The following is a 72,089-nucleotide window of genomic DNA, read 5'->3' as shown; positions in this document are numbered from 1 at the left end:
TATCATCGAACCCTTGGGAATAGCATGTGTGGAAGATAACTAGTTTTAACATGTTGAAAAGCATTGCCCAAGGGTGGCAACATATGTTGATGGTATATTAGTGGATCATGCCATTGTGGATACGGGGTCCTCCATCAACATTATGAGTTCAGAATTAATGGGAATGCTAGGACTGGAAATCCAAAAGGATGTCTCCACAATCCTTGAATGGCTTATGACAATTTAAAACAACCAAAAGATTGCATTAACAAAGTCCATGTGACTATTGCTAATGTGGAGTGCATTTTGGACTTTAGGGTTATTAGGTTTGTAGGGTGGCCTAGCAAATCAAGTCTATCCTTCCCTTTTTGGAAATTTCCTAAATTCTATGGGATTTTTAGAGAGAACCCTAAAGAATTTTGATGTAATATGCTTTGCTAGTGGGTTTGATGAATTTTGATGTAATATATTTTGCTAGTGGGTTTGATAACACACATTGCTTACTTTGATTCTCTAAGATCCCTTAAGGGGTCTTAGATAATTTTGATGTAATATGCTTTGCTAGTGGGTTTGATAGCACACATCCCTTATTCTGATTCTCTAAGACCCCTTAAGGGGAATGCATTAAACTGGTATAGAACCCTACCTAGAAAAACCATAACTTCAATGAAAGAGCTTTATGAGCTACTCTTGAACAAATTTCAAAAGAATCTACCCTTTGATCAAGTGCTTGGGAAGCTTTTGGCTATTAATAAGAGACATGCTTTTGGTGACATTAAGTCTTATATAGCTACCTTTAATGATTTTCTAAGACTTTGGCTAAGAAAGTTTAGTCATTTTTATAATGATGTATTATGAGAACTCTTCATCAATGGGCTAGACACTAATTCTAGTATAACTATAACATTGGGCAATCCAAAAACCCTAGTTGAGGCCAAATAACAAGCAATCTAGTATGAGCATGATATTCAAACTACTTGGGAGAGGTTTTGGACTTATCCTCGCATGTTACATGTGCACAAAGTCTTGTGGTACCTTTTCCAACAAGGAAGTGAGAATAGTAGAGACCTTGAAGATAAAAATCTCCAGGAAATGGAACTAAGTCTTTTGTACGTTTTCAAAACTTCACTCTAACTAACCATACATCCCTCTCTCTATCCCAAGAAAGCAAGAATACAAGACTAGTTTTAAGGTGTAGTGAACCCACCTATCTTACATTCCCACATTGTAGTCCAAAATCTTCAAGGCCCGAAGATGGTTCCATGACTAAAACAACATGATCCATGCTATCACTCCTTCACATCCACCATCAAGCATACCAATGAGTCGAGAAGCTAGTAGAGAAGAAGAAGAAAAGCAAGAAGACAATGAAAGCTTCACATTCCCTCAATCCCTTGCTCAACACATCTCTCACCCTCTCTCACACACTCTCAACAATAGAGGCAAGGTGATAGAATAGAAGATAGAATAGAAAACTTCAATACTTGCATTGATAGAGCTTCCGTAGCATAGATGCACCAAAAGAGTGAATACAATTGAGATCTCCCACCCTTATATAGACACAAATTAGGATTACGGTTAGAACTCTTCTCTAGGGTGACACCCTATTTATGTTTTAGGGTTTGAACCCCACTTTGTGTTTCACGGGTTGTGCCCCTTTTGCATTTTAAGGTTTCCACCACTGTGAATTAGGGTTTACATCATCTCACATAACCATTGATAAATTTTCCAAACAAATGTAGTGAACTCACCAATTTACCTTATTGTTGTGCTCTATCTGGAAAAGGCTCATCGATGGCTCCATAATCCAAGAGATGCACCTCAAGTAAGCTCCACCTTCTTAGCTTCAATATCCCTACAAGCTCCAAAAAGATGATAATGATGATGAAGCAAGAGGAAGAAATAGCTTCTCTTGCACTAGTCCTTCACTCTATCACACACACACACACACACTCTCTCTCTCTCTCTCTCTCTCTCTCTCTCTCTCTCTCTCTCTCTCTCTCTCTCTCTCTCTCTCTCTCTCTCTCTCTCTCTCTCTCTCTCTCTCTCTCTCTCTCTCTCTCTCTCTCTCTAAAGCAAGATGCATGTAAGAAACAAGATGAGAGTTGAGAAGATTGCATGCCACAAGAATGAGCTTATCCATTCACTTTCTAGCTTTTACATGGTATTAACTTTCTTGGGCACCCTCCTATTGCATTGGCTTAGGCTGATCTTCCCTTACCTTGCATACACTCTTTTCTCTTTTATACTATTTTTTGACTTGTTAGGTTGAGATCCCTTGGCTCATGCCTCAACAATTTGCACAAGAGCAAGCTCAACTCTCTTTAATAAATTAATTTCAAAATAATTTTCTTAACCAAAAATTACATGCAATAAACAATCGCTTTGATTTTTTGCTTCTCTTGTCCTTCTAAATTTTTAACTTTTCTTCATCCTTTTGCATGTTTCTTTTGACGTACCTTCCTCGAAGGGATTAATAGCTATGCATAAACCTTCTCATTTATGATTGCAATTGAATTTCTATCTTCATCTAAATGCATACATCATCAAATAGAGCTTGCTAATAGAGAAAGACATCAAAGTAGACTTTACCATCACAAAGACTCAAATTTGAACTTATCCCATAGGAATAGCAATAGGCTTGCAATCCTTAAGATGAAATCTCTTCAATTATATCTCAACACACTTTTTCAATACCCCCATCACACTACTTAAAATTGATGCCCAAATCTACCTATTAAAACATTAATTCAACTCAACCTTACCATTAGCAATATGTGTCTCATTAGGACCAATGAGCAAGATGCCATCAATATAGGCCGCCCTTATTAGAGGTACATACTCTCATATCTAACATATAAGGTGCTCTAAGTTTGACTATTATAAAAACCACATTCCTTCAAGTATGCATATATTTTCTCATAGCAAGCCCAAGGTGATTGCTTCCAAACCAGTAAATCTTGAATACGTCCACTTGGTGGAGCGAGTCAAGTACAAGCAAGTATTTATGAAGACTTGACAAGTATAGTTTCTCAAAGAAAACAACCATATGCTATTATTCATGAGGTAGAAGGCTGCATAATGTGACATAGTTGCTTGCAACCATTATCCATGAGCATAACAAAAGGATTTATCATGCAGCACATCCACCTTTGCAAACATATCATGACACTTCCACTATCAACAATGAAACATCAAATCTGTGTGAAGTAAAAGTAGCATAACATTGTTGCTATTCTACTACCAATTGTAGAACATTGAATAGAAAGGAGCACAAATAGGATAACATTGGCACTATCATTACAAAGGATAGAAATTGAAGTATCATCAAATGTATAATTGTGCATGGTTGTTGGTAACCATAAAGGCAACAAAACTCAATCCTCCACAGCACTGTCATCAATGAAAACACATTTTGGTTCTTCTTCTTTTGACACTACCTATGTCATATGCTATTATTCTACCGATTATAGAACATTGAATAGAATGGAGCACAAATAGCATAACATTGGCACTATCATTACAAATTATAGAAATTGAAGTATCATCAAAATGTATAATTGTGCATGGTTATTGGTAACCATAAAGGCAACAAATCTCAATCCTCCATGGCACTGTCATCAATGAAAACACATTTTGGTCTTCTTCTCCTTTTGACACTCCCTATGTCATATGCCAAAGTTGCAACTAAAAAGGAATTGATGATGAGAAACTAAGAAACATGAAAAACACTTCACACCTTGAAGGAGACTCCACATTTTGTTGTGCTTGAGTAAGGCTCCGAACACTCCATTGCCCATTGGATATATATCCCCAATCTTACGCATGATGCCATTTTTTCCACAACTCCAAGGCATGAACGGATACAAATAACATGCACCCATCCCAAGTCATCCATAACTGCACTTGCCATTGTCAATGCTGACTTGATGTGCTTGCTTTTAATAGACTATTCCATGGAGGAATGTCATCAAAACCCACTACATGGGAGCCTCTGGAAAGATCAATGAAACAATACTCCGCACTCCAAGAGCTTGGCTTTGAATTTCTTAGTTTCTTTTCACCATCCACTTCTAGATAGAACTTTCTCATCACCTCAAAACCCTCCTTGAAATTTCTAGCAAGCAATTCTCCTACTAGCTAAATATAATCATATTGCCACACATATGTGTGACTTCAAGGGTGGTTATTTGCAAGTTCATGAAAATGTTCAAGGGGCACATGTTGCAACTCAATGTGACATGTCTTCTTGTGAGAAAGGATGGCAATAGTCAAATGCATAGACGCTACATAAACAACATCCCAATGGGTCTTACATACAAACCAAAAAAAGAAAAGAAAATGTATAGAATCCCCAATAATAATGAATTAGCCCAATGTGAAAGCATACTCTTTCCTAGATCTGATTGATCAATAGGATGTCTACCCTTGGTGCACTTCATTAGTCTCTCAACCTCTTCTTTCTCTTTGATTTGCCTTAATTCCTCCTCCAACTCTTTCGTTGTCGCTCATCCAAATTGCATGAAGAGCCTAATTCTGACTTGCATTCTCCCTTCAAGTGCATAAGATATGTCTCCTTCTCTTCCTCCAAGCATTCATCTTTTTTCATGTCTAACCACCAAGGGCAATGCTTGCTCCCCTAGTTAGACAATGTGAAAGAACCTTCTAGCTTGCTATCCTCCCTTAAGATTGGTGAGGTATGCATGCAATAGGTGGGAGGAGAGAGGATTTTTCAAGCCTTGGAAATGTCAAACAACAATGGAATTTTCTTCATCCCAAGAAATTTAAGAAGTAACCTAATTCCAAAAACCAAAAATATGTTAATTATCTAAAACATTCATTCAAAGAACCTAACAAGTAGGATATAAACTTGTATACTATCAGTCTAAGAGGCATTTTGCATGTCTACATGCTTGACTGTAGGAGTAGTGAGAGCAGCATTTAAAGACTCATAAAGTGCCGAAACAAAGAGGATTAATGTGAATTTTATGCACGAATTTAAAGCCGATAGAAGCAAAACATGAAGATTCGACAGTTTTTAGAGACCGAGGAAGATGGAAATGCAAAACTTTAGTCATTACGGTGGTTGCCAATTTTTAGTATTTTTTTCAACGACTGGATTGAAGAGAGATAGCTTCCCGACCATTTTGGGTGTCAAGTCAGACATGCAGGATTTTCCAGATTCGGAATCGGGCACCAAGCAGAAGAGATGCGAGTGATTGCCGAGTAATTTAAAAGTTGAAGTTGACCAACAAATTGGACAAAAGTAATGGGCATGGCCTTTAGGGGGGGCCAAAGGCCCCTTCAAAAAGAAAGTCGTGGGGGTGGGGGGGTTTGAAAAATGGCGAGCAGCAAAACGACACCCCCCCCCCATGGCATCAATTTGTGGAGAGGGGGGTTGAAGCCTACAAAGAAGTCATACAACCAATCATGGCAAGGATCTTCTACAATTTTTTGCTCTCCATCGCCGGTCTCGAATCAGAAAATGACTGCCCAATGAAGAAGCTGAAAAACCAGTATTTCTCTCTCCTCTTGATGGTTGTTCACACACGTGATTTTATGGAAAAAGAGAAAGGAGTTGGATGCAAGATGCTTATTAAATTGAGAAAAGGAGATCAAAGATCAGAGTTGGAGAGATATTCAGTGGCCAAAAATGAGTGTCGACAGCCTCCCAACCATTAAATACTCATCTCCAAAACCGAGTTTCTATGCGTAAGCAATTTCATTTGTTTTATGAAAGATGTTTGATGAAATTGTTTATAAATGGATGCCTCTTATTGATGATGCTGAAATTTATCAAAAATCTTAAAGAAAACTAGAAAATTAAGTCACTTAACAATTTATATTAAAACTCACAATTATGCAGTTTTCATGGAAATGATAAATTTTGGGGGTTTTGTTGTGATTTTGGGGTTCGCATGGAGTAGAAATGAGTATAAAATCAACGCTCAATGATTGTGATTAGTCTCGACCCATAAATCAAAAATATTAGAATTTTTATCAAAATAAATGAATAAAAATAGCAAAAAATGGAAAGTTTTAGTTTTTTACTTTAGAAAATTAAGGAAAAATATGATTTATGTTTGTGAGTGTATGGCATGGCTAGAGCATGAGGGATAAGCCTCAATTCAGCATTTTCTTCATGTTAAAGTCTATTTTTACCACTTTTTACAAGAAAAACACATGAAAAAACCACTCTTTACACCTATCAACACGATGCATAACCTAAACGGTAAGGGGGAAGAGAGATTTTGATGTTGTTTAGTTGCTGAGAACCTTTGAAATTCTGATCTATTTATTTTTGCATACCATATAGGATGTTTATAAATTAAGTTTAAAGGGGTCAAGCAACACAAGAAGGCTCAGTGTATTGACCCTTAGTAATGCAGCATGATGTGTAGGATGGAATCATTCAAAGAAATGTTTGTTGCACTTCACTATGACGATTTATGAATCATAAAATATTTGAGTACTATGACATTCACAATCACATTGTGCATATCGCATGGTATAATTCCTAGATGCATTGCAATTGTTTTCTTATACATATGACCCACGCTGAGTTGTGAGATACCTAAGCTGTAGGTTTAGGCATTCGGGTTTCTTGGGAAACTGTTAAGTGAAGAAATATCTTATCTCTTGAAACGTTTTAAAATAAGAGTGTAGTTTGTGATGTCTTTGTTATTTGTGTTAGCGGTGCATCAAGGGGCTAATCCCTGAGGTGTAGGAGAGCTGCACTAGGGCCACCGCATTCAACTGAGGGGTGCCTCCTTTTGTTTGTGTTACAAAGTGCTTGACACTGATTTATGTGTAGGGACTCCGTCTGAAGAGTATGGGGAAGGTTTAACTGTTGCACTACAATTCAAAACAAATGAGGGACTTACGATAGCAGTTAGGGCAATGTGTCCCTTATACGCTCATGGCCGCGAGACCGAGAGGGTGTGTTCTTTGAGCATAGAGAGGCCCGTCTAGTGCCTATAGCCAGTGTCAAGTCCGTTTTAGGTCCCGACAGGTGGTGCGTTTTTTGGGAGCTGCTAATAAGTGGTGGATTTTGAATCTTGGCTATAATGGACCCATTATTTTTCTTAGTTTCTAATTGGCAGCTGCCTTGAAGCGATGAATATTATCACGGCCAAGAGGGTGTGTTCTTTGAGCATAGAGAGGCTCGGCTAGTGCTTATATCCAATGTCGAGCCCGTTTTAGGTCCCGACAAGTGGTGCGTTTCTCGGGAGCTCCTAATAAGTGGTAGCTTTCGTCGAATCTTGACTATAAGGAACCCATTATTTTTCTTAGTTTCTAATTGGGAGCTGCCTTGAAGCAATGGATATTAAATGCAAGTTGATTAATACTTCAGTCATCATCATGATGCTTAATCCAAGGAATCCATGTAACTCAAAATATACTTTGTCCATCATCCTAAATGGTTTAGTGGGATCTTTGGTTAGTCTATGGGAGATATTTGAGTAGTCATCTACCCCTTGTTAAGACATTATCAGGCATTAAAGACATGTGATAGAGGGTAGTCCTTGTGACCCTGTCCTTCCTACTTGCTAGGTAGCTGTCCTAGGAGTCCCTGCCAATGTGAGGCAGTTAGAGAAGCCTGCCAAAATAACAAAGAAGAGAAAGTTTTAATATATCTAAAGATAAAAATTACAGAGGTGTGTAAAAATGGGTTCTAACCCCTCAATAAGAAAGGAAAAAGAAATTCCTACAAGCAATTCATTATCGCCTTGCGGAGGCCTGGTAGGTTCCTAGGGACGAGTCAAGACCCACGGCTAATACCTTGTCTTCATAGGGGTAGCAGCTAGACGAAAAAATAATAAGGAAGGTTGGAGTAAAAATAAAAGTGAGTGTTAAAAAAGGATTAAGTATCATTTCGCAAGAGCTTGGTAGGTTATTGGGTACCAAATCAGGACCTGAGACCGACACCCTGTTCTCCTTGGGTCACTCTACGCTCAACTCCCTCCTTTTTACACGCTCAAGTATGGAAATCGTGGGAGGAAAATGTGTTAAGAAAACTATGATGACCAGGCTATAGGAGTCCTCGCCTAGTAGGAGGTCCTGGTCTAGTTGTCCTAAGTTATGTAGGTAGTTCAGACCACCACTAGGATGACCTCTCAAATAGGCTTTTTAGCGGTGTTAGAGTAGTTGGTTAGTGACTCACATTGGATTTATGTCAAATTATGATGGGCCTATCCCTTATGGATTCTCATGCCTTGATTCTATTAGGGGGTAGGATGAGAGTTGTTCTTGTGCTTTGTTGAGTATTTTTTTGTGGTAGCTTGATACTTTCTTTGGTTGTTGTTTGTGTAGATCAGTTCGTGGGATTTGACGAGTTGAATTGCCCTATCCTATGGTTGCCAATGAGAGCATCATTTAAAGACTCATAAAGTGCCAAAATGGAGCGGATTAATGTGAATTTTATGCGGGAATTTAAAGCCGAGGAAAGCGGAACATGAAGATTCGACAATTTTGAGATACTGAGGAAGACGGAAATGCAAAACTTCAGTCATTACGATGGTTACCAATTTTTAGTACTTTTTTCTATAGCCGAATTGAAGAGAGATAGCTTCCCCGCATTCAGATGTCAAGTCAGACATGCAAGATTTTTCGGATTTGAAATCAAGCACCGGGTGGAAGAGATGCGAGTGACCGGGTAATTTAAAGGTTGAAGTTGACCAACAAATTGGACAAAAGCAATGGGCATGGCCTTTAGGGGGGACCAAAGGCCCATTTATAAAAAACATTCATGGGGGAGGGGGGGGGTGTCATTGAATGACGCAAGTAGCAAAATGACGCCTCCTTATGGCGTCGATTTGTGGAGAGGGGGAGATTGAAGCCTGCAAAGAGAAGTCATACAACCGATCATAGCAATGATCTTCTGCAATTTTTTGCTCTCCATTGCTGATCTCAAATCAAAAAATGGCTGCCCGATGAAGAAGCTGAAAAACCAATCTTTCTCTCTCCTCCCTCCTCTCTCCTCTTGATGGCTAATCACACACATGATTCTATGGAAGAAGGGGAAGGAGTTGGATGCAAGATACTAATGGAATAATGGAACAAAAAGTGAAGAAGATCGTAGATTAGAGTTGGAGAGAGAGGATCAGCAACCAAAAATGAACATCAACAGCCTCCCAACCATTAAATACGTGTCTCCAAATCCAGGTTTCTATGCGTAAGCAATCATTTCATTTGTTTTATAAAGATGTTTGATGAATTTTTTTGTAAATGGATGCCTTTGATTGATAATGCTGAAATTTATCAAAAATATTGAAAAAAACCAAAAAATTAAGTCACTTAACAATTTATATCAAAGCACGTAAAACCCGTAATTATGCAGTTTTTATAGAAATCATAAATTTTACAGGTTTTGTTGTGATTTTGGGATTCACATGGAGTAGAAATGAATATAAAATCAATGCTCAGTGATCATGATAAGTCTTGATCCATAAATCAAAAACATCAAAATTTTTATCTAAATAAATGAAGAAAAATAATGGAAATTTTAAAAATTTTAGTTTTTTGTGCTAGAAAATTAAGGAAAAATATAATTTATGCTTGTGAATGTATGGCATGGTTGGAGCATGAGAGATAAGTCCCATTTCAGTCTTGTCTTCATGTTAAAGTCTATTTTACTGGTTTTTTCAAGAAAAACACATGAAAAAACCGCTCTTGACACCTATCAACACGATGCATAACCTAAATGGTAGGGGGAAAGATGGGTTTTGATGTTGATTAGTTGTTGAGAACCTTTGAAATTCTAATCTATTTGTTTGTGCATACCATATAGGACGTTTATAAATTAAGTTTAAAGGGGTCAAGCAGCACAAGAAGGCTCGGTGCTGACCCTTAGCAATAATGCAGCATGATGTGTAGGATGGAATCATTGAAAGAAATGTTTGTTGCACTTCACTATGTTGATTTTTGAATCATAAAATTTTTTAGCACTATGGCATTCACAGTTGCGTCTGGCCACAATGTTCAACAAGTATTGATCCAACAAGTAGAAGCTCAATCCTCTCTCTAGCAACATTTGACTCAATTACTTGCTTCAACACAAACCATACGGCCAAGGATGGACTAGGTAGGAGGAGACCACACTCTTCTTATTGTGCTTGCTTCCAAGTCCCTTGCTTTTTGAAATGACCTTTTCTCCTCATTATTGAATCTATCGATAAATTCTTGTTCATCACATGAACATAAGGTACTTGTATGGAACAAGTAGTCCTTGAGGTTTGTGACCACAATCAGATCCTCATTCAACCTAGAAAGTTACAACCACACGTATGTACCAATGAGAAACTGATAAAATCTACAACCTCAATGACACGTCTTTGAAACCCATGAGTGTGAAAGTAGTTGCAAAAGTACCATACATATTGAAGTAGAAAGAGGACACAAACAACTTAAATTTTGAATCTTTGCAAAGCTACAATCAAGAGTAGCTCATCTTTGGGCTCTGATGAAATGAACTATCAGTGTATTCTCACATGACTTGCCTTATTGTTTCTATAGAGCTCATTAATACTCTGCATATATGCCATAGTCTTGTGGTTGCCCTCCCAAACATAAAACATTTTGTTGCTTAGAATACACCAATCCTCATTTCCTTCCAAGGCCTTTTTGAACTCCTCATTTACTAATTGCCTATTTTTGTCCCACTTAGAGACAATTTTGTCATCCATCTCTTGATGTGTTCCGTCTGGCAAGGCTAGTGAGAGGATGAAAGATCCTTTGGTGGGTATGTAATCCTCGTTCTCAAATGCAACCCCTTCAACATAGATAAATCCTATCTAAGCTCCCTCACCCTTTGATTGGTTATGCATCGACACAAAGCAACCAAGGGGGGGACCCTACTACCTTTGGATTGACCATCAATGCTTCGAGGATTTTAGAACCATAAGGTTTTGCCACTGCTTGAGGAATAATGCAACCATTATCTAAATCCTCTGGCTCTTTTCTCCCCCCAATATTGGATGCACTAGTACCTTGATCATTGTCACCTATTTCATTTTCTTTTAGATTGGGAGTATCATCACCTGCTTCAATTGGAGTAATATCTATCCTCTCATCTTGCTCAATATTTCTCTCCATAGGATTTTTTTTTCCCTCCCCTGAATTGAGGTTGAGCAATCCCTTCATTTCACCATGCCTGCAATAAATCATGTTGAGCCATACAAGCACATTTAAGGCATAGATTCTTAAAATGCACATGATATAAATCCTTTTGAGCCATACAAGCACATTAAAACTTTGTATCTAGACATTGTTGCTCTCTTGGCACTGTGTCATGATATTTGAGGCAAGTACAACTTTAGACTCTAGACATATAGCTATAAAATATGGGATTCATTGCTTTGCTTGGCAAGATGTATTTTCTAATGATTTGTTAACATTTGAGAGTTTAATGTATCATTAAAATGACCTCAACAAATATAAGGCCCTCTTTTGGTAATAAAAATATCTATTAGCTTGTATGACCTCAACTATAGCCATACAAGCAAATAGAAATGAGGTCATACAAGCCAATAGAAATGAGGTCTAATCTAATATCCCTTCTCAAGAAAACTATGGAACAAAGAAGGCACCTCCATTGGTTTCACTATTAAAACATACCAAAAATGTCCACTTGATTTGCATTGTGTGTAAATGGTCTCCCTCTCCCTACCTAATATCATTGGAAAAATAGTGTGGGGGTCCTTTGAAGACAAAAAAAATGATGATGGTCTCTCTCCCTATCCACTTGGTTTTGACAGTGAAACAGTGAGCATAATTGATGATGGTATATATATATATATATATATATATATATATATATATATATATATATATATATATATATATATATATATATATATATATATATATATATATATATATATATATATCTCTCTCTCTCTCTCTCTCTCTCTCTCTCTCTCTCTCTCTCTCTCTCTCTCTCTCTCTCTCTCTCTCTCTCTCTCTCTATCTATCTATCTATCTCTCTCTCTCTCTCTCTCTCTCTCTCTTCCTTAATGCAACACTCCCTATCCCAAAGGAATGATGCCACACAAGTGACCTTTAATGGGATGCATGTAGTCAAAGATAAAATCTTACCTCTTCTCAACCATAGAATGATTTTGTAGCTCTTCCTTGATTCTTGCCAAGACTCGCTCCTACTCTCTTCTTAGTGGTCTCTTCCCGTCTAGGGTGGATCCTCCTCCTTGCAATGATGGTGCTATAGCTTTGCGATCCTGTAAGATTTTTTATTGTTCACAAATCAAGGATATCCTACTAACAATAGCATAGCAAGGAGATAAATTGCACAGGGGCTGCATGCGAGGGTCTAGCACTAGAGAAGTGAAACTCAAAGGCAGCATGAGTTTTTTTATAGCATAGCAAGGAGATAAATTGCACAGGGGCTGCATGCGAGGGTCTAGCACTAGAGAAGTGAAACTCAAAGGCAGCATGAGTTTTTTTATAAATGTGTGTGTGAATATGGCCGTGAAAATGAGTAGGTGGACATGAGGGTTTTGCCCAAAAAAATAGGGGGACACAAGGAGTATGACAAAGTGTTTGGTTCATGATAAGATCTTGTTGCTAGCATTAAAAGCATGCACACAAAAGCATGATAGCATCCCATGTTAAGAGAGATTAGACACTTGATTGATGCCATGAGAGGGACATCCATGGGTTTAAGTACATATGCCACCTTATCATCACCATCATAGCTTGAGTTTAATCCAAAGGTAAGTGCCTCCAGAAAACCTTACATGTTACAAAATGTCAAGGAGAGCCATTTCTTGAGAAGAATTCAACCATCTGTAGGCTTAGCCACCCATGTCATGGGAAAGTAAAGAGCCATCATTGGAATTTGTCCAATTTCCATGGGCTTGAGCATACCTAGGACTTTCATATCCACATCCACATTTACTTGCAGAGCAAGCATCAAATAATCACCTTTGGTATTTTAATTGTGGGCAGTGCTAGAAATGATTAAATGATTCAGTTTAAGATGTATCTTGTCATGGAAGATTGCATCACAATCAAGAACATGCAGTGACTAGGTGGTAGCCAAATAGGGGTGGCAACATGAGAACCATCATCATGATTAGAATCCAATGCCTAGGCATGAAACAACTTTGTGTCCATAGGAAGGATTCCTATAGAAATAGAAAGATGTTAAGATGTGTCATGTAAAAAGGATGGAAACCACTCTTGAACTCCTCACATCTCATCTTGCAATGATTTCTCATCAAAAAATTAAGAATCTCCACAAATAGCAAGAGGATTATGGGGCATAGCCTAACAAGCAGCCCTACACTTGAGACTGATTGAAGGGTTCAAACTAAATTCCATTGCACTGCTAGTAGTAACTCTCACGTGACTGCTACATTAGTGAACAAGCAATTCCAGTTTTGTAGTCATCAAGCTTGTCAATGGGACCCAATATCTTGATTGCATTTCCTAATTTCGTCGTGATGAAACTAGAATAATTAGTTGGGGTAGGTTTTAGCTAATAGGGCAGGGTTTCATTACTTGGCATTGACGAGGGATCCACTACACAAAGAGAGAGAGAGAGAGAGAGAGAGAGAGAGAGAGAGAGAGAGAGAGAGAGAGAGAGAGAGAGAGATGAGTGTTTTCAATGACAATGCTTTTGACGATGAAACAATGATAAAGAGATTGGTAATATAGAGATGTACCACTGGTACTTTATCTCTGTGGTGACAAAGTAATATGGAGAGAGAAAGAGAGGTGATAAAAATTTCTACAAATAAATAGTGCCAATGTGCCAAAATATTTTGGGATTCTTCCGAATGTGAGCTATTTAATTCTGTCATTCTCAGAGCTATTTAAATTTCTTGTCATCCCATATCAATAATTGGACCATCAATGCAAATATTAGTCATGCAAAAACAATGTGGATTATGCTAAAAGAAAAGAAAAAAACTAGCTTGAGTTGCCTCACTTTCACTACTGGGAGATGGAGACTACACTGCTAATAGATTAACAAAACCTCAAGAGAGTGGAGTACACAGTAGATAATGGTTCCGCCATTATCTCTAGAGAGAAAGTTACTGCAATGTTTAGACTCATCAAAAACACTGTCAGTGTGCAACAATTGTATGATCCATAGTCTAGTGACCTATCCTTTGATCCACCTTGCACAATGGTGGCTAGTGATCGCATCTACCATTTGGATACTTGGTTTGGAAGAACCTTTGTTGTGCATGGTAGTGATGCAAGTATTGCTTTGCTCTCGCCTGATTTTAGCCAATCCACTAGTAGTATTTTAACATTGTTAAGGAACCTTCTAGACAAGTACTCCTTGAAACAAACGTTTCAATGGTAAAGGAGATCATACATGTGGAGAAGTTGCCAACCAGATATGATGGTAATATATTATTTGAACTTCCCTATGTGGAACCTACATCACGATGGGTGGGCTTGGAAAATAAATTTGATGGGCACGTATGGACAAATGCTATGACTAGCAATATTTCTACCTTTGCTGGAGTTTTCTGTCAAAGAAAATGTGCAGGCAATGTACAATGTGTAAATCCTCTCTGTTCGAGATTCTTTAGAATAAACTAGAGAAATGAGTTGCATTGGCAAGGTCATTTGACCAAAGTTTGTGAACCAAACTTGACCATTCAGAATGGGAGCTTGAATTGTTTCTTTTGCAATGTGCCTCCAATATGTGTTTTGACATGTTCATGCAAACTATTGCTATGTTTTACCTCTGAAGAAGAAAACAAGAGGATCATAAGAGGAGTCATTCATTTGGGGTATCATTTACACCCTATTGAAGTGTCAAGAAACATGGATCTAGAGCTAGATCAACTATGGTGGATGTAAGTCAAACACATGATACATTATCAGAATGAGAAATTGTAACTCAAGTGAAATGGGTTCCAAGTTAGATTAGCTTGGACTCATAAACACAATCTTGAGTGACTCAACCTGATAGTTCCATTACTTGAAATGAGTGTCAACAAGTACATGCCTTTATAGCTTTTGGACAGTACCACTCATGTACCTCACTATGCTTATGGGATTTAGTCAAGCATGCATCATATGTCTATCTTCTAACCTCTTCAGGGCATATATCTAGCCTCTATGGGCAAGCATCATTTGCCATTCTCAAACACCCCCCTCAAATGATGAGTCTCTACCCTTGCTAGCTTTTTCCCCCACTACGTGATGACATGGCCTGGGAGGCTAGCTCTTTGGCAGCCTAGTCAAGTCAAGGCTTGAAACTTTACATCTTTGGTAGGGTTTTTACATCCACTATGGGAAACAAGATCCACTACGGGAAATATTCTTTGTTGTTAGTAGAGGAGATTTCTTTATCTTCTTTATTTTCCTTTTGCTTCTTTAGCATTCTTTGGTGATGTCCTTGATCTTCTTGGTCTTTTCTTCATGTTTTTCATCTTTGACTTGTTCTTCATTATCTTGTGCTCTAGTCTTCTTTGTAAGGTCCTTTTGTCTTCTTTCTCAATGAGTTTGATATGGGTACAAATAGGCACATTATTGTGACTTGACAAGACTTGTTGAACCACTACATAGATCTTGAGATACATAGATTTTGGGATTTCATATGGCTTTGACTCATGGCTCATCATTACATTGGTATTGATTGTTTGAGCATGGTGCAGACAACTCATTTCAAATGCAGAAAGGTCTTATTGCAAGTATACTCGGGCAGTTTCTAATCCCTTTTACAAGTGCTTTGGTTGATATTGAGAAAGGCACACAATGCTAGACGCTTGATGGCAAAATGGTTAATCACTTGGATGTCAAGAATGAAACATAAAATGTTGTAATGTGAATGAGATTTACAACTTCAAGTGTGAAAGAGAAGGTGTGAATGGGCTAGAAGTGTAGATGTGAACAAGTAAGTGTGGGAGAGAGAGAATGAGCTGGTGTGAATGGCCTTTAATGGCTTTAACCTTCAGTAAGCCTTTGGCTTAGTTCATAGTGAAGATAGCCATGGTTCCAGCCTATGGAGATTCAAATCAAAGCTCCTTTATGTTGATTAGTGCCTATTGAGGCCTTTTGTAAGGGTTCTTTGGGACTCCCTTGAACTCCTAAAGCACTCATTAATGCTCAACCCACTTAGTTTCCAACAAAAATGCGATCTCTGTAGTTTGTGCTTTATTTCAGGCCCTACTCCAGTTCAATAGATCAATCGTGACCATTCTCCTCTACAATAGGTAGCTATTGGGCACTCATATACACTCTTGGTTACTCAAGAATCAACCTTGGCATTGATCTTTGGTTATGGAATTAGTTTGAGCCCTTTATATTTATTTTTTTTGATTGCATAAACAATCCACAAGTTGTCATAACAAGGTAGCCTCCTTGTATTGGATGTCCATTACTCATTGGTCATGCATATATGATGCTCAATTGATGTTCATACCTTTGGGAATGTTTGCCTATTACTTGGATAGAGATTGGCTAGTGTTTATAATAGGGTCGAAGCTTATTTTATTAGTGAAAGCATATGCATATTTCTCCAAGGTGCTTATTGACTATTCGAGGTGATGTACCAATGCTTATGGATGATATCACATGCTTTGTCATGGTTTCAAAATGCATTTGACCCATGATTGAAGCTCATTTTGATCGAATTGTTTGTCACTTGCTACAATAGGCATCCACTTGAGACAGATTATGCCTATTATCCTTGGATGATACTCGAACTATCTGCTTCGATGTTAGATGTTTGATATGGATGCCATATGTCTTGGCTATGTATGACAAACATTTGGGCTTTGTCTTGACTTGCTTTGAGTTATTATGGAGCTTTGGACAATGACATTGGTCTATTAGTCATTGCCTCAGATGTTACAGTGGATGCTTTGCCAATCATCTTGACTTAGCTACTATGAGTGTATGTCATTGAATCTTGGATGTTGGATGCTATGTACATGATGTATTTGAGCTTTTCTTGCTCATTCTGCATCTGATTTTATTCCAGTGGGAGTCACTTCATTGACTTTGATGCTACATAGAGCTTATTGGTTACAAAGTTGAGCTTGAATTTTGACACAATGGGATATTCACATGTACATTCTCTCGTTACATGTTATTTGTCTATAGCTTATGCCTTGAGGGCTGATCTGACTCGACTCTATCTTATACTTGCATCGATCTGTGTTAGGTCTTGTTAGTTATGCATACACCTATCTTGGCTTTTTATTGAGATTTTGCTACCCTGGTTAGTTAGTTGTGCCTTTGGCAGGCCCTCTCAGTTACCTGAGGCTTGCAACAAGGGGGCTCTTTGGTTAGGCCATTTGGTGGTAGACCTTGGCATTACTAATGTGGTTCATACACTACATTCAAATTCTATGAGTTCTATTTAGTTGGCCAAGAATCCGTTCTTCCATGTGAAGACGAAGCATATTGAGGTGCGTTACCGCTTTATTCAAGAGGTTGTTGAGGGCAAGTCCATTAACACTATATTAGGGAATTTGGAAATTTCCATGCACTTTGAGAATCCCTACCAAATCTTGTTGTCTTACTTAAATGTGGAGTCTACCCTAAATGCTATATAAGCTACCTTCCCAAATTCCACTTTCAAATATGGATCAAGATTTAGCCACGTGGTCAAATATTTATCACTCATTTGAAATTGGGACTTGGGAAGTTCCCAAATTCTCTAATATGGTGTTCATTGAGCTTGTCAAGATCTCAACAACGGACCAAAATGCTACAGATTTGCTCATAAAAGTCTCTTAGTAGAGAGTTTTTCCTTCCTTAGGAAGTTGATGGACGTTGGATGAGATGACGTCTTTTCTCATCCTATTGTACTTATATACATTTGCACTTTGTCACTTTTTTCTTGATCTCTCCTTACTAGGGACACATTCACCTTTAAGTGGGAGGTTATTGGGGGTAAAGGCGCATGTGCCTAGTTGCTTGTGTATTAGTTATACCGATAGTACCCACACCGTGTATTAGTTATCCACACACTTGTACATTGTAGGTGACACAGGCGCCTATCACTATCACTTCATTCTTTATCCTTTCAATGACAATTGAATAAAGGGAAGGACAGTCACACATTGTGATTGTTGGAGTTCTCACATTCTCTCTCGCTCTTGCTTCTTCCACCATAGCTCTTGCTTCCACTGGCATGCTTCCACTTCAGGGCTCACATTCCTTTATAACATTTCCCTTGCTATCTCTCTCTCTCTCCCCCTATAGGGGAGGGCTATTGCAAAGGTAGTGAGACGTCCCCTCCCCCTTCTCTCTCTCTCTCTCTCTCTCTCTCTCTCTCTCTCTCTCTCTCTCTCTCTCTCTCTCTCTCTCTCTCTCTCTCTCTCTCTCTCTCTCTCTCTCTCTCTCTCTCTCTCTCTCTCTCTCTCTCTATGTGTTGTTGAGAGTTCTCATCCCCCTCTCTCTCTCTCTCTCTCTCTCTCTCTCTCTCTCTCTCTCTCTCTCTCTCTCTCTCTCTCTCTCTCTCTCTCTCGGGGGTAAATCATGGCATGAGTCCTAGCAGTCACAAGTAGAAACAAAGTAGGAGGAAATGTCGATAGGGAGAGAGCGTTACAAGCGGTAAGGTGTGTTCATGGTGGGTGGTAGCAAATGGTGGCAATATCAACAATAGCAACACATGCAAAAGGGCTGTGTCATGGGCAACATTAGTGAGACAAACACATGCAACAATAGTATTAAAGTCAATAGAGGAAAGTGGGGGATTGTAGAGGCCAATGGTTAGTGGTAGTAAACACCAATGGGTAGTAGTGGTTGAGGGAGGCAAAGCTCTCTCTCTCTCTCTCCCCCACACTTGCCCCACCTACCCCCTACCCTAACAATGGGTCTCCCCTAGCAGAGGCAGGTGGTGGTGGCATAGTGAGAGCGGTGGTATGAGCAATGGCCCAATGGGAGTGGTGGCATAGATGTGAATCACAAAAATGTGTGTGTGTGTGTGTGTGTGTGTGTGTGTGTGTGTGTGTGTGTGTGTGTGTGTGTGTGTGTGTGTGTGTGTGTGTGTGTGTGTGTGTGTGTGTGTGTGTGTGTGTGTGTGTGTGTGTGTGTGTGTGTGTGTGTGTGTGTGTGTGTGTGTGTGTGTGTGTGTGTGTGTGTGTGTGTGTGTGTGTGTGTGTGTGTGTGTGTGTGTGTGTGTGTGTGTGTGTGTGTGTGTGTGTGTGTGTGTGTGTGTGTGTGTGTGTGTGTGTGTGTGTGTGTGTGTAGAGAGAGAGAGAGAGAGAGAGAGGTAATGAGAAATATAAGAGAAGTCCAAAAAAGTGAAATACAATGTGTGGGTAATGAAGCAAGGAGAGACAATGCCATTTAGTGGCAATGTTGTGCGATAGTGTGACTATATTTGCCTAGTGCTTTGAAATTGCAAAGAGAGAGAGAGAGAGAGCATAGGAAAATGAGGCAATAATTTGTATGCCTAGAAAATAATGCATGCGAATGGCATGTTTGTTCCTTTCACAATGTTGTTCATGAAAACTTCACGCAATAAGCTACCAGAAAGTAACCTAGCGTTCTTCCTGTAGAAAAGATGAGAAAAGCCAAATATTGTATGTGGAGAAGAAGCGAGGGAAGTGAACTTTAACAACTTTGCTTCCCTCACGACAATGTGAAGCTGTGTGTGTGTATCTAGAACTTGGATGTGAAAAGAGAATCACATTACACAAAAAAATTTGGCAACCCACATAGATGGACTATCTCCTTGATGAAAGGGTTGAGCAATATTTGAGGCCTTGAAAGTTCTTTTGACTAGGATGATGTAAGAAACTATTATCAACACTTCTATCACCAAAATTGAGTCATAACATTTTTAAATTGTTGAAGTGTTGATGGAAAATCAATATTTATGAATTTTCATTTCATCTGAGGAATATTAGAGGATGAAGCGCTCTAGGTAACTTAATTTGTTGCACCTTTATTTCTTCTTACATCAACAAAGCAAGGTTAAATATGTAGGAGCTAGAGCATGGAAGATGCGGAAGCTATGGAGGTCGGAAGAGAAAGAGTGAGTTCTGAAGACATTGACATGATTGACTGTTACACAAGTGAATTAGGATCCAAGATGGAAGCTTAGACTCATAAACACAATCTTGTGTATTGACCGACAATGACATAGAGACTTTACTGAAGAACAAAAAGTACTATGACATTGCATTAGAAAAGAGAGAAAGTACAATTCTTTATAGGAAACTGGATGGTAGCACTTCTCCTAATATGCATATGGGATTCTAGTCCTGAGCCCTCACTGCTCCTTACAAAGAGACTGAAGTAGGTGTGATTGCAAACATCTAAACACCCCTCCTTAATCATAACCAGAAGTACAAAGTGTATAGAGGCTTTAGTGAAAGCAACACCTGCAAAGTGTGGGCACACAAAAAACATGGCAAAACATCAGAGGCTATCACAGAAAAGGCTAAGTGTGGGTACCATAAACATGATGGACATCTAAAGGTTGTAATAGGGGCCTCACAAAGTGTACAAAGACTGTAGTACAAGGCTACATGAGGAGTTTACAAGTTTATGTCCGAAGCATCAGGGCTAGGCAATACAAGGCTAAAAGAGTCTATCCGAATAGAAGGACTGATGTGTTGGTCTTCTTCTTCTTCTTCTTCTTCTTTTGCTCCATGCTCTTCTTCTTCTTTAACAACAACTAGATAGGCCTTTTGGGACCTCTTTCTGGCGTGGTAGAACTTCTCGGTGTGTCCCGTCCTTTTGCAAAAGTCATAGAAGAGCTGATTCTTCTTGCCTTTGTACATGTTGCCAAAATATAATACTTGTTCATCTCCAAAGGTGCTTGGTTCTTCCTTAGTTTTTGGCTTATTTTCCTCCTCTAATAGTGATGCTTGGATATCAACAAGCTCAGGGTTTGGCATATTGATTAGAGTTGTTGACACATTATTATATTCAGGAGACAAACTCTTGAGTAGAACACCAATGCAAACATCTTCTTCCATTTTAATGTTGATTCCTGCAAGTTGGGTTAGAAGTCCTTCCATGTAATTTAGATGTGTGGAAAGTGATGTGCTGGACTTCATTTCAAGCCTGAAAAATACAATTAAGAGACCATACTTTGATGACTTAGACTGTGCACCAAACAAAGTGTCAAGTCTCTTCCATGTATCCTGTGAAGTATCATAGTTATCCACATGGTGGATATAATTGTCGTCTAGCTCCAGTTTGATAATGGCTTGAGCCTTATCATCATTCTTTTGCCAAGTGACTGCAATGTCTGCATCATGAGGCTTCTTTTCTTTTCTAGTGGTAATGGCCGAGAGGCCCTTGTTCATCAGGATGAGTTTGATGCGAGTTTGGTGTGAAACTCGACTCCTTTGAAGTGAGCTAATGGAGAGTCTTTTCCCATGTTGGATTTGTAGGGATAGCAGCAAATCAACTTTAGAATTCTCAGATTTTATTAGTGGAAGAAAACACACTATGTAAAGACTATGTCTGAATTAATATCGAACTTAGTTCGGGGTCATCAATCCTTAATCTTTCTAGGTCCTTCCCCTTCTCGATTTGATGCTAAGATAGTAGATTGGAGTGGTAGTGGGTTGCTCAAGGTGGTAGGAGAGAGAAAATGATGAGATTTTTGAGCTTAGGTGAAAATGGCTATGGAGTCACAATTAGGGTTTAGCAGACTGTATTGATGGCGGTAATAGTATGAACGACAGCAGGCGCATTTTGGGTAGCAACCACGAATTTTGGCAATGCCGAGCTTTGGAGTGGCCAATGTCAAGGTGTTATGTGATAAGGAGATTTGATCTGAGTAAAGGCACAACTCTCTAGAAGGAAGTTTCCAAATATATGACCTCTATGATGAGATATGAAAGCTCCAAGTACAATAGGTCCTGTCTGGCTACGGTTGCCACAAGGTGACTGTGAGATTTGAGTGAGGAATGGGGATCATGCACTCAAACTGAGCTAGACTGAGATGAAGAGGAGTGAAAGGAGAGTTGGGCCATGCTTAGCTGAGCTTTGATACCATGTTAAATATTCTTAAAAAATGAGACAACGGAAGAAATGGAAGGCACGCAAAAGTGTATTTTTTATTAAAAGAGAGAGTCACAATATATATAGACCAGAGAGAAACATCATCGATGACTCCATGATTCTCTCCTCTAATTTCTCCATGATTCTCTCCTGGATTCTAACCTACACACACATGGGCATACTGCTTACATCATAGATTAGGTCACTCACACTCTTAAGCACACATCTAGTCCTATGTTCACCATGTGAACTGATGCTATCCCCCTTTACATTTAGTCTTCTTGAGTTTGATTTACCAACACCCCCTCTCAAACTCAAGATGTACAATAGTTTAGGCATGACGTGACTTGGTCATCCATGACCAACGCAGGGACAGTGGTGTGGAAGGTGTAGGAGACTTGGGTCAGAGGTTTAGCCATGACTTATAATGAGTTTACCTTTGGGATTGATATACAATATCAAGACGAGGTTAATGTGCCAGGGTTACATCTTTATTCAAAATAAACGATCATCAAACGAAGTTGAAGGAGTTTTAGAGGCCCCCTTCTTCTTCACTTCCATGCTGAGATTCTTGTGTTCTTCCTCTTGATGCTCTTGGTCTTCTTCTTCATCATGCTCTTCTTTGTCGGTGATGCTCATGAGATAGGCTCTTTGTGCTTTCTTCCTCGAAAAACAGTCCCTCTCTTTGTGGCCTGGCTTGTGGCAAAAATCACAAATGATGGTGTCATTGTACTTGTATTTCCCTTTGCCAGAAAATCCCCTGTGGTAAAGTACTTCCTCTCTTGTAGATGATCTTGTAGTAGCAGGTGGAGATTCTTGCTTGAATTTATTTTTCTTCTCCTCCTCAAGCAAAGAAGCTTCTATTTCCACTAGCCGTGGATCCGGCATATTGGTGAGGGTTGTTACAACATTGTCATATTCAGGACTAGGAAGGGATTTAAGTAATACACCAATTGAGATATCTTCATCAATGCGTAAATCAATACCAGAAAGTTGAGTTAGGAGACTTTTCATGTAATTCAAATGAGAAGCAAGTGAGATTTGAGGCTTCATTTCAAGACGGAAAAACTCAACTAGAAGTCCAAACTTGGAACTCTTTATCTTGGATCCAAAGAGAGTATTCAGAACATCCCAGGTGTCCTTGGCATTGTTGCATTCATCCACATGATGGATGTAGGTATCATCCAACTCTAGCTTGATTATGGCTTGTGCTTTGTCGTCGCGAACTTCCCATGCAGTGGCTTGAGCAGGATCTCGAGGCTTCTTCTCCTTTCCATTTGCAATATTCCATAAACTTTTCTTCATGAGGACCAACTTGATCCTAGTTTGCCATGTATGAAATAACATTCCAGAGAACTTGAAGCTTAAGTCATTATCTTTCAAAGGCATTTTGACAAAAAAAAGTAATTAAATACTTTTCAAATACAATGATGACTGAAGAGAGGGTCTTTTGTTAAACCACACTAGTAGAGAGTGTGGAGGAAGTCGGCCATATCTGCAACTCTAGAACCTACAATTGTGGTCTTCAAGGGGTTTCGTTTACTGAAGCACCTGTGGGTTGGGTTGCTGAAGCAGTTGTGGGTTGGGTTACACTTGTAATTTGTAGCAACCTTCTCTTGTGCAAATTCAAAGAAGAGGAGGCACTCATGATCAGTACTGCTAAAGCACAGCAGTGGGGGAGTGTAGCTGAAGTCGAGGCGATAGCTTTGAGGAAGTTGAGTGCATGCGAGGAGTCTGTCACAGATCGTGCGAAGCTTGTGGTGGTTGATCTCTTTGGGCTCAAGCAGCAAGGTCTGGTGAGATCAATCTAAAGAGAGAGAGAGAGAGAGAGAGAGAGAGGAGAGGTTAGGCGTTCCCAGCGATGGCATGCACGAAGCTAACTCTCAGACCAGTGTTTTGCACCATCCTGTATAATAACCAATGAGCACAGTGAAGTAGTTGCTGCGTGCTATCGATTGAAGGACGGGTCCTACAAGACCATACGCAAATTAACCTGCTATAAGATCATCTTGGTACATTGTAAGGCGCATAAGCAATGGAACGCGGTCTGTAACCGAAAATACAAGACATTTCGATGAAATTGGCAAGATTTCGCATAAAGAAATGACTTCCCTCTTGCACAGTCACCACACAGGACCTAGTGATTTAGGGACGCAAAACGATGACATTATCGAGTAGGAGAGACGAAGCCTGAACCCAAAGAAGATGGTAGAAGTGAGACTTGCCATTAGCTAAAGGCTAAATGACCCACTGCCTCCGCCTGAACGCTTGGCGCCCCGTGTTATACAGAACTGCGCTTATCAGAAAATTGTGTGTTGTCGCCATAGCCGAGGCTCTGATACCATCTTAAAAAATGAGACAACGGAAGAAATGGAAGGCACGCAAAAGTGTATTTTTTATTAAAAGAGAGAGTCACAATATATATAGACTAGAGAGAAACATCATCGATGACTCCATGATTCTCTCCTCTAATTTCTCCATGATTCTCTCCTGGATTCTAACCTACACACACATGGGCATACTGCTTACATCTAGTCCTATGTTCACCATGTGAACTGATGCTATCCCCCTTTACATTTAGTCTTCTTGAGTTTGATTTACCAACAAATATGTGGGATCTAGAGCATGGCAGATGTGAAAGCTATGGAGGTTGGAAGAGAAAGAGCGAGTTCATGAAGACACTGGCATGATTGACTATTACACAAGTGAATTAGGTTCCAAGATGGAAGCTTGGACTCATAAACACAAACTTGTGTATTGACTAACAATGACACATAGAATTTATTGAAGAATAGAAAGTACTATGATATTGCATTAGAAAAGAGAGCAAGTACAATGCTTTATATAAAACTGGATGGTAGCACTTCTCCTACTGTGCATATGGGGTTCTAGTCCTGAGCCCTCACTACTCCTTACAAAGAGACTAAAGTAGGTGTGATTACAAACATCTCAACAAGCAGCAGGAGGGATTGTGTTGCATATCAAACAACATCACCTTTATTCCTAGGTAAAAGTAGTTATTTCTCAAAGCATTTAGGGACTTTACATATCCTTAATGTCTGGTTAGAGGGTCATCATGGGTTTCCCATAAAATGTTATTTAACTCTAAGCTTTAGAGGTACATGACCTGTTTTGAAAGTACAAAAGAGTAGTAATCCTTGATTTTGGCATTCTTATTTGGTGTGAATTCACCATTTGAACTATTATTATTAGTTCCTCAAAACTTTGGATCCAATAGAATCTCCTTCTACATTGGGCATTGAACTTAGGCTTGTAATGGATCTCTTCATTGTGGGTTCTTTTATAGTCATTGTGTTTAAGAAAGCATTTTAGTTAAGAGTATCCGTTACTACATTTCCGTTTCTTAATCAATACTTGATTTTAGAATCACACTTCTAAAGAACCTCAATACATCTGCTTTGCCTTGTATTGAGTTCAAGTTGGGTGAATAACCACTTGAAACTTTTATGGTTGGTTACTAAGGTGAATCTTAAATCTACACGTAGTGTCTCCACAACTTTAGTCTATGGATGATACCAAGCAGCCCAAGATTGTGTGTAGCATGATTCTTTTAATAGGGTTTTAGTTTCCCAGAAGTGTATGCTACCAGATGATCTCTTGAGCCAATATACCACCAACTACTACTAGAATACTCACATTAGTAGCTACATTGAACTCCTTCATATCATCTAGTGGCTTGAGGATAATAATTGTGAGATATTCCTTTAGCTTGTCAAGGCTCTCCTACTACAAAATGGTCCAAGAAATATAGGCCTACTTCTTAAATCACTTTAAGGGGGTTGCAAAAACAAAGCATAATGATGAAGACACGTTTTGATTTGGTTAATCCTAAGAATCCCAAAATTTCCCTCACATTGCTTGAGATGGTGGAAATTCCAACTTATCTTTTATCTTGGATGGTTCAACTGCAATACTTGCTTCTACAATAGTTAAGGTACTCAATCTCCTTTCAATTGCAATACTTGCTTCTACAACTATATAGCCACAATACTCAGTTTCCTTCCAAAAAATGAACACTTGCTTTTTCTAGGACAATATGTAGGTGGTTGGGGTGCTATTTGTCTATCTTTGAGTAAGTTAGAATACTGCCAAAGAATGCAAATGCAAACCCATCAAAATAGAGCCTAAAATCTCCTATATTAGATGGTTGAAGGTTGCTAGTGCATTAATTAGAGAAAATGGCATATTACAAACTCATAATGGACATTTTAATACTAAAAAATGTGTTTGGAATATCCTCATTCCTTATCTTGTTCTAATAGTACTTTGATCTCAAATCTATCTTTGAAAAGACCTTGGAACCTAGCAAAATTTCCAATAGTTCATTGACCTTAGAACCTATTTATTTGTTCTTGTGGTTACTTGATTTAAGCCTTTATAGGCAATGCAAAGTTTAAAGGAGCCATATTTATTTTTAAAGAAAAGGAATGGGGCTCCACAAGGAAAATTGCTTGGTGTATAAATCCTTGAATTAGCAATTGCTTTAGTTGCTCCTTTAGCTTGATTACTTCAAGGCACAACCATCTTGTAATATCTCTTTGTAATAGGTTTTACTTGTCACACAAGCTTGATATTGTAATCTACATCAAGTGATGGGGGTAACTCTATTAACTCTTTAGCTACAAATTTGTGTATTCTTAAGCCAGGATAGTAATAAGTCTATCTTTCCACCTTATTGAGCCAAGTAGATATATTGAGCTTTCCTCAATCCCTTCAGAATGCAATTGGCTTTGAATAGTTGAACCTTTGGTGTCCTAGCTTGTGCTAAGGTCGTAAGGCTACTTGCATAGTGGATGTTAGCTTTATCAAGGACTATCCATCCATTCCCAAAATATAATCATAGAGAGCTAGTGATAGTCCATTCTCGAAAGACAATCATAAATGGCAAGTGACATAACCCTAAAATTTTGCTATGGTTGGTTCATCTCCTAATTTGTATTACACAAGATTTATTGCAAAACTATGGCTAGTTTGAACAATTTTCCCATTGGTTTATATTCTAGTTGAAGTTTCCTTGCACAATTTGGAGAGAGGAAAGAATGAGTTCTTCCATATCAACTAGGATCTTAAAAGATTTAGCTTTGTAGATGGTAGGAATATAGAATAGTGAGTGTTTGTTTTCAATCTAGTATGTATACTTGAATACTCCACTTCCTCTTGTAGAGATGGATTCTAAACTTCACTATGTATTATATAGGCACAGGCTCCTCTTGCAATGGCCTCTTTCACAATTAGTATTGCCTATGCTCATAGGTTTTCAAGTTGTGGGATCCTCGAGGCATTTTCCTTTGCCATCAGCCCATCGATTTGGAAATTGGACCTTAAAACATTACCTAGGTAGTTCTGTGTATATGTATACACTCTATATCACGTATGTTCAAGGCCTATTTATAAATATCCTTATCTGTGAATTTGTTCTTAATAAAACATAACCCTTTTCTATTCAATCTATACCCCTTTATATGAGACCTTTTTGTATGTAAAAGATGTGTAAAAATGGTATTTAAAAAATCCCTTATGTTGAACCCACATGATACATACATATATTTATGACTCAACTCCCCAGGAAACATCAACTTATCATAAATAAAGAAATAACCTTGAGCATTGTTATTACTGCTATTGTTATTAGTAGGAGCATTGTAACTAGTATGGGATCTTTTTTTATTGCTGTCTTAATGTGTCCCACCAAAGCATTGTAGTTTGCAATCCTGAGACTTGACAAGGCAAAAATCTATATGTTGCTTATTTGCATGTTTTTGGTTGCCTAGCTTATGCATTAGTGCTTGTGCAACAATGAAAAAAATTGGATGACAAGGTTATGAAATATGTATTTGTTAGTTATAGTTTTGAAGGAAAATGTTACAAGTTATGTCATCCATAAGTCAAACATATTTTGGTTAGTTGTGATATTGTCTTTGTGGAAGATAGATGTACACTCACAAGATATATGATACTTTTTTGTCTCTTTTCAATAGTGAGCAATCGAATTTAGCACCGAATGAGGCGTTTTTTAAACTTATGTAGGTTTCTAATGAATCTATAGAGTACTCTATTTCTAATGCATATATGAATGATGCATTTGTTGATGAGAGAAAATATTCAGCAATCTAGCACTACGAAAAATGGCTAGTGCAAATGCTACATGTAAGTAAATTGGATGCACCTTTGTCTACTCATACTCACTTTAGCTCTAATAGTGCCTCTTACATGTCATATTCTTATGCATTGGTTATTTCTAGTGTATGTGATAAAGATGAGCTTGTTCCCTTTACATCGACACAAAATTCAAAAAATTGGATGGCTGCTATGCAATTTGAGTATAATGCTATTGCAAAAAATGGTGCTTGGTTATTATATGTGACTTATCTCTTAGCAAAAAGGCCATAGGTACTAAGTGGGTTTACAAGTTGAACATAAGCCAAATGGTAATATTGATTACTATAAGGCCAAACTTGTGGCAAGGGGTTATACTCAATAGAAGGGCATTGACTTTGATAAGGCCTTTGCTCCCACTTGTTGTTGCACAATCACAATTTATAGCAAATTGTGCATTAACATTTCATAATGGCTAGAACATATATCACTTGGATACTAAAACTTTATTTTTGAATGGAGATTTACGAGGATATCCAGATGGTGAGTGGAAAGTGGTGAGTGAACGAGCGAACGACAAGCTAGGATTGTACTTGTAGAAATTTTTAACACATAGTTTTGTTGAGAAACCACAAAGTATACCTAAAACTATGAACATATCTATGCAAGTAAATGGAGGAAACTTGCAAAAAGAGATTGACAAATAGAGTCCAAGAAATGACATCTACAAAAAGAGACCAAAGGCTTTTTTAAACAAAAAAGAAAGCATTCATAATGAGTCCATACAAATGAGCCTTCGATAAATCTAGGGGTATAGGTTTTTGTTTAAGCAAAAAAGAGAGTAATTACATGATGAATGACAATAAGAGGTGAATGATGTCTAGAGACAAAAAAGATGTGGATGAAGTTTTTCAAGTTTCTTTGAACAAAAAAGAGAGCAGCCAAGATGTTCATGGTCTAGTAGGTTGCAACTTGAGAGGTACATCAAAGGCATGGTGATAGCTACTTAAAAGCTTGATGTAGTTCCCATGTGGTGAATGTAACTAGATGTACGGACTTATGTACTCCTACATCAAGTTGCAATACCTTTGTGAATATCTAGTATAGGTGTTTGCATGGCATGTACTTTCTTCCTTGCTTTGTTCAAATTTTGAAGTCCGTGAAATTACATGATGGGAACCTTGATATAACGACTTTGCATGTCTCTCCCCTTCTTTGGCTACCTTCAGTAGACTCTAATGTACTCCACATGTTCATGTTTGATAATCACTTTTTGCTATGCACAACACATTCCATTTGAGCAGAGAGTTCGTTCTTGCTATCATTTTTTTTGTCACAACCTTTTTCAAAACAATAAGTTTATCCCCACGATGCGAGGGGCTCGCATCTAAACTTATAGTGGTTGGTTCCAAACTCTCCACTCTAGCAAGTCGTTCTCTTCTGCTAGCCCCTTGTTTAAACTTAAATCCCCCTTGCTCAAGATCTTATATTTCTTGTGTTGTCAAATTAGTGCCCCTTTCTTACAACTAGCCACTCTTGAGGAGGCCTCCCAAGGTGCTCTTCAACAACATTAGATGGAGTCCATGCATGATCTACATTATCACCACAAAACCATACCATCTGCCTCCTAGAACCATGCACATTGACTTTTCCCTAGAAGCCAGGAGCTGGGACACCGATCAAACCAACCTTGCCCTTTTTTTTAATCAATTAGCTTATTACACTTTTTTCCTTTGTTCTCAAGGTAGCCTTGACATCCTACCTCACTACATCCAACATTGGTTCTACGAATTGCCCACATTGTTTTGTGAACATCCTCCTCAATGATAGGGGATGGACCCACCCTATGGATGCTTCTTTTACAAGCTTTATGTAATGAATGAAACTGAGAGGAGAGAGGAGAAGAGCTAAAGAGAGAGAAAAAGAGCAAGAACAAGAGAAAAGAAGACTATAAGAGGAGAGAGAAAGATAGAAAAGAGGAGAGAAGGAAGGAGGAAGCCATGGAATCAAGAGATGAAGGTGAAGAGTATGTTCTTGATAATAACTGGTTGCCCTAATTTGGGACTCTTACACCTTATATACCCCGATTAGTGTGACTGGGTGTCTAAACCCTAGTTGTGTATCCCGCTTGTTACAATCCATCCCCACCCTGAAGGTTTTTGCCCTAAAAAACAAGGAGAAGTAGAGGGGAGTGATGGGTGGGCTAAGGGAGGGTTGTAGAGTACTACTCTGAGCCCTTTGACAATGAAAATTGGGTGGTTAAAGACTAGGGACAACATGTTGTCTAGGACCGTCGGCCTGTTGAAGTAAATGGGTCATAACTTTTGATAGGCTGCTCTAAATAGGGCGTACCACATGTCGAAATGGAGCTTGTGACAAGTACTTTAAGTTTATGTAGGATGCACATGCTAGATATTTGAATAAGTACAAAAATGTTCTAAAACAATGTGCAATCTGCAAGTAGAGGGTGGTCAAATGGGGCATGACCGGCTAGTCTTCTAGCCATTGGGCCTCTTGGAGGTAGGGGAATTCATTGACAATGGTTGCTGGGTGCCAAAGGCTTATTCCAGGGGTAGGCCTTTCCATTTGATGATGTATTATTTAATGGATCGAGATCATAAGTGCTTATCTTGCTGCCCAATTATTGCCTTAGGGATATACTGAGTGATGCCTTCTTCATCTATGGGACGAAGTTCTTCCACATAGTCCACTGAGGAGCCTATGAAGAGTTTCAACTGGTTGACATGAAACACATTGTGGATTTTAGTGGTGGGGGGAGTTCTAAGTGGTAGGCCAAGTCACCGACTCTCTTCAGAATCTGGTATGGGCCATAGAAGCGGTGGGCCAACTTGTTACTGCTGCCCTCTTTGAGAGTTGAGTAGCGGGACTTAAGCTTTCAAAAGGACCAATTCCCCTTCCTGGAATTCCAAATGCCTTCTTTTATAATCAACATAGAGTTTCATGTGTGTTTGGGCCTTTTGAAGGTTTATTTTACATTGCTAAAGTAAATCTTGCATGAGATCCAACTCAGCTTGACTCTGAGGATTGATCTTATCATTAAATAAGATTGTGGGGAGGGGAACCTTATATCCATATAAGGCCTCAAAAGGGGAAACTCCAATGCTAGAGTATATGGAGTTATTATATGCAAACTCAGCCAAGTGGAGCCACGTATCCCAATTGTGTTGTACATCATGGGAAAAGTGCCTTAAATATATCTCAAGCCATTTGTTCACTCTTTTAGTCTGGCCATCACTTTGAGGGTGGTATGCAGTGGATGGAGCAAGCTTTGTCCCGATGGAGGTGAAAACTGTCTGCTAGAAGTTGCTCATAAACTTTGCATGATCATGTACTATGACTTGTGGCAAGCCATGCAACTTGCAGATATTTTCCATAAACTGTGTGGCCACCTAAGAGCCAGTATATTGGGTATTAGTGGGGATAAAGTGGGCAGCTTTGATGAGGCAATCAACTACCACATAGATATTGTTCCACCCTTTCTTGGTCGGGGGAAGGCCAGTGATAAAGTCCATTGTGATGTGAGTCCATTTCCCTTCAGGGATAGGGAGAGGCTGCAAGAGGCCAGCAGGCCTGAGTGTACTATCCTTGTTCTGTTGGCATAAGAACACATTTGGTCACACAAAGTCCTTGGCATTCCTCCATAAGCCTTTCCAATGAAAGCTCTTGGCGATATTGTCATATTTTTGAAAATACCCAAGTGACCAGAAATGGGGCAAGAATGCATCTCTTCCATGATCTTATGCGTGAAGGGGGAAGTGTGCAGGATGACAATCTTGCCATGGGATCAAATAAGGCCATGCTCGAGCTGATATTGGAAGTTTTCAGCCATGATCCCATGTTGTAATTTTTGGAACATGTGGCTAAAGTGATCGTCTAACAAGTAAGCCTCTTGAAGCTCAACCACCCAATCACTGTGCAATTCAGAGATAGAGGATACTCTGCATGCCCACATTTGAGAGAGTGAATTAGCCACAATATTATCCTTGCCCCGAGTGTGCAAAATGTCAAGTCATAGTTTTGTAAGATTTCCACCCATCGCCTTTGCTTAGGAGTTAGAGTGGATTGAGTCAAGAAGTACTAGAGGACTCGATGGTCACTTTTCACTTGGAAGTGGCTGCCATACAAATAGTGGTTTCATTTCTTGATGGCATGGAGGATGACCAGGTCATATACGTTCATTTGCATCTCCTTATCATCAAGCTTGCAGATCTCAAATGCAATCACACCATGCTCTTGCAATAATATTGCACCAATATCCTGGCCACTGGCATCACAATGAGTGGTAAATAGCTTAGAGAAGTCGAGGTGAAGACAAGGATGGGGGCTAAGGTAAGCATGTTCTTTAACTATTTGAAGCTACGAGCAGCAGTGGCATCCCAAAGGAATGACTCGTTTTTTAAGCGATCAGTCAAAGGTGTTGCAATGGTGGCATAGTGCTTAATGAAGCGTCTATAGAATGAAGAGAGACCAAGGAAGCCACGCAAAGAAGTGGTGGTGGAAGGAGTGGGCCACTCTCTAACACATTGCACCTTCTTTGGGTTAGCATGTATGCCATCACAATGTGTCCCAAGTACTCCATAGATGTCTACATGAAGGCGCATTTTCTCTCCTTAGCAAAGAGTTGATGCTCTCTCAATATGTCAAACACCCTTCTGACATGTGTCAAGTGCTCCTTGGACGACTTGCTGTAAATGAGGATGTCATCAAAGAAAATAAGCACAAACTTGAACAAAAAGGTTGTAGGATTTTTTCACGAGGCTTTGAATGTGGCGGGGGAGTTAGTCAACCCAAAAGGCATCACCAGAAAATGATAAAGTCCAGGATCAGTCCCAAAGGCCATTTTGACCTCATCTCCCTCCCGCATATGAATCTAATGGTAGCTAGAGCGCAAGTCAATCTTAGTGAAAAAGCATGCCCCTTTCAACTCATCTAGCAAGTCGTCAATCTGTGGGATGGGGTAGCGGTTCTTTAGCTTGATTTTGTTCAAGTCTCTGTAGTCAATGCACATGCGAAAGGAGCCATCTTTCTTCTTGACTAACAGGACATGGGATGTATAGGGGGAAGAACTTGGTTCAATGAAACCCATCTCTAACAACTCCTTGACTTGCTTTGCAACCTCTTCACGCTCACACTTGGAGAGTCTGTAAGGGGGCTTGTTTACTGGCTTGGAATGGGGCTCTAAGTCAAGTGGGTGGTCCACTTGTCTCTTAGGAGGAAGGGTTGTAGGTGTTTGAAATAGGTCATTGTATTCCTCAAGTAAGGTCGGCAAGGCTAAATCATTAGATAGGGCTGACCGGAATTGTCCTTATTCAATTGCAAAACATCGATTTGTGAGCATTTCTTAAACTCCCTTTTGAGTTGCTTTGCTGTAATGAGCAGAAAATCGGCATGATCTTGAACTCCCTCTAGCTGGATAGGCTATCCTTGCATCATAAAATCCACGTAGAGTTGAGAGAAATTCATAGCGATTTTCCATAATTGTTTCTACCAATCACAGCCCAAGACAACATCAATGGGGCCCATATCTAGGGTAATCAGATCAACCAATGCCACATAATTTTCAGCCAAGAATAAGGGAACTGCAGGACATACATGTGTGCTGATTTCTTCTTCTCCATTTGCTACTTGGACCTTCAAGGGGTGGTGTAATGCCATAGGGGTGCATTTCAACTGATCAATGGCTGATTTATTGACAAAACTATGAGTGCTACCACTATCCACAAGGATGAAGACATGCTTTCCATTAATATTGCCTTGAATGCGAAGGGTGCTGGGGCTTCGAGAACCTGTCCAAGCATCCAAAGAGATCAAGCAAAGGAAAGTGGTAGGTGGGTGGGATGTCAAATCAAGTATTTGTGATGGATCACTGCGCAAGTCGAAGGGAAACCCATTCTTTGGGTCATAGAACTGCTCATGATCAACATCCTCCATAGGCTCAGCCTAGTCAATGGGTAGGTCATCCTCATCATTGTGCGAATCTTCCATGACATACACGCTAGGAACTTTGACCTTAGTTGTCTTGTACAGGCATTTGGAGGCATGATCAACAGTGTACTTATCTCCACACTTAAAGCTTAGGCCCTTTTTCTTATGTTCCTTCACAACATTTGGGAAAATGAATCGTTGGTTGTTGGATCCATGTGAAGGTGATGCAGTGGATTATTTATTTTCAACATACTTATTCTCGGCATTAGAGCCAAATGCTATCCCAAAAGTGTCCATTTTTCTTTCAGCATGAAAGGCGGGGTAAGTGGGTACTTTGGGGTTGTTATTGGGCATAGAAGTGCCTCAAAAACCACCTCCATTTGGGATTGATCGTGAAGAAATGTGGGGTTGTCCAACACCTTGCTGAAAATGTTCATTCTTACGGTACTTTCTTGCATATCTCTCAGCTAATTCAACTGCATCAAATAGTGTGGTAGGTTTTTGGGCCATTACATCTGCCGATAGACTCTGTTCTAACCCATAGATATACTTGTGCAATTTAGCATCATCGCTAATACTCTCCACATACATGGTCAAGTTCATGAACTGATTTGTGTATTTATGTACAGTGAGGTTACGTTGGTCAAGAGTGTACCATCATCTTGCCAATGGCTCTTTATCCATAGGAGACACAAAAACTTGGACCATATGCATTTTAAAATCTTCCAAGTCAATGAACTACTGATTCTCTTGATTGATATAGTTCCACCATGTGTGGGAAAATCCTTCCAAGTGGAGAGAATCAAAAAGGATTTTTTGATCATCGGTGCGAGGGTAGATTTTCTGATCTACACCTTGTCTACTGTGACCCTAGTGCATAAAAATGAGCATTACTTTCAAACCATAGCTCCGATTGGGGAGGTTTTTGATTTAAATCGGAGGGGACAAAGCCTTCTTCAAGATGAGTTATAGGGTTTACTTCCAGATTCAAAATAGAAATTTTTGCAATAGGATCTTTATGATTGTCCTGCAGGAATGTGACAAAAAACACTGCCTGTCCCTTATTACAAAAGGCTTACATGGATAGAGCATAGTCCGAGAGGCCTGATCAACAACATCAATATCATACTGAGTATAATAAGCATTATCCTAAGCATCATTGCATACCCATCTTCTATCTTGTCAATGCATAAGTGAATTCATTGCCATACATATCTTTTAACTGCATGCACTTCAAGTGTCATACATGGGTGCCATGAGCATTGTGGGGGTGTCCAAGGGGGATCATTGCATCAGGGAGGGTGGAGCTCATGGAAGGTACATGCACCTACATACAAGTATCAAGCTCCGAATCATTGAGAGGTGGGAAAAGTTCCCCTCGAGCCGGGGTTGTGCACTCCTTCAGGGTCATAAGTGGTAAGGGAGGGTCATCTCTCTTTTGTCTTACCACCTCGCCGCATCGGCCTTTTCCTTAGCCGGAGTATACATGGCATACATTTTTATTAAGAAATTAGCATGAGATGCATTGGAAAGGAGACATTGAGCCTTTTCGTGAGATGCAAGGAATGAACAAAGGTTGGGGTAGGGGTTACCTTGGCAGTCCACTCACTGGCTGCTACTTACCCAATTTACAATGATTATCATTAATTTTGGGGATTATTCAAAATCACAAGACAAAATGGAGGTTAATGTCAGCCAATACAATGAATTTTAAGAAGAGATATGATGCATGCGTACAAAGGGGATTGAGCTACTAAGTTGATGCAAATTTTTAATCTCTCCAACAAGGGATTAAGAGTAGCAAGTGGTTAAATTTGAGAGATTAAGATCAAATTGACATACCTCTTCAATGCTTGGGGAGACCGTTGAGGCATAGCTCATTAAGACCGGTTGGTTGGAGTATTCCCATGGAAGAAGAATTCAGCATTTGAATGCTCTCGATGATGATGATGGCTCCTGTGCTTGTTCTCGAGCTGGAGCTTCAAGAAGGAAAGCTTCAAATGAAGCTTTCATGGCTGCCCCAAAAATCTCTACGTGTTGAGCTCCATGTCTTTAGTCTGGCTAGGGAAGGGCAAAAAGGGGTCGAAGGGTCTCCTAAGGGGCTGAGGGCTGGTTGTAGTAGAAAGAAGGGATTTGGGGGCAGTCCACCATGGAAGCTTGAGAGAAAAGCTTGGTGGGGAAGAGAGAGAAGTCCAAAACGAAAGTAACTGTGGTTTTCCCCTTCTCTAAACTACTAAACCTCTAACTTACCTTGGGACCCCTAAAATTTGCATAAAAATAAGTGACGACATGCTATTTTAACTATTTTACCTCCGGATATGCCCGAGTCTCCAGCCATAGCTCGTGCTTGCTCCAAAAAGCTGAAGTTAATTGCAGTCCTCCTTGTTGTACTGTACTTGTAAGCTGAGTAACTAGGGTTTTTGGGATTTGAAAATGAAGAAAGGGGAAAGGAGAAAAGGACCAAAGCTTGAAGCTCTGATGCCACTTGTAATGAATGAAGCTGAGAGGAGAGAGGAGAAGAGCTGAAGAGAGAGAAAGAGAGCAAGAAGAAGAGAAAATAAGACTAGAAGAGGAGAGAGAAATACAGAAAAGAGGAGAGAAGGAAGGAGGAAGCCATGGAAGTAAGAGATGAAGGTGAAGAGTATGTTCTTGATAATAACTAGTTGCCCTAATTTGGGACTCTTACACCTTATATACCTCGGTCAGTGTGACTGGGTGTCTAAACCCTAGTCGATGTGTATCCTGCTTGTTGTTACACTTTGACTAACTGAGTTGCATACTCATATTTTGGTTGATGGGAGTCATTGTCTCCTATCATGGATTGCATATTTTCTCTGTGCTTCCATCACATAGTTTTTGCATCCCCATCAATTGAAAATCTCCTTTTTGGCACATGCCGCTCATTCACAACATCATTGGTAAGATCAATCATGGTAGCTAGAGCTAGAGGATTGTTAATTGATGTTCTTCTTTTTCTTAGGCACTCAATACTAGGGCCACTACTTATATGTTTATCCTTCAAGAAGGCAACATGTCTTGCACTCTGAAGCAATGCCATTGTCAAATCAGAGGTGCATACATTGTAAATAGTAACATATTTAACACCATCATGAGAGGCGAGCCACCTTCCATGCACTAACTCTAAAAAATTTGTACATGGAATAAGGTATTTGTCATCATTGTCGAGTGCTTACATTAGGACAATGAAAAGGATAAAAGGATATAAAAAACCGAGTGATACCACTAGAGTTGGTTTATAGTTTTGCACTACCTCGATCATATACTCACCCCAATGCCTAACTCTTGCATGCCACCACATGAGCCAAGTTTCTAGCTTTGGCAATTGCGAATTGTTTGCATGGCCATCTTTCAACCAATACTCCAAAGCCTACAACTCAAACTCAGGAGCTTGCTCTGAGGGAGCATTTTTCCAAAGTCTATGCTTTAATTTGAACTCTTCTTGATTGTGTGTGGGAATGCACTTTTTGGCATGATGCTGGAGACTTTTCTCCCAATGGAAGGAACGTGACATTTCTCTCTCAAGAATAATCTTGTTGGGATCACCATTTAAAAAAACCCTCACTGCACACCAATTGGCCTAAGCCTCATCAATCATAAATCCTCTAAAGTTTGCTTTCTCATAGCCTCCTTCTCCATGACCCTATTGAGCGATTCCCAAAACAAAGTTTGGGCCTCTGTGTCATCATCCATCTTAAAATCCCTAATGGCAAATCAAAACACACCCAACACATGGAAAGCTCTCCCCATGGATGCATTTTGTTTACTAGGTCAACACCACTTGCAAGGCCTTGGGTTGACATGTTGAAGATATGGCATCTCTGAAAAAATGAGAACTCAAGCTGCCAGGAAAGACCATACTTTGGAAATAGTCGTATGAGCTTTTTTTTGGAGCTGAATTAAAGCATCATAACCATTGATGGTCATCCCAACATCTCCATGGACTTCCTTTCTCCATCATGATATTTTTCTTGTATCGAGAGAGCAGGTTCTAGTCGCTGACAAAATAGCTCACCTAGGTCTTCCTTAGATAGTTTTATGGCTCTAGTCGATGTATTTGATAGAATTGACTCCATGACTATTTGTTTTGCCAGTGTCTTTTGCAAGGACTTCGAACGCCCTTGCTTGTCTTGTTACACATAATGTTGGACCTTATCCTTAATACCCTTCATAGCTAGGCAAGAAATGCCTTCTTCATGTTGAGAATGGCAAAAGATGCTTGCCCATAGAGACTAGATATATGCCCTGAAGAGGCTGGAAGATAGACATATGATGTATGCTTTAGGAAGAGATGATTGAATCCCATAAGCACAGTGAGGTACAATGGTACTATCCAAAAGCTATAAGGCATGTACTTGTTGACACTAATTTCAAGTAATGGAACTATCAGGTTGAGTCACTCAAGATTGTGTTTATGAGTCCAAGCTAATCTTTCTTGGAACCTAATTCACTTGAGTTACAATTCCTCATTCTGGTAATGTATCATGCATTTGACTTGCATCCACCATAGCTGATCTACCTCTAGATCTATGTTTCTTGACATGGTATTAGAGCCATGGCGAGCTAGTTCTAGCGTCATTAGTGAGTCTTACTTTACCATAAATGGATAGTAGGATTTGAACCCACCTTAAGGTCCTCTACCATATCCATACCTTAAGCCCATCCTTCTCTACTTAGCATCTCACTATCTTTTTAGCTCTTGTCATTACTGATTGGTAAGGTTGAAGGATTGATTACTCTTCCCTAACTTTCCTAGCCTCATCTTCTATCTCCTTCTTGATGCCTTACTCAACCTTTGCCTTTTATCTCAGATCTACTAGCACAATCACTTCCATCTTGAACTCAACAACTGATGTAACCAACTTTAGCTATCCACCATTGTGCTTTATTCTCTTTCATTGAGCCATAATGCCATTGTGAAGTTATCGCGAACAACATTGTGAAAGAAACAAACATGTCATTTGCTTGTATTATTTGCTAGCCATGCAAATTATTGTCTCATTCACCTATGCTCTCTCTCTTTACAATTTCAAAGCATTAGGCCATATAGTCACATTATCATGCAACATTGCCACAAAATGATATTGTCCCTCCTTGCTTCATCCCCCATTCATTGTACTTCACTTTTCTCGACTTCTTTTATATTTCTCGTTGCTATATATATATACACATATAAACCTTTTTCCCTTTCTCTCCCTCTTTTTTTAATCTCTCCTCTCTTTGCAACCTCTCTCTTCCTCTCTCCCCCCTTTTTACCTCTCCGTCCCTTTTTTATATCTCCTCTTTGCAACCTCTCTCTCTCACCCATTTTATCTTTCTTCTCTCTCTGTTTTCCCACACACACTTGTTTAGATGCTACCCGTGATGTAGCCCTTTTGCATGTGTTGCTATTGCTATTCCCACTGCCCACCTTTAACATGCAAGCATATTTAGACATTTGTCCAAATTTAGGGTAAGTTAAAGAAATAAGTTATATGTGTAGATTTAGAAGCTAGAATATTTATGAACACATAAGCACTTGAATCTAGACTTTTAAATGTGTACCCCTTAAGAAAGTGGTCCAATTTTCTTCATAATGCACATATCCCTTCTAAAAATAGAGTTAAACATGTACATAATCTTCTAGAAAGAGCTCAAAAAAACTTCCAAGATTCACACATCCTTACTAATGCAAAGGGACTATACACATGTTCTTATTGTGTTGTTGATTACCATAATATGTGGGGATCTCTAACATTCAAGCCCAATAAAAGATGGATTTTCACACCACCCATTGGACTTACAACAACTATCTTTCAATTTTTGGCAATAAATACTCGAATGCTATGAGTTGAAAACATTAGATAAACGACATTGCCGCCGCTCATTGCGTTCCATCACAACGAGATTTACATCTCAACCAAATAAGAGATGCACATAAAATACTAGCATTTAAAAGGAGTGAGGAGCCACAATGTTTTGAGTCTACCAACAAACAAGAGCCATCATATAACAAGACAATCAAGGTCCTTCAAGGCCCCAAGCTCATTGCAAGCTTGCGTAACACTTGGTCTCAAGCCAAATATACTCGTCAAAATTTGCAATGAAAATCAATATGTTGTACAAGGGTGCCAGTACACATGCTAACAACCACATAATATGGGTTGAGCTCCTTTACAAAAAGAAAGTACTGAAAAAGAAGTGTAAAGAAAGCTTCAAGTGATATACATCAACTCCTCTCTACTGCCTATCCAGCCAGTTGCATTGTACACAATCAAAATAACACAAAGACCCTTGTCTTGAGTCCCAAACTAATAAAATCTCATGGTTTTATCTACAGACGCTCGAAGATGTACTACAACCACTTAAAAGCAAACAAAATAATTTGGAGAATGTTGTACTACATGAAATAACTCTAGGTACTCATAAAGGAGCATGCTAACCTTTCAAGGGCAACAACCTACGTCATAAGTTAAAAGACACAATGGCTTGCACTCAACTAATACAAACTAACATTCTATGTTGAGTTCTCATTGCCTCCAATAGGTGAAACTCATTGAGGACAAGCGGAGGAAGCCCTAGCAAGCACTTGATATCATACGTGGAGTCAAAGGGGGCTACTCTTGTTTTTGTGCAAGTCATTCCATTTTCCATGTCGATCAAAATTGATGCGGAGTTCCAAGCTTTTATGGACGGTAAAGTCCCCATGTTTTTGTTTTCGTGCATTCCTTCAAATCAAAAACTTGATGGGAAAATTACTGCATTTGGCACGTAATGATGCTTGCCATCTTGGAGTCTTATGATTTGGTAGAGCTCATGATCAAGACTATAGACCTCCTAAAAGTTGTGATCCAAGCTTTCTACAGATGAGAAAGTGGAGTTGATGAAGATACAAACACATTGGAACAAATTGAATGCATGCATCTGTTCTTTCCTCTTTCTCTCTTGCACTCCAACTACAGTTATTGCTCACATTGAGCACTTGATAGTGGCTCAAGAGATATGGCTAGAGCTAGATCAAATGTACAATCAGATGACTATGATGAAGCAAGTGTCTCTAGAGGTTCAAATGAGGACTTTGAGTCCTATCAAGTCTTCTTCTATGTGGAAATATGTCAATAAGCTTCAGCAATTGCAAACGCAGGTCTAAAATGCAACAAGGCAATTACCTTTAAGGACACGGCGATAACTCTTCTTTCTCAATTACCACCACAATTCAATGCATTATACTCCGCCTTGATTGCTTCAAGGCAGACAAAGATCCTTAATTGGGAGGAGTTAGTTCCTATAGTCTTGGACCAAGAGGAACAACTCAAAGGTCAAAAAACTCCGAAGTTAGAGACATTGACCTGATAGTCTTCCCAACAAAAGGGGAAGAATAACAACAACAAAAAGAAGCACGAGAAGTCCAAACATGACAAAGCCAAGGAGTCTACTTGTCACATGTATAGCAAGACAAGTCATTAGAAGAAAGATTGCCTTGACAAGGACAAGGACACCAAGAAGGAGAAGACTACAAAGGATTCAAGAGTGGTGGTGCTCCTTCATCAGCTACCTTCCTTCATTTGGAGGTGATAGAGGAGGTTCCTATGACAACCACTAATGCAAAAATGATGGCCCCAAAGTCTCATGAGTGGATTGTGGATAATGACGCTTCCTGCCACATGACTCCTAATTAGAAGGGATTGCATGTATGCATTCAATGCATGGGCAAATACAGCTCTTCGATTTCCATCAAAGACAAGGGTGATATGCAACTGATTTTACATGGGCAAGGTGGTGGCCACACATCATATGTAGTGCATTCAAAGCCTTTGCCTATAGAGGCTCACCACCAGATTCACCTGTTGAGTCGACCCTAATGGATATTTCACAAACTTCTTCAAATGGAGAGTAGCGAGGGGAGCATCGAGCTCCGCTCATTGGGCTTGATATACACTCATGATTCAAGGATTGAGAGAGTCCCTAAGGAGTGGCAATCACAAGATGATCCATGGTGGTCTCAAAGGGACCAAGCATATATCACCGAGCTTGTTTGTACTAACTATTGTTTGATGGTCCGTATCATGCAAGATAGGAAACCCATCTTTGTGAAGGAGGCTTTGCAATCACAACATTGAAAGAAGGATATGGAGCAAGAGTTTGATACTATTGAGCAAAATGGCACTTGGGATCTTGTACCTAGACCCGTTCATAAAGACCAATATCACAATGATGATACTCTAGATAAGCACAAGGCGTAGCTCATTGCAAAGGGCTTTGCACGACAACCAAGGGTGGATTTCCATGATACCTTTGCACCTACAACTCGGATGGCTACCATTAGGGCCGTTCTTGCCTTAGCCAACTATAAGAGATAGACAATTTATCAACTTGATGTGAAGTCTACCTTCCCAAATGGTGATTTGAAGAAGATTTATATTAAACAGCCTCCTAGCTTTTCCTCATCAAATGAACAAGTACACAGATTAAAGAATGCCCTTTACGACCCCAAATAGGCTCCACGTGCTTAGAACAAGAAGATAGACTCATTTTTCCAAGGAAAGTTGGGATATCAACATGCCATTTACCAAACTCCAAGGAGGATTTTCATCTCCCAACAATGGTATGTGCAAGAGCTTTTAGCCACATTTGAGATAGAGGAATCCGAATTGTAAGGCTACAATCCATGCGCATTCACCAACAACATACTACCCGCTATAAGCAATTGATTGGGGCCTTGATTTGACTTCTTAACACTTAGGTTGTTTTGTACGTTCCTATAGGTTTGCTGCTAGTTCATGAGTAAGCTCAAGATAGTACATTGACAAGGTGCTAGGAGGATTTTTGCAACTTCTAAGAGAAACCTTGGATCTTGGTATTCATTATCCAATAGATACCGGACATTCACCTTTGATGCTTACAAGCTTGAGGGATTTAAATTGGGCCAAAGATGTTGACCAACGAAGATCAACAAGATATTGCTTTACTTTGGATGTAATGTTATCTCATGGAGTAGCAAGAAGCAACCCACTATTGTGATTTCTTCCACAAAGACAAATTACAAAGCAACATCTTCTACCACATGTGAATCAATGTAGCTTCAAAGGTTGCTAGCAGAGCTTGGCTACCCTCAAACAAGCTCTAAAAACCCCCCATTGAGACAATGAGAGCTACATTGCATCGACAATGGAATCAAATGTTTCATGCTAGATCGAAACACATTGAGATACAATATCATTTCATTCGAGAAAGATCTTTTGGATGAAACTATTAATGTGGTTCATTGCAAGACACGATAATCTCGCAAATTTATTTATGAAGACTCCTCAGGTTGTTCTTTGAAGTACTCCAAATCCCTAAACCTTATGTTGCATTCAAGATCCCAGAGGGAGATATTAGAGATTAGACATCCCTTTCATTAAAATTTCTCAAAGATACTAGTGTAATTAACTCAAAGAAGCTTGTGCATCTCCTGTCAATTCATTGGGCACTATTTCCAACCATTGTCAATATCAAAGCAAATTTAGTAGGCAAGTCAATGCCATGCAAGCAAGCTGAGCTTATCGCATTCTTTGCAACTATCCAATTGGGCATTTTTTTCCAATAGTCACTAATATCCCAATATGTTTAGTGGATAAGTCAATGCCACACAAGCAAGCTGAGTTTATCACGTGTACTACAACTATGCAATAGTCCAATTTTAGTGATATTCAACCAAACTTGGCTAACCAACCTACCATATTCCTCCCATTATTTGATGGATATTTATTGGCCACTTCAACCTACCCTCTTCACTTGTTCATTTTCAAGTTTGTGGGAGAGATCTAATGCAAGGAAGTACACTAACCCTTGCACATCCACCCTCTTAATTTTAGCATTCATTGATTGCAAATTTTTACGTTCTTCTGTCTCTTTTCTCCCTCCCTTCTCTCGTGTTCATTATCTTTTAATCTTGCCCATACACTTTCACATTCGATGCACCCTAACAAATCACACAAAAAGCATTCAACCTTGTGCAATGTATATACAAGCTATTACAAAACAACCTCTATGCAATAATGGCATTGCATAATGGCAATGTTGAGCCATATAATCTCACCTTGCAAGAATCAAAACAATGCCTTTGTTGTGGTTGGTGGTATGGACGTAGACACTCTGCTTGGGACCACAAGGGCTGTTACTATAGCTGAGACCTTTAATGCATAATGCCCACCAAAAGATAGACTAGGTCACTACAATTCATGGGCCATGCCTTGATCACATATACACCCAACACATACAAGCCATCATAAGGCAAGCTCCAGGCAACAATGGCAATTTTGAGCCATAAATCTCCGGTCACAAGAATCCAAACAAAGGCATATAATATCATGTTTGCAAGAAGCTGAACAATGCCTTTCTTGAGATTTTGGTGTGAAGTAGACACTGCCAGGAACTACAAGGGCTGCTACTATGGCTGACACCTTTGCTCCATAATCACCAAAAGATAGACTCAATGCTACAATTTATGGGTCATGCCTTGATACTCCCCTCCATTCGGAATCCATCACATGCATCATACTAAGACATTGACCTTCCCTCCATTTGGGATCCAAGCAAGCCACTATACTTCAATTACCTTTTGCAGACTATCTTTTCACAACTCTTGAATCGTTCCCTTTTCAGAATCAAACTTGACATTGACATTGGAACGTAATTTTTAATTTGCAGGTCAAGTTTATGTATATAATGCACAAGATAAAACGCCCTTTAGCAAACTTAACAAATTTCAAGGGTAAACAGAGATCTCCCCATCGACTACTATGAAGAAAGTCTAGAAACTAGCACATTGAAGAACATATGATTATTAATAATGCTTTGTTTTATAAGGTGCCAACAATCCTATACCACTGGCCAGCACCCCATGCCACCCCTGGGGATTGAGCTTGGGTACGTATGATTATTTTCATAAACAAGGAGTTTACACATTTTAGGGTGAAGACTAGTATGTCTTAGTGTATTTGTCTCCTGTTTATTTCCCCTGCAGTCAGTGCAAATGACAAAGATCCCTCTCAGAAATGAGCATACCTAGGGACATTAAATTATTTTTCTAGAAGACATCCATTTCTTTTTCATTTGACATCAGGTAGAAATCATTCTACAATACAAATCTGCTTGATGTCATTCTGCAATTTCTGGCAATTTTACTGATTACTAGCTGCAGTTGATGGCAACTGATCACTGTACAGGCAATTACATCAACCATCTGTACCTCAGAGCAAGTGATTCTCAATATATTCCAGATTTTGAGAAAGCTATGGAATAGCTGATCAGCTCGGTGGAGCAGAGAGTCCCTTCTGTACAAGTTCCAACACTTGGCTTGCCAGAGTCGTTGAAAAGCGAACAGAATACTGGTGGATAAAACCCTCAATGTCAATGGATTCGAGCACAGAGTTGGACAGTGTGACTGAGGCTGATGTATCCGGCCGAGACGTGACACCTGAAAGAAAAAGTTGTAAGGTGTTTTGCTTTCAATCACATTTTAACAGAAGCAAACCTAATCCAAGCAATATCCTTGGGCCTTAAGAGCTGATTCCAGCCCTTATAGCATTAAGAGGGCAAATGTAAGGGTGGGGTGCATGGCCCTAATCAATACGCTATAGCATGAGTTGAGGCCTTATAAGGTTGAGTCTGTTACAACAAAAAAGGATTTCCTGCACTTGCTCTCCAAAGTTTTGAGGCATGTTTTTTATTTGCCAATTCAACAGTGCTCTTGGGACCTTGAAAGGTAACAACTAAAATGTATGACGTGTACATGCACCCTGAATTTCTACCATCCCAGGATTCAATATTCAATTCACTGATATGACATGATACTCCTATCACTAGAGAACACTTTTGATATGATTCTCAATATGCAATCTCATGCAGCAATCTTTTCAGCATATCTTTCTGGTTCTGGCTATAACCAATGAGCTACCAAAGAGCTTGTCTCATTATGGCTAACACTAAAGAATGCCAGTATAAAATGTATTAATTGTCTCTTTTAAATTCCCAAACATGTAGACTATCAGCTCTAAAAAGTGTACACAATGTGTGAAACCAAATTGGTTATGAACAGAAATGTACCATTATTGCTCAATCTAAGGGAATGCTGATCCAAGAGACTCCCATTTGTGTATTCTGTAAATGACGAATTATCAAACGTTGGAGTACTTGCATTATTCAGCCTGCTTGAACATGACATACTGTCAGATAGACACCAAACATTTTGTAAAGTAGGAGACATGAATTCCTGGTGGAGCCTAGATAGGTTCATTGCTGCAGTCTGAGTATCTGTTTGCATCCTCGATTGAAGACTTCTGAATGAGCTCAAAGCTTTTTCTGCAGCAAGAGACAGTTCCTGCAATGCAATTTTGAACTCATTCTCTGTCTCAGATGAACCCACAGAATTTATGAACGTCCCAGTTGCTAGATCTGTTGAAGGACCATGAAATTTCTGCTCTTCCGCATGGAAATCCTGTTTCACTTCCACTGGTAGTAAAAGAAAAGAATACGTGGTTATATAGGACAAGACTGGAATAAGAATGAAGGTATAGTACTGTGATCACAAGAAACAAGTTTTTTTGGCCCCACCTGTGCAACCAGATTGAATTGGTATCAAGTCACCTAATGAGGACTCCATTTCTTTCTGTGAGACCAACTTGGTGCAGCAGGCTGAATCTGCCTCACAAGGAAATAATGACTCTAAAGTCTTCAGTATTTCACTATCAATAAGTGGAGACTTTTGTGCAGAGCTCACATTGTCTTGTAAACCTGCCACTTTCATTGGCATCAATTCCATAACTTCATTAGCTTGAGAGCATGGCACTTCTGGCACAGAATCAAAACTGAGAAGATTGACTACACAATGTTCAGCTTTGGTTTGACTGTCAGATACATTTTCCTTAGCAACAATGTGTTTTTCAGTCTCAATTGATGCATCCTTAATATCCTGTCTTTCATTCTCAATTGATGCATCCTTAATATCCTGTTTGGGAACCAAGGAGAGAGCATCTGTTGTAATGCTTCCAAGGTCCACACTCTGCTTCTCAGTAGTCATATCCTAGTTGATATGAAACCCTTGATCAGACTTTTTTGCTGGTAGTAAATGAGCAACAAAAGACTTACACAATGAGCATTCTAAAACTATGCCATAAAACCATCATGTAATGTTACCTGGCGTTCTTTTAGTTTCAAGCATTCTCGTTCCTTTGCAAGCAGTGACCCACCAGGCATGGGCTCCACTTCAAGAGGGGATGGTGTTTTAGTTGAAGCAGGTGCTCTGTCCGTGACAGGGGTCCCTTGAAACAGTGAAATCACTGGCATTGCATGACTTGATTGAGCGAAAAACCGAGCAGAAAAGCTACTTCGCGCTGAAGCTTGACCAGTTTGAAACTGCTCAACATCAAATAGAAACTTGGGTAAGTTACAAGCAACATTAATCTGTACAACTTTTACTCGACTCAAACAAGAGCTAGAGTCGGGGAAATCCGAACCCCTTAATCAGCATAACTGGACAAAAGCTTGCTAAATGTCAAGAATGTGCACTCATGCAGCCTGCCATGCTGTCAGTTAGAAAAGCAGCAGGATGGCCTAAGTTGATGAAAGAACATCAAGGAGGTTCAACAGCATGAGTAAATAAATGCCAAGGTTTTAATTCTGATTAGAATAATCAGTCACTTTATGCTGCCCTCATACATCTGATAACCTGTCACACTCAGCTCACTTTGTTTTGGCCAGTAAGATTTTCAATTCCTTGGGCAATGGTGTCTCGCCTTCATGGTTTGTGAAGCAAGGGTTTTAGAATTGTAGGGTTCCTAAGGAAAATTGTAGACCACCATACCATCATGTGTGAACAAGCATGCAGACAGAAAAAACACACCCAGAGAGACGATTGTAAAACCCCCTTAGAGGCTATGAAAACAAATTCAGTACAGCATATTTAAGACTTGCAGTAGTGTGAGGTCCAGTATGCCTTTTCACAGTAGGCACATTGGTTGCACTCCAGCAAGACCAATTGACCTCAACACACCTTACTCTGAGTTTAAACTTATTTCTATAGTTTCTTTAGAAATTTCCAAACATACACATCCAACTAGAAAATTCAAGAGGCTGCATTAAACTGCATCAGGGTCAGCTGAACACCTAAGCTGTTTGATGGTGCATGCAGAAATATTACCTTCATTGCAGTAGAAAGCTTGCCAAAGTGGGCATTAAAAAGATCATTGTCTGGACTGATAAACTGTTCAGTATCTTCATCATCGCTTGTATCATCACTAGTTGGCACCATTACTTGCTCTTCCTCTCTTTGCCTCTCAACAATAGCCTTTCCACCAACTTGCTTGGGTTCAACGTTTTCAATCACCTCATTCTCAAATGTTGATTCCAGATTACGTTTCTGAGTTAGCTGTTTTGGATTGTTAAAAACAGTTAATGCCCTTCCATTTCTGCTGTTTACCATATAAACGAGTGGAGCGGGGGTTTCAAGACCAGTCTCCAGATTCTGATTGTCTGGCTTGACTTTTCCATCAGTGACATTCCTGGATGGCTCTGACCTACGGTCCAATTCATCATCTGAAAGATAAACTACCATACCATCATCAGTCATTTGATTCTGAGATTCAATCACTGTTGATTGCTGTCGGGCATCTCTTTGATCAGGCTCATCTCCAATGCCTGCTACAGGCCTAAGCTGGTAACTCTCTGAAGTGGCATCATCCTCCAGACAGTCCTCTTCATCAAAGAATAATGTATGCACAGTCTTCCAAAACGTATCTTTTCTGCCAAAGTAACCAAACATCTTAACTTGTTTTTTAACAGTATTTAAACTTAATGGGAAGGAAAACAGAAAGGCCCAATGAAACAGCATACCTCTCCGAAGCTTTTGGACTTGAACAAGAAGTCCCACTAGGCTGGGAGTCCAGAGAGCTCTGCGGTGTATGATGATCCTTGACTGTTGTCCCTCCAGGCTCAATTGTGAATCTTCGCCTTGCTCCGAAATTGCTAGGATGAATAGTTGCAGGAGGCGTGACTATTTGAGGTTCAGAGTACAGTTTATAACCTTCTGGACCTAGTCTCTGCAGAATTTATGTACCATGCACACCAGCATCCAGATACCATACACAGTTCAGTGGCCTTACTGCTCAATTTGAGAAGGTTTATTTTTGCACAACTGCAAATATTCAAGAACTTTCCAAATTTTCATTTCTAGCTCAAATTTCACTGGCCTTACTGCTTGATTTATAAAGACTTGTTTTTGGCAATTCAACAAATTGCCAATATGAAATTTGCTTTGCAAACAACTAAAATTCAACTTCCCAAATCTTAAGAACTTTGAAGCATCATTTCTTGTTTGACAGCAACACAAGAGAGAGGTTAAAAACAAATGTTTGTAGCTCTAATAAAAAATTTTGAACGTGTTTTAGAAGTTAGTTTTACTGCTCAATTCTTAGAAGACTTTAAACAACAGAGCTATTACTTATTAGCTCCGCAAACCTACATGTCGCAAGCACATATTTGGTTTGCTTCAAATGTTGAAGCTGTAATAACAATATTTATATTGATATGTTGAAAGCTTCCAAAATTCCTTAGAACAATTTTGTGTGTTGAAATTGATTCAAACACCAACCCTTAAGGAAATATAAAGGTATTAAGTCAAACAGAAAACTACTCGATGCTTAGGAATTAATTCAGCCTCAAGGACTTTCTATTTTGAATAACTTATGAAGATGTCCTTGACTAGAATATCCAGAACATGATCGGGTTATAGATAACAAAAAGTAAATAAAAAGACATATTACCTCCACCCATCTTGACTCAAAAGAACGAAAACTTAAATCTTTTGATTCACCCTCATCATTTTCTAGAATGGTCTCTGCAACCTTGGCCCGTGCCCAATGCGGCAACCGAGACACACTGAACTTGAATGCAGGAGTTGTACTGCTTATAAGCTGAGGTCCAGTAGTAATAACAACAGTATCAGAAGCATCCAATTCTTGTGTCTGAGACTTGTCACATCTCATGGGAGTTGAAGAAGTATTGTTTAGTTGCCCTTTTGAGTCAGCAAGTAGTATGGATGGATTGGATGTTTGCAATTCGGATTGTAAACTGCAGCGTTTCCGCATCATCTTGGTCAAAAGATTAGGAAGCCTCCAAACAAATACACAACTGTCTCCACTGACCTGTTTGAAAACAATAAATCAACAGCACCAAGTGAAAAAGTTGTAGTAAAGAAGCCAAGGTCAGCATACATACAACTCTAAAGGCCACCTTAAACTTACCGATATTAGCCGCTTGCAATCAGGCATGAAAGCTATCCCTGTTATTACTTCAGCATGACCTTGCCCCAAGGATAAAAGGCTTCCATCTGATATGTCATACATGCGCATGCTCTTATCAGAATGCGAGCAGACTACATATGACCCACTAGGATCAATGCGAACCTACCACAAAAAGGAGCAAAAGACATCAAAAACTGTGATGACAAATATTGTACACAAACCCAATGTCTAAAGATCAAAAGTGGCAAATCTGCAAATAGAAAAAGTGAGATATAAAGAGATGTGGCTTTTTGGATTATCTTCAAGTAGTCAACCTTAAGAAGAACAAGGTTCAATCGTTATTATATTGAGATTTCTTATTTAAACAGAGCAAAAATCCTTGTAAAAACAGCAACAATTTGATCTTATGCACCATTCGTAAAACACCAAAACACACAAACCTTTTTTGCCCTATTCTTTACACCATCCAAATTTCAAAATGTTCAGTAAATTGAGCAAGTTACAACAAGGACTTCGTTGTTCATACTTTTATGGGCTCACCAACTTCTCCTTCTGGTTTGAAGCATCTTACAGACTTCCCATTAGCAAGATTGAGCATGTTCAACTTCTTATCCTGAAACCATACAAGACAAATAACTTAACATACTAGCCAATCATGTTTCAATATAAGAATTGTAGTGACCTTCCATGAAAATAACTTCCAACCTGTCCAACAGTTACTGCTAGCTTATTGTATGGATCAATGTCCATATCATAAACTGTGCCACGAGAAGCCATTTCTTGATGATAGCGTGTACTCTTGATGCCCATTGCCGTTGCCTCTATATTGCGAAACACCACTGATCTGCAAATAAGTGGTTTTACAGTTGGACCAAGACAAAATAGACCTGGGAATCTTAAAATCCAAAGTAAAAACCATGACTTTAGGAGGAAGCCATACTTGTCCGCACTAGCACTCAACAATTTGAAACCACCGCAAGCAAATTTTGCTGCAGTGATTGAAGCTGAATGATCATCTAATGTCTCGATGACATCAAAGTTTCTGAATTCAAAAATCAACCATGCTCAATGAAGTACTCTATAAGACAAACTTTTCAATAGCACAAGACAAAAAAAATATATATGCCTCCAAAACATGAACTCTGAAAGTGAATTAAATGACCACCATGTTGACAAAGGAATGACAAACTATGAATGTACAAGTCACAATACCTGCAAACATCATATATATGTACAAGACGATCTCTACCACCAGATGCCAAAAGGGGAATTTGAATGCCATTAATGTCAGCACCCATGAGGGCCACAGCTCCAAAGCTCAGAGTAAGAATCTCTGCATCATGCGCTTCCTGCCAAGTATTACCACAAGTTCCAGTACAGTATCACCAACCACCTGTCAAATAATGCTGTTAAGTAGTGTCTTCCTAGCACCTTTAAGTCTAACTATGATGCTTACTGAAAAAAAACACATTTGATCAACCATTGTTTACCTTGAAGTTTACAATCTGAAGGGACTGTAGATCATATACATGAAGATTGCCATTCCGATCACCAGCTGCTAGATAATGACCATCTAAGCTGACACTTAATGAACGAAAGCCTTTACATGAGTCTGAAGGATCGCTTGACTCACTTGAAACTGTCTTTGCTTCTGGTTCAACTCGCTTGTCTGCAGAGGAATTATAAGAATAGACTTGAGTAAGAGCCACATAGTGAGGTCTACTACCAAACTAATTTTGTGCAAAACACAGTATTGCAATGTCTTTCTTGAATGACTGTTTTTCATCCTATGGATGACAATGATATCACAAGAATTTTGGAAAAACTCCACTGAACAACAAAATGCTCTGCACAAAAAAGATTACAAGGGTTTTTTTTTTGGCTTTATTACAAGACTATTCACATCAAAGAGGAGATTGATGAAGTATGCCTTGGCATCTTGCTAATTTAGTGTAGCTATGAGTGTGTAAATTTTGTGTAAATTTTGTACTAAGTCCATTTAGTTACTGCATTTCATGTGCCACATTCAGCACTAACTTCGCATAAGTGTCTCGAGCAAAAAGAATGTGTTACCCCATAAAAACTCCAAATCAATAAATCTTGATTGTGTGAAAATAAAACCACTACCTATATAGAAGACTGCTAATAGTCTTTTGTCATAAGCATTGCCATGCTTCATAGTCATTTCCTTTGTTTCACATAAGGCCCCTTCTCCAACATGTTTCAAATCAAGACACCACAGTCTGATGCTCCCATCTGCTGAGCACGTAGCAAATGCTCCTTGATCATCTAAGCCCCCTTGAAAACCAGCAGATTCAATACTCAATTGAAATCCTGTGCTTATGGTTTTCTTATGCATTGAAAGACTAGTTACGTCCCATATGCAACCACTGTGAGGAAGAAATGCCTGGCACCTCACAATCTGCAAACATATGTCAAAATCAATGTATCAAAAACTCAAGCAACAACTACATGCCTAAACTTTTAATTATTATAGCAATTAAAAAACTGGTAACCAGACAACATGATGATGAAATGAATTTGTAACCACCAATGCACAACCTATCACAGTATCATTCTTTTGAACTATGATGCATAATTGCCATTGCCTTTTTTCAAAAATACTTCAACAATAGAGAAGTGATACATGCTATGTGTCATGCCAGATCTAGACTATGACAAAGAGGATACAAGCAATGCATTCAAATATGTCGTATGCAATCCCAAGCATTTTTAAGTTGTCACTAACGAGTTATTTAATAGCACTACAAACCCTCCCATGGTCACAAAAGAAACAGCGTTAAAGAGGCTACAGACACCATTACTCTTCCACTCAATAGAGAATTTAACAACTTCTAAGAAGCATAGGCCTGAATAATACTAGAACAGAGGTCCTGACCTTTGAAAAGTTCTGAGTATCCCAAACAAAGAAACTATGATCAGCATATACAACAGCTGGAAAAACCAAAATATTTGATGTAAGAATAGTGATTGAAGAGAAACCTTAGTAATGTCTTATCAAAACTGAAGCACTTTGCATCTAACAGCTTTAAGCTTCTTCTTAGTGTAAGGACTCACTAATGCTATCTCAAAATAAAACTTACCAAGCTTGTGTAATGTTGCAAATCGACAAGCAACAGCATCAGGATATGAGATCCCATTTACATTATGTGCGGCCAGGTAGGAGCATGTGTTTGTATCTGTCAAGTCATGGAATCCAAATGGTGCTGGTCGAGGCAAAGTTGCAGCAAATGCAAGAGACTCAAGCATGAAAATCCGCACAATACCATCACTGCATGCACAAGCAACGTGCAAACTTGAAATGGCTAAACCATGGCCTTGTCGAACCTGCAACAAGCAGCTGAAACTATTGTTGATGTCTGTAGATAGGCAACCACAAAGAGATCCTTGCTTGCATCAAAGGATACCTTAAGATTAACCCATTTTTTCAATGCAAGTCCACGATGTAGAAGGCATAGTATTCCTGTTGAACATCATATGTGTCAACCACAATCCTCAATTCACTAATTATACAAAAATAGCAGCAGATTTGAGAACAGTGCCAAACAGAAAAAGTTGGTTAAAGCTTGCTTGGGCATGCCTGTGCAGGTCAAGGCATAAACCGGTTGGACATCTCCATCTCGTGAATCTTCTGAAGATGTTACTGCCACAAAAGAATTTTCACGCAAACTACCAAGATGAACATTTCTCCCATCTAGGACCAGACCTGAGCCTATTCCAGATCGTTGCCGTCCTGCATTTGACCCGATAGTCCAGTGTTTCAAGTGATTAGCACCTGCTGTAACAAAAAAACTTCCATCTGAAGCAACATGGATCCCACTTATTGGCATGGATGCAGTTGTAGCTCTGACTTTGGCTATCAATGCTGCAGACTTGAAATCCCAGAGGCAAACTAAACCATCATGCGGAAATCCAGCTGAAACAAGATGTTTTCCTGGGCACAAAAGGCAGCATAAGAATTCAGCTGGAGTTTCCATATTCATTCCTGTTAACACATATGCTGATGCCAGTATTTCAAAAACATGTTGCACTCAAATTTTGGCCTCCCAAAAAATGAATGCCTACTACTACTATTGATGTGGAGGTCTGCCAACCAAGCCAAAGCTCTAACTCACCGTTAGGAGAGAACTGCACACATGATACTCCATATTTGTGTGATTTCAGCTCAGCTAGGCAAGACCCATCAGTCACATCCCAAATAAGAACAGCTGGTTGATGCCCAGACTGAAACAACAAAAAACCACCCAGCTTAGTGCCAGGAAACCTCCAGCCCTATAGCTCTCTACATAAGGACTTTTCAACTGACTGTTGGGGGACTGAAATCGCAGTCATTTTGCAGATGATATATACCTCTCCAGCAGCAATAAGTTTGCCTCCATGAGGTGAATAAGCAACACATGCCAATGCTTTTGGAGTCCTTGCAACCATCAAAAACTTTGTCTGGCAATTTGTGTTCACGTTGTAAATGACTACAACACAACCCGCCACATATGCAACATCGCCCGTTGCAAAGTTGCAAGCCAACCCATTTGCATTGCCAGTTGTGAGCCCAATAACCTTTTCCAGTTGAAGCTGAAAATCAGGAAGGCATCATTGATATAAAAAACTTAGTAAAATCATTTTAGCGAAGAAAACACAAGCTTGTACCACTACTTTGTGTCTCCTAGCTGAGTTATCAGAATACACAAGTTTGTGATTTGGCAACCTCAATATACAGCAAGTCAACATTGATAATTATAACATCAGCATTGAAATATGCAAGCTTGTCCGCACACTAAAGCTTCATTCCCTCACTGTATACATGCATTCTTATGTGCCAAGCATTCCTTAATTGTCTAGATTCTGTGTGTACATATGCCTAATTAGAATAACAATAATGGCGATCGATGCTACCTTTTCAAAGGATTCAGGGCGGCGGGCTTTGCGCTTGAGAAGCCTCATGCTGTGGGATGAGGAGTCTGTCTGGAAACAGCTGTGACCGCAAAGGAGGTTACGCCATAGCAATTCAGAAAAGAAACAAACAAGCATTTCTTCTCGCGGTTGCAAAAATGATTGCAAGGAAAGATGGAGGAGGCATGGTTACCGTAGGGGGCAGAGGTCGTCAATTGCAGTGACAGTACTTGGAGTCCGCGCGGCAGGACAAAGACGGTGCAGTGACAGGCAGCAGCAGCAGCAGCATTGCCCTCCTGAGTCCTGACGACAAGGAAAATGGCGCGACGCCAGCCATGGTTCAAAACTAAACCCAAAAATAAGTTAACCGAAATTGCAAGTACGTTTACACCAGGCTTTACAGTGATCGGCTCTAGACATGCAATAAGGCTCTCCTACACATCGAGACACATAACTCCGTGCATACATCTATTCCCCAGCCTTAGGTTCAGATGATGCTAGGAATATGTTTGTCCAAAATAGGAGCTCAATGTGCCAATCATAACACCTCAACACACATAGGCCAAGTATATCAGTCAGCTTTTTCGCCACACAACTTATCGAGTTCGAGCAAGGAGTCTTATAGCAAGTGGCTCAAGGGTGTGTGGGTAGCCACGGAAAGGGATAACCATTAAGGCCACTAAAGCCATTATTGCAGCATTAAGGCAAACCTAACACGTGGCCACTCTTCTTGTGCATGCAAGAGAGATTATTGGCAAACGAGCATTTGGAGTGGTTGTTGGGGAGAATGACCAAAATAGAAAGAAGCTAGCAACTGAGGAGACAACTATGGAGCTAGATTATGTAGATGTTGCTTTATTATAGTGTCCTTTCTTCTCATCTAAGTTGGTTGTCCAACCTAAGTGTGTGGGTTGGATTTCTTTCCTTGATATGCATGTCTATTTGGATGGTGTAGTGCATGCTCTTACAGAAGTACTAGGGCATACTCTCTATGTGCCTACTATGGCCTCCTCCTATGGTGCTCTTAGACCATAAAGAAAAGCTTGTATTCTTTGGGAGAGGCACCGAGAGCCATCAAAATGTATGGAGGTTTTTCGCCCTCATGGGCTTGAAGTCGTTTTACGTATTAAGTTTAGATATTTTCCAAATGCATGTTACATCTGCAAAATTGGGAGGGCATTATGCTAAGGATGATCATTGAGGCTATCAAAATCTCTCGCCATAGTTTAAAACTTAAATATACAAAATTTAGGAGAATTCGTGAGAAAGCATGAATCATGAAAAAAGCAAGAAAGAGTACATGACACAAGATTGGGCACAATGCCTCCTCTAAAACCTTAAGAGGTCCTCTAGTAGTCAAATCAAAACTCGAGTCCCCACACAACATTGTCCAATCTCCCCTTAGGAAACAATGAACTTAGTTGGACACGTGAATTTTGGTTCTACATCATAGGGATAGCATGCGATGATCATCCCTAATATCAATTTTCTTCAACACAAACAAAATTTTAGCCCTTTTAATCCAAAATGAAAATTGTATAGGATGTGCGCATATACCCCATGAAGATAATTTTAGGCCCTTGATATTTAATAAGGCCAATAACAGATTATAGATTGGAGTTTTTTTCTTTTTGGTAGAAATATACATATTTCTAAAAATGTGCATTGAATTCATTTTAGCTTAGTCTAGTATAATATTTTGTTAGATGTAAATACTACTCGGGTCCTCTTCTTCAGACTTCTGACATAATAATCCATACATTTTTTAATAATAAACCTTATATTAATAATAATCCAATAAATTTACATTGGTTGATGAACTATTACCTTCCAATCTAAATCCTAATAATATTGATTTAAACCTAAAATTTACTTATATTTTTTATAACTTTCAATAGGCTATAAAATATATATGTTTATATTAGATAGGTTTTGTTTTTTCATGTCCTTAATGTTTAGCTCAGCATCATCATAAACTAAAGTCGTTGAATATTCTTATTTTGAACTATGTGATAATGCATTTTCTTGGCCTATTAATATAGTACAAGTGAAATTATTCTTCCTAGATTATCTCATTGTGCATGATCATTCACGTATTATAGCTCAAATTCAAGGCATGATTGCTAAAGCTTGATAATCTTGTACTGCTCCAAGTTAGGATTTAGAAATGTAGACTAGAAAAATCCAAATGCTAAGCTTGTTTTTTGATGTTATGGACCCTTTAAACTCATTAAGAAAATCAATGACAATGACTTTAAACTTTACCTACATTCACATTGGAATATTCACAACACTTTTCACATTAGTCTTCTTCAACCATTTAGAAGCACTTTACTTGTTCACCCTATTTAATGATCAACCACTTTTGTTTAAAAAAGAACATTAAAATTTTAGGATCAAAGCTATCATAAATACTGACCAAATGACCATTTGGGTTGGTAGTACTTATTTTAGATGTTTAGATGAATGCAAGAATCATCCTATTGAGGAATCCCAATTCCCCTTTTTCTTTCATAATTTGGAGGATGAGAGGCAGAGTCAAGGTGAGATTAGGATATCTTTTCTTCTTCTCTATGTTTCCTCTCTTTGTTGGACGACTAAAGGAGTGATTTATTGCAACAAGAGGTGGAGAGGATCCAAGGAGCCACACTTGCATTGTGAGGTCATCATTTAGTCTTCAAATGCATTCCAACTACAATGCATGAGGGTGAGGAGGTGAGTCTATAGCAAACTCTTTGTTGTCTATTTTCTTACTTATCAAGGAGAGTGAGGAGAAAGTGGATGGCTATGAGATCAGAAGCAAATAGTGTGAGAGGTAGTTGAGTCCTAGAACATTGAAGCTCTTGAAACAATTAGAATCTATCCAAGTCTTATATGTCATGTAGATAGTAGCCTAACATTTCGATCTCATCACTAAGACATAAATAAAATCAATTTCTCTAAGAGGCTCGCATTCTCACTGTGCGATAAAATATGAGGTATAAGAGCTAGAGATTGGGATGGATAGGTGAGGTGCCACTCTCCTAATTTTGTGTTGTGCTTAATTCGAAACCTATGCAAATAGAGTAGGTTAGAGTAGGAGATTGGAATAGAGAGAATTGATTTGAGAATGTGATTTGATTCATATAGTATATTAGAGTAGATACAATCAACAATTTAAAAAAATAACATTTTAAAAACTCACTCAATCATCTGTAAAACTAAGATCCATATAGCTTTGATTGCTATGGAGAATTAGTTATACCCAATGTTCAATCAATTGCTAGGATAATATTAATTGTGTTGGGTGAGAGATTGAAAGGTAGAACCCAAGTGGAAGCACACAAGCAAAAGCAATTTCAAAGCAATAGCTATGGTAGATGAAGTAAGAGAGCAAGAGAGAGAGATATCGTATGCAGGAATAGTCACAATGTGTGATTGGCCTTCCCTTATTCAGTAGTCACTAAAAGAATAAAGAATAAAGTGACATTGTTGGGTGCCCACCACATGCAGTGCACAAGTATGCGGTCACAATGTGTGAAGTAAATACAAGGTGATATAGGTACATACACAAGGCAACATGGGTACATACACCTTTACTCCCAACAATCTCCCACTTAAATGTGCCTCTAGTGAGGAGAGGATAAGAAAAAGTGACAATGTACAAATGTACATAAAGTATAATAAGATGAGGAATACATGTCATCTCATCCTACACCATTATCTTCCTAAGGAAGGCAAAATGTTTCGTTGAGAGACTTTTTGTGAGCAGATTTGCAGGATTCTTGTCAGTCTCATTGAGATCTTGACAAGCTCAATAGACTTGTCCTCTACCACCTCCCTGATGAAGTAATAGCGCATCTCAATGTGCTTTGTCTTCACATGGAAGACCAGATTCTTGACCAATTAAATAGCACTCATAGAGTCCGAATGTAATGTGGGAGTAATATTAATACCAAGGTTTGTCACTATAGGGACTCCTTGGTATTGTAAGCCTCAGCTAGCTGCAACATGCTCTACCTTAGTAGTAGATAAGGCTATGCATTTTTGTGCCATGGACATCCAAGAAACAGAAGGTGGACTTCCTACTATCCTCATGTCTTGCGTAATCAAAGTCATTGTAACCCACAATTGTAGTATCCTGATCACTATAGCAAATGCTCATATCTGTAGTGCCTTTCAAGTACCTCATGATACCCTATATAGTGTCCCAATGTCAATGCCTAGATGTAGCCATATAGCATGCCACAACTCCCACTACAAATGCTGCATCTGGATTAGTGACTATCATGGCATACATCAAACTGCCCATTGTAGATGCATAATCTTGGTCATCTCAGCCTTCTACTCATCTAATTAGAGACAATCTACCTAACCGACCTTCACATGGGAAGGCAAAGGATAGCCAATAGACTTAACATCTTGCATATGGAAGCACTCAAGGACCTTCTATACGTAGTCCTTTTGTGACAAGTTAAGGAGCCCCTTAGAGTAATCATGTGTGATGTGCATGCCAAGAATATGCGAGGTTTATTCCATGTCCTTCATCTCAAAGCTCTTTTGTGAGTTGAATTTTCAAGGCATTTAGCTCATCATGAGCTATTCCAGTAATCAACATATCATCCACATAGAGTACCAAGATAATTAGGCTGCCATCATGAGCCTTCTTTGCGTAGAGACACAAATCCATATCACTACCTATATATCCCTATGAATGCATGAAAGTATCAAACTTGTAGTACCATTCCCTAGGTGTCTACTTAAGGCCATAAAAAAGGCTTTTCCTCAATATATAAATCCCATCATGAAGGTTCCCATGTAAGAAAGTTGTCTTTATATCCATCTGATAAAGGTCTAGATCTAACTGTGCAACCAAAGCTAGTACTCAGCATAGGGTAGTTATCTTAACCACAAGAGAGAAGACCTCGTCAAAGTTAACACCATTCTCTTGCTTAAAACCCTTTGTAACCAATTTGGCCTTATATGCTGACTTGGGGTGTCTAGGGGTACTCTCTAACTTGTACACCCATTTGCATGGCAAAGCATGCTTTCCACTAGGTAAAGAAAACAAATCTCATGTATGATTATTTTTACAAAGAGTCATACTTTGACTACATGGCCCTCTCTTAAGAGTGAATATCACCTCTATGCACGGCCTTATCATAGGTAAGAGACTCATCAACATCTGTCACCATAACATAGTCTATGAAGAGCACAAATCGATCACGCTGACGTCTATCTCTAGTAGACTATCGCAAAACAGACTAGGGGGCGTATACTTCCTATTCAATATCATGATCATGGGCCACTGGAACATCAACTATAGGCTGTCTAGCTAGCTATATGGTAATAGGAGGCTCCTCCTAAAATATCACTTTGCGTACCTCAACTATTTGCTTAGGTTGCTTATATATCTTCTCCTCATGGAAAATAACAATATGATGGCTATTACGGATGGCCTTTTTAGCCTACGGATCCCATAGGCCATAGTCCATCTCACCTATATCCCTGTAACCAAGAAAGATGCATTTCATAGATTTAGGATCTAGCTTATTGCATTTGTTTTTGAGAACATGGCAAAAAGCCTCACATCTAAATACACACAAATGAGCATATGATGGAGGTTCTCTAGACCACCATACCTCCTCTACAACCTAATGACCAATGATAGTACATGGGGATTTGTTTATTAAGTGTACAACAGTATTAATTGCCTCGGTCCAAAAATGCTATAATAATCCTACATGGCTAAGATACTACAGACTCTCTCTTGAGTCGTCTTATTCATGTGCTCTTCGACACTATTCTAGGGTGGTGTAAGGGGCAATCAAGTAATGCTTAATACCTTACTCATCGCAAAACTACTCAAATACTTTAGAGACATATTCACCCCCATGACCTAACCTTAGATATTGCAGCCTATACATAGACTGGTTCTCAACAAGAGTAAGCAAACACAAAAGGTAGCCAATACATCAGATTTCTACTTTATGGGATATGCCTAGACCTTATGTGAATAATCATCAATGAAAGCCATAAAGTACTTCATGCCAACTAGTGATTAATAGGACACGGAGCCATATATATCACAACAAATAAGAACCAGAGGCTCACCCATGTGCGTAATGCCATACTTCTTAAGAGAACTCTATGTTTGCCTACCATAAAGACAATGATTACATGAATCAAAACATCTATAGTCGAGGGGGGCAAAAGCTACTACAAATGAGAAAGCATTTATGTTCCTTTTAAGGACATGTGCCCAAGGCAACGACACCATAAAGATACATGTGGTATATCAGCCATGGCCAAAACATGGTCAATAGACCCATATACATACAAAGAATAAAGGTTGCCAACCTTGGCACCTCGAAAAAACATAAGATTTCCATAGTTAATCTTCCATGCAAAATCATTAAAAGATACATGATATCCTACATCATACAAAGAATAAAGGCTGCCAACCTTGGCATCTCGAGTAAATACAAGATTCCCACAACTAATCTTTCACGCAAAATTACCAAAAGATACAAGAGTAAGCAAATACTAAAATGTAGCCAATACATCTGATTTCTACTTTATGGGATATGCCTAAAACTTATGTGACTAATCACTCAATAATCATCAATGAAAGCCATAAAGTACTTCAAGCCAACTAGTGATTAATAGGACATGGGGCCATATACATCACAATGAATAAGAACCAAAGGCTCACCCATGCACGTAATGCCATATTTTTAAGGAGAACTCTACGTCTACTTGCCATAAAGACAATGGTTACACGAATCAAAACAGTTATAGTCAAGGGGCAAAAGATACTACAAATGAGAAAGCATTTCCGCTCTTTTTAAGGACATGTGCCCAAGGTAATGATACCATAAAGATACATGTGGTATATTAGCCATGGCCAAAAAATGGTTGATAGACCCATATACATGCAAAGAATAAAGGCTACCAAGGTTGGCACCTCGAGTAAAGACAAGATTCCCACAGCTAATCTTCCAAACAGAATCACCAAAAGGTACATGATATCCTACATCATCCAACTGTCCAACAAAGAGTACATCATGCAAAACAAAAGTGTTGCCCAAAGCAAACTACAATCTAATATCACCAATGCCAAGTCATTTCTTAGTCTCACGAAACCTGTCATGATGTGATAGAAATGAAATCAATCCCTATGCAGGGTAACTTGAAAAGAAGCCCCCGAATCAAGCAACTAACATTGAGAAAAAGTGGATGAGGCATCATGCAACATAGAGAAAAAGATGCCAATATGTAATTATAATCAAACTTTGGTTCCAAGGCATTTATCTCCTTAATTTTTATGCTAGACTTACTAAGAACAATTATATGATTATCAAACTTATCCTGCACTTTACCCTGGCCTTTCTCCTTGCACTTATCATTGTTTTGTGGCCTAATATGACCTTGCTTTCCACAATAATGACATGTAAGAGAAGACTTACGACCATGAAACTTACTCTACGAGACTGCTTATGAGATTGAGACCTCTATGAGTCTCCAACATGGCGGTCATTATTGCTCTTACCATCATGTCTATTCCTAACAGTCAATGCATGGGGAGTACAAGCTACATCCACGTGCTTTCTTGAAAAGTGTCATAAGTATGAATAATGAAGAAATATTATCCTATGAGTAAGGCACCCTCAACATCTTGGAGTTTCAAACCATCCTTGGTATCTTAACACACATGACAATACGAAAAGTGTCCCGTGACTCAATAAGTATCACAAGCAAGAATAAGGGAGGAAAATTATCCTTAAACTCAATGCCCTGCGAAGTGAATAGGTTGAAAATTGAGTGAAACTCATTCAAATGCGTGAACACACTAGTCCCTTCCTTCATATGCGAAAGTCCATGAGCTGTTTCAACCAATACATTTGTGAAGCAAGACTTTGTTTATCATAAGATTACATATTTTCTATTATGATTTTCAAGCATTATCCTTAGGTGCCACAACATTGAAATGAACTTGTTTTAATAATGACAATATCATAGTGGATTTACATAGCTCATTCAACTCATCCCAAGTATTTTGATTAATGCCTTTACACTCTTGGTTTTCAAAGGCCTAACTTGCTTCTTTTAAATGAGTACATGCCATATTTGTGTAATAGGTGAAGTTCGTGCCGTCAAGCTTTGTAGTATTAAAAATAACACTATTATTTGAAGAATTGGTCATAATGATAGTATGCCAATGTAAAATCCAAGAGAATGAGCTGTTATAAATAATTGCAAATCAACCCCAAAACGCAGCCAAAACAAGAGGAAATACTAAAATATAGAGTTGTCTACACCAACTACAAGTAATAGACTATCAAAGTACAATGTTTGCTCTCTAAGACAATGCTAGGAATTGTAATTATAACAATGCTAAAATAAAGACAACTATATATATCAATCCAACTATGGGAAAATAGCTAAGAAAGCAAGCTCTCACTACTAGGGATATTTGAGTAGTAACCAAGATATAAATAATTAAACTAATGGTGACTAAGTATAGACCATTAGTACTAAAGACTATCATAATCTTAAATTGTCAATAAGCCATACATCCCATAAGTATGTATGTATATATATATATATATATATATATATATATATATATATATATAACTATAACTAAGAAACTATTGACAGAGGTAAGTATTTATGTCCAAAGCATACGGAATCAAATCAGCCCATAAGTAGAGGTAACTGTGTTCAATAGGATACATGAGAGCATATACATGAACCAAGGGTCCCACTATCTCAAAGAACCAAGCTTTGCCAAGTAAGTACAAAAGTCTCCCACTGGATGTAAATCTGGAATGCAAAGTGAGCAAGCAAAGCTCAAGATATCAAAGCATTCGAGAAGCCCAAGCACATTACAAATATATCCAAGAGCATAAGTGTCAAATGAATCTTCAATAATTGTAAGTGAGTGAATATAAGCTCAAGGCAACTAAATAAAAAGTACATCAAATGTAACTCAAATCCAATTGTCAAAGTATGTCACAACCATATCCAAGGTCATTGTTAACCCTCAGACAAACAAGGTGGAAAATTCGAAAAATCTAAAGCAAAAGACAAGGCCAAGGCAAAAGTGAAACGGAAGATGAAGGTGTGCCAAGAACAATATGGAAACACAAGAAATGCAAGAAAGTCCTAAATCAAGGAGAAAAGCGCACAAGAAAAAGCGCAAGTTAATACTTTTATAAAAGAGCACAAGGCACATCATGATTTATTTTAAGAACGTCGGGCTCTCACTCGTGCAAATTGTAAAGGTAGATGGGCGGTAGGAAAGAAGCTAGGAAGATAGGAGGACAATGGGAGAAAGGGACTAGGCCACGGTTGGCCATGTAAAAAAGGGGATAAGGGGATGACCGCCCAAAAGGGATTTAGAGATTTGTATATAAAGTTGAAAAGTGAATGAGAAGCTCATTCTTGTGTGTGGCCAAAAGTAGCTCTCCTCTTCTTCTTTTTCTTCTTCTTCTTGTTCTTGCTGGCTTGAGCTTGTGCTTGAGAGAGGGAGTGCGAGAGTGCAAGGGACTGAGTGTGAGGGTGAGGGACCGTGGTGGAGAAGCTCTCCATCTTCTCCTCTCTTCTTCTCTTCTCTTATTTTCTCTTGTTTTGCTCGGGGCAATGGAGCTTGGAGCATGGAGCTTGAGGATGGAGCTCGCTTGAAGCTTGCACTTGGATCGTGGAGCTACCTGAGTACTCGGGAGAGGAGGCAACTCGATTGGGCATGGAGGTAATCTCACTACACTCTTAGAGAGAGATGGCCTACTGGCTATATGAGAGGTAGCCATTAGTGCTAATCTTAAAACGCTTGAACAATAAGCGGCGGTCTGTGGGTCTTGGCGGTTGATCGCCTCTACATTTTGGTTCCATTGCTAGGACCAGTGGATTCAAGCTTGAGCACTTGTGTGCTTCAAATTGAGCATTGAAGTAAGAGTTTCATTCCTGAACTGGTGCTTGTGGTAGATAGGTAGGGAGCGAGGGAGTTTGAAGAGGTATTCGATCTCCTTAGCAAGTAAGTTTTTGGTTTTTTGGATTTGGAAAGTAGTGTAGGTGTTTTCTTTTTTATTTGGATGCATTAGGATAGGAAAAAACAAAGAAAAAAGAGAAAAACAAGCTTTAGGGTTTTTGTTGTCATAACAAGGCAAGAGGGTTTGATTTGTTTGTCGATTTGCATTTTGGAGTTTATTTGCTATTCTAGGTATATATAACTCTTCCTCTCTATCCATAGCTTTGATTTGGAGGTGTGTGTGATAGGCCATGGCCTAAATTGTGTGATTCGAGCGATTTATTCTTGCGTTGGCCAAAATCGCGTCGCGTTTAGCCCGTTCGAGTGACGGTGATTTAGGGCTGAGTCCCAAAATCGGCCCTCGGCCTGCTGACTCGGCCCAACAAGTTGACATTCGGCCTAACCGAATTCTCCATTTGGACCTCGCCCCACCTGACTCGGCCCTTGGACAACCACATTCAAACTGGCTAAATTTGATATTCGGACCAGTTGCATTCGGCCCTTGGCCATTCGGACGAGCCGAATAGGGCATTCGGCCCCTAAAATTTGGACCCGTTGGGCCGAATTTTGATTTTTTCAAAATTTTAACGTGTAGACTCTGAAACCGACCCAGAGACCATATAGAGCCGAAACCACCTCATAGATCTATCACTGGACTGAAATCTAGATCAAGTAGTCCAAAACTTGGCTACAAATGGTCCTTCAAATCGCACATGGTATTTACTATAATGACCCTATGCAGAGGGGGCCTCCACACCTCCCCTAAGTAGGCTAGAAAGAAAATGTGCACTGTGACAAGTCCTCCCAATTAGATCCTAGTGTAGTAATGGCTCTACACAAGCATAGATTCTCATTTGTGAAACAACAACCAAAAGCCCATGCCTGAACAAAGACAAACAGAGACCCTAGAATCTCAATGGGCCAATCTAGTCAACAAGGGCAAAAATGCCACACCACAAAAACATGCATATGTTGTATTTGGGCTGTATCTAGTCAAAGTGGAATGCAACAACATCAAGATACAACTACTGTGAGGATGACTAGACATAACAGTCCTAACGATAGATGCATCTTGAATGGCACTGCACAGATGACCCAAGACATCAGTAGAGAATCCACATCTGGTTGTGCAGTCAGGGACTCAAAGGGATGTACTAGAAGGCTTGAATTTATAAGCCAAGACTCGGAAGATGAAGACATAGTACCACAAAAACAAAGCATAGTGTTGATGCTCTCATTGATAAAGGAGCATGTTTTAATATATTGACCTATGAAGCATGGACCCTACTAGGCCAACCATAACTTACACCAACTAATACTCACACTAGAGTAGGTTTTAATATCTTGACCTATGAAGTATGGACCCTACCAGGCCAACCAGAGCTTACACCAACTAATGCAACTCTTAGTCCTTGCGGGGAACAATCACAAGCACTTATAGGAAAGTGCAAAATCCTTTGTAACTATTGAAATTGAAAGCTTGCCTATTCTATTCCATGTTCCTCCAAATAGTGCTATTTGTGAACAGGAAACCCTCCTAGGAAGACCCTTCAAAAGGGCAACAAAGTGTGAGGCTAATTATGTAGCACAGAGGATACACTTGACACTACCGGGTGTGAGGATAATCACAACCTTTAGCAAGGGTGACCTCATCAAACCTTGAGGGAAAGACAATGAATATTTTGACATACCGGGCATGCCTAGTAACGAGAGCAAGGACTTGTTGAAAGAGTTGATACAAGCGCATGTTGAACAAAGAGAACCGGTGAGTGAGGCTATGCTTGAAACAAAAAGGTCAAGAGACAATGCCAAGGATAGGCTTTGGACTTACAAATATCTTAGAAGACCACAAAAGAAGCCCAAGCCTTATAGATGAAGGTATCAATGGTGGAGAGCCAGCATAACACCGCGATGGAAATCCAAAGCATTGCTACGTGCTCAAGGGTATTACGTAGGTAACCGATGGATTTGAGTGCCAAAGTCCCCTTGCTAAACCACCTCTATCAAGGCCAAATTGTATCAAAGGCAAAGAAGCATATGAGGAAATCTAAACGAAAATCCAAATCTTGAGTCAATAACATTAGAGTGATTGAGCCCCTCACAATTAAAATCAAGAAGCCAAACATGACTATCCAAAATGTAGATCCTCAGCTTAACATGCCTAATAAGCGGATATCAGATGTAACCATCGAGTGTGCACAAAAGCCACTAGTTCCCAAGGAGCCTTTGACTTCCCAAGAGGATAATGAGCACCACAGGCGCAATGTTGCTCATGATAAGGTTGATTGCTCAACAAAACAAATGGCAGAATTGTCTAATAGTCACGAGCAAATCTTTTAGCAATTGCCAAGTCCACCTAGGAGTCCTAAATCTTCTACGCCTTCTTTTCCTAAACGGACATAGGAAGCACAACAACAGGCGTCAAGTGCAGCTGCTCAATCCCGATCTCTATCTCCATTTGAGCTTCCAAATGTCCGAGATGTGGAACATGAAACTACCCTTAGCTCTCAGCCTAAGGATATGCCTATGCAATCTGTCAAGATTGTGGGAGAGAAGGAAGGAGTCTCACTTGTAGCTTTCTTGCTTGCACAATGGGGGAATACACACAAGGGTGGAGGCTGAAAACAGTTTTCCTCTTCTTAGTTGTGTAAGCCAAAAGAACTCTCATACAAAGAAATAGAAGAACCCTATATATGGGTCTCAAACCAAACTCAATTAACTAAGGTGGCATACTAACTGAGCCACGAACTAGAGTAGATAAGGATAGCTATCATGTAGCTATTATTCATGGACGGTGTACCAACGCATCTGCAACTGACAAGTCGGTGACATAAATACACAACGGTCACCCTGGCGTATCACGAGTGGAGCTCGATATCTCAACACTCCCCCTCGAGCTCAATCCCAATTCCTGCACACCAAGCAGGTCTCTGAACTTGCGCAGCTTCTCTGCGCCCAATGCCTTCGTAAATATGTCAGCTACCTGATTCTCTGTGCTGACATAAACTAGATCAATAAGACCTACTAAAACCCTCTCCCGCACATAGTGATAATGCACCTCAATGTGCTTTGTTCTAGCATGATAGACTGGGTTATTTGCCAAGTGTATACTACTCATGTTGTCACAATAAATGACAACTGGCCCATCTGTAGACTGATGCATATCATAAAGTAGCTTATGCAACCAAGCTACCTCACATGCAGCCATTGCTGCACCCCTGTACTCAGCCTCTGTGCTCGACAAGGCAACTGTAGGCTGTTTCTTGCTGCTCCAAGTGACTGCAGCACTCCCAAAAGAGAACACATATCCACTGGTAGATCGTCTATCAGAAACACTACCAGCCCAATCAGCATCAGTGTATCCATGCAGCTGTATCTGAACCCCAGTCTCATAAAATAGTCCATACTGCAATGTGGACTTCACATACCTGAGTATGCGTCTAGCCGCATCCAAATGTGGTTTCCTTGGAGCCTGCATAAACTGACTTACCAATCCAACAGCATAGCTCAAATCTGGCCTGGTAATAGTCATATAAATCAAACTTCCTACTATGCGTCTGTACATAGTAGGGTCTTCTAGAAGCTCACCTGCATCTGCGCTCAGCTTCACATTCTGCTCCAAAGGAACTGAAATAGGCTTACAGCCTGTCATCCCATATTTGGACAGCATGTCCAATCCATACTGCCTCTGCAAGAGCTGTATCCCACTTGGTGATCTAATCACCTCAATGCCCAAGAAATAACGCAGCTCTCCCAAATCCTTCATCTCAAACTTCTGCTTCAATAGCATTTTCACATGAAGGATATCTTCATCACTGTCACCTGTCATAATCAAATCATCAACATAAATGACAAGTAGCATAATACCTTTCTCTGTTTTTCTCACATAAAGTGAGAAATCTGCCTTGGAAATCTGAAAGCCAATAGTGACAAGATACTGTCCTATCTTGTCAGACCATGCTCTAGGTGCTTGCTTCAAGCCATACAAGGCTTTCTTCAACCTGCAAACAAACTCAGGATGAACAGCATGCACATAACCTGGTGGCTGCTCCATATAGACCTCTTCTTGCAAATCACCATGCAAGAAGGCATTCTTTACATCCATCTGATGTAAAGACCATCCCTTTGATGCAGCCATAGCAATGACTGCTCTTACGGTTGCCATCCTTGCAACCGGACTGAATGTTTCTTCATAGTCAATGCCATATGTTTGTGCATACCCCTTGACTACTAATCTTGCCTTGTATCTATTCACAGAACCATTTGCATTGTGCTTCACCTTATAAACCCACTTACAGCCAATTGCATTTTTACCTTTAGGCAAAGGTACCAATTCCCATGTAGCATTTGCTTCCAAGGCATCCATTTCTTCATCCATGGCTTTCTCCCATTTTTCTTTTCCCATGGCTTCCTCAAAAGAAGTGGGTTCTGGTTCCTGTATCACTTTAACCATATATGCATAGTGAATGGCTGTAAATCCATCATATTTCAGCCTATCCACAGGATACCTAGCTCTCGTAGACCTGCGCAAAGTAGGTTCACTCCCAGGTGCTCTCAAAACATCCCTGGTCTTCCTTACTCCAGGTATAACAATAGAAGGAATACCCAACTCATCATCAATGCTCTGTTCTGAGCCACTGGATTCACCATCCACATAAGAGTGACCTGCATTCACATCAAACATGGGCTGATCAACCTTCTCTTTTCCTTTTCGTGATACCTGCATACCACTATCTGCATTGCTTTGAGAAGATTCTCCTGATCTCAATCTGCCTGTCCATGGCGAAGAATGTGAACCACTGCTAGAGGACGCTCCAGGTCCACTAATATTTTGTGACTGCTACTGTGAATTCTGTGCAGCATTACCATTTTGTGAATCTATATCATCAATCACATTTACTGGTTTATACCAGCTAATCATCTCATCAAAAACAACATCTCTGCTCACTGTAAACTTACGAGTAGAAGGGTTATAGCATCTATACCCTTTTTGCTGTAGAGAGTAACCAATATGATGCACTTCTCAGCTTTTGGATCCAACTTGGATCTCAGCTCATCTGGCACATGTACATAGGCAATGCAACCAAAAATTTTCAAATGAGAAATATCTGGTTTCCTACCAGTATACCTCTCCTCTGGAGTCATTCCATGTATTGCTGCAGTGGGAGTCCTGTTCATTATGTAGACTGCTGTAGCAACTGCTTCAGCCCAATAAAAATCTGGCAAGTCTTTTTCATTGAGCATGGCACGAGATACCTCTCCAATATGCCTATTTTTCCTTTCTGCAATTCCATTTTGTTGTGGGGTATGACTGCATGAATATTGCTGCTTTATGCCATGCTCCTGCAGGAACCTTGCAAACTCATTTGAGAGGTACTCTCCCCCTCCATCTGACCTTAGGCATTTTATCTGCAGGCCTGTTTCTTTTTCAACCATAGCTTTAAGAGTTTTGAAAAGCCCAAAAACTTCACTTTTCTTTTTCATAAAATACACCCAAACTTTTCTGCTATAGTCATCAATAAAAGTGACAAAATAATGACAGCCTCCAAGAGATGCAGCTTTAGTAGTCCACACATCAGAGTGGATTAATTCCAATGGCTTCTCACTCTCTTGAACATGTCTAGGAAATGGTTTCCTTGCCTGTTTTCCAAACTGACAGGCTTCACATACCTTATGCATTTCTGCAACCTTGAATTTAGGCAATCCTGCAACAATATTTTGGGCCTGCATTGATTTAAGTCGCTGTACATTAACATGACCAATGCGTTTATGCCAGATATCAATATCTGCAACTACACCGGTCCCATGTGCAAACATTGCTGCACTCAATTCAGACATGTCTGCATCCAACGTAAACATTCTGCCCTTCTTCTTTCCTTTTGCTATCAAGCGACCTTTATTTTTCATATCCTCAACAAAGCATCCATGAGGATTAAATCTGACCTGCAAGCCCTGTTCAACCATTTGACCAACAGAAACTAGATTCTTGGTGATATTCGGGACATGAAATACATCGGACAGGTATTTCTTTTTCCCATCCTGCATAGACAAATGAATTTTTCCAATTTGCACAATAGGATGTGCAGTGTCATCACCAGTCTCCACAAATCCTGGTTTTTCCATTTTCCTTGCATCCTCCATCCATTCTGCATGACCTGTCATGTGGTTTGATGCACCTGAGTCAACATACCATACATCATTGCTTTCTTCTGCACTTGTCACAGAATTGTTCATGTGCTGCACCATAAACAAATGCTCATTTCTGTCATCACCCTGTCTACTAGAAGATGCATAGTTCCCTTGTTGCAGTTTTCCATTCATGATGTCATTCTGCTTTTTATAGCAGTCTTTAGCCATATGACCCATTTTACCACAGTAATAGCATTCAACATTACTGTTTGCATTTTGGCCTCTTTGCCATCCACCACGACCTCTTTGGCTCCCCCTGCCTCTAGAGTTACCACGTCCTCCTCCATAGGACTGGTTTTCTTGAGTTTGCTGCATATTCTGATTTCTGCCACGGCCTCCAAATCGGCCTCCTCTACCTCTGCCTCTACCTCTTCCAGCATTTGAGTAGAAGACAGCTTCTTTTGAAGTTCCTCCTGAAGAAGATGCACCACCATTTCTCTGCTCCTCAGAAATTAGAAGAGCAATCAACTCCTCAAAATCAGGAAATCTTTCACAAACTGAAATCGATGTCCGAAACTGTGCATAATCCTTTCCTAGACCATTCAAGGTCACAGAAACTAAATCATCATCTTCCACTGGCGACCCAATGGAAGCAAGTGCATCTGCAATCTTCTTCACCTTCATGTGGTAGTCGTTGATGCTCATATTTTCTCTTTGCACATTATGCAACTCTTGCTTGAGCTGCATTTTCCTGG

At 39.4% G+C, this 72,089-nt stretch overlaps 1 protein-coding gene across 1 annotated transcript; it reads right to left on the bottom strand.

Annotated features, from left to right (window-relative positions):
* Window positions 1–44,816: 44,816 nt before the first annotated feature.
* LOC148026908 (uncharacterized) lies at window positions 44,817–55,603 on the bottom strand. Its single transcript, XM_087691430.1, has 22 exons — window positions 55,387–55,603; window positions 55,197–55,275; window positions 54,654–54,875; window positions 54,419–54,527; window positions 53,884–54,237; window positions 53,711–53,766; window positions 53,387–53,630; window positions 53,182–53,237; window positions 52,410–52,704; window positions 51,773–51,951; window positions 51,495–51,631; window positions 51,223–51,324; window positions 50,988–51,126; window positions 50,809–50,895; window positions 50,283–50,444; window positions 49,803–50,183; window positions 48,874–49,079; window positions 48,182–48,782; window positions 47,179–47,397; window positions 46,597–47,065; window positions 46,090–46,494; window positions 44,817–45,460 (listed from the first exon to the last, which is right to left on the bottom strand). Exons 2-22 carry the CDS (start codon window positions 55,242–55,244, stop codon window positions 45,291–45,293), a joined length of 4,641 nt encoding a protein of 1,546 aa, XP_087547556.1. The 5' UTR covers window positions 55,245–55,275; window positions 55,387–55,603; the 3' UTR covers window positions 44,817–45,290.
* Between the last annotated feature and the right edge of the window lie 16,486 nt (window positions 55,604–72,089).

Source organism: Lygodium microphyllum, chromosome 13 (assembly GCF_053477565.2).
Source record: "Lygodium microphyllum isolate KBCC chromosome 13, Lygodium_microphyllum_v1.1.10, whole genome shotgun sequence".
NCBI lineage: Eukaryota > Viridiplantae > Streptophyta > Polypodiopsida > Schizaeales > Lygodiaceae > Lygodium > Lygodium microphyllum.
This window is presented reverse-complemented; position numbering and strand designations above follow the sequence as displayed.

Coding starts and splice junctions, on each gene's coding strand:
- LOC148026908 (XM_087691430.1), bottom strand. CDS start 55,244: ATGAGGCTTCTCAAGCGCAAAGCCCGCCGCCCTGAATCCTTTGAAAAG. Junction 52,705..53,181: donor ATACTCAGAACTTTTCAAAG/GTCAGGACCTCT, acceptor ATATGTTTGCAG/ATTGTGAGGTGCCAGGCATT. Junction 46,495..46,596: donor AATTCAATCTGGTTGCACAG/GTGGGGCCAAAA, acceptor TTTTACTACCAG/TGGAAGTGAAACAGGATTTC.